Consider the following 72,089-nt stretch of genomic DNA (forward strand, 5'->3'; position numbering starts at 1 on the left):
ACTGAAACACATGACTACTTTGTAAAGGAAGAAAACAGAGGAAAGTGTATCTTACCAGACCTCAGACCTTAATATAAACTGGCCATTAAAATCATGTTGAGGATGCATGGAAAATAAACATTGATTCCTATAGTATGTGAGAAAGGGAAGGAATTGAGGATGTGAGAAAGAAGGAATGCAGGTAGCCTCTAGCGTTATGGCCTTTGGCAGGTCCCTTAACCCCTCTGTACTTCCCTCATACCCTCAACTACGAGGTGATGATAAAAGTAGCCTTCTTTCCTAGCCTCCTTCAAAGCACACAGCCAGAACCTTAGGAAGTGTGTCTATTGTTAATATGCTCTTGGATGGGGGTGGGGAGGCTGAGCACTGTAACTTAGCTTTTTGGCTCAAAGGTGGTTTTCTGCCACTAAAGCAACAGCTCCATTTCTGGCTTTTGGGTGGTTAACTGGAGATGATGAGAGTCCCATGGACTTTTCTGCCTGGGCTGGCTTCGAACTCTGATCCTCAGATCTCAGCTTCCAGACACATTTTGTACACACAGTGCTGCATGGAGCTAGAGTCTACCATATTTAATAGTGCAGCTGATGAAACAATTGCACCTCACAGTAAGATTTATTAAGCAACCTTGATCTAAAAGCCATATTAAAGCTTGGATATGGCTCGGTGACATAGCACATGTTTTACACACATCGGGTTCAGCCCCTAGCACTAAAGTAAAACAAACATATGGAAAACATACTTTCCAACTTTCATATTTTTAAACATTAGGCATTTAGCTGCATGCCAGTGACTCATGCCTGTAATCCTAGCAACTCAAGAGGCTGAGATCTAAGGCTTCCAGTTTGAAGCCAGACCTGGAAGACAAATCTGAGACTCTTATCTCCAATTAACCACCAAAAAGCCAGATGTGGAAGCTGTGGCCATCCTTGAGCAAAAAAGTTAAACAAGAGTGTGAGGCTCTGAGTTCAAGCTCTGCTATGGTCACACACATTGACGCACACACTCACACACATACACTTCTGCTTTCTTTAGGAGGGATGTGGGTTGACGCAGTAGGTCGGCAGTAAGTCATCTTTCTTAGGATACCAATTCACACAGTTAATCTATATTCCTGTGTAATCCATATTGGCATTTTCTTCATTTAAAAATACTTTATTTTCATATTCAGAACTCCTATGAAGAGAAAAAGAAATCCAGTTCAACATTTTGATCCCTGGGCATTATCAATTAAGATGCCATGGTAGGTGGCAACCTGACCCATTAGAAGGAGCCATGGTGATTGGCTATTTGCACATGAATGTATTGTCTGAAGTCATTACCTATCCAGTATGTTTGTAGCTCAGTAAGATGTCCTTCCTTCATTTTTCTATTACAGCTATCACAATGAATCAAAACAGACAGACGCAGTTACTGGTTTCCCTCTACTGATAATAAAAAGAAACAGTTTATAAAATCAGATTATATGAAAAATTGCCTAATGATAATAATTTATAAGCTCATTGTGGAATAATGATGTATTCAAGAGTTGTCGTTGTATGATGAAAGAAAGGTAATATGAAAGATTCTCTCTGTGAAGAATGACTACAGATGAATTGCAATGAGATACAATTCTCTGATAAGGGACAATAAGAACCTCTAGAACTCTTAATAATAGACTACTCAGGGTGAATTGAGGATTGCAATAAAAGCCCATAAATTAAAAAGTTTCCATATGATTTCTGATAAAAAAAAAGACACACCAAGGTAAAATGAAGAATCATTGGAATCAACTGATATCCTGCCTATAACCTAGGAGATCTAATTCTAAAGAACTATACAAAAATATAATTCCTTAAGCTTGGAAGTTTTCAGACCTTGGATTCAACAACTACATCTACCTTTGAAGTCTGTGGCTGCTAGGGAAAAAAATTAGGAAAGAATTTCCTAAATGGATGAAACACTACTTTCTCACATGGAACTCTGGGGAAATGTGGAAAATGGTGCCTACATTAAAAGCACATCTTGTTAGTTTGTCAGGAAAGAATGAACTCAACAATCACACATTTTTTACATTTGAAAGAACCAAGACACAAATGAGAAAAATCAGAGCACAGGGATGCTAAGCAACGTGTCCAAGGTCAAGTATGTACCAAATGGTAAAGCCACAATTTAAATTTAAGGGCAGGCAAGCTACAAGTTGCTGGTGGGTAATTGTCTAGATGCAATACCTTTTTACCATGGCACACTATGCAGCAGCCGTAGGATGAGGTGATGCCAGCCAGTCCCACTTAAAGACTTCAAGTCAGTTCAAGTTAAATTTTAAAAAGGAAAGAAACTGCATACATGCGATCAAACATAAGAATTAAATCCTGAAAATAAAGACTATGTGTTTCCATGTGCATACTTATGCTTGTAAAGGTACAGAAAACACAGGCTCTAAATACCTAGAATATACACCAAAGGCTAACAGCAAATACCTCTAGGAAAGGCAAGGGGATTTTGAGTGGGATGGTAGAGGGGTTCAGGTAGGATTCTTGTCTTTTTCTCTAATTATTGATTGATATCATCTATGGTAATAATAGGTTCTTGAATGGTTTATGGATTAAACAGCTTATGCTTGTTTCCATAAACACACAGTTATTTATACATCTGAACAAGGTGACTACCTTAAGCCACAAAATCTTTACTGCAATACCAATTTGGATAAAAGAAATGAATTTCATTCAGAACTTACAAGTCGTTCAGTGAACTTACTGGCTATTTTTTCCCATCCAGTAGGCTGTCTAACAACATCCCTAACTTCTGCCCACTACATGCCAAGATCTACCAGTTACAATGACCAAAAAATATTTTTTAAAAAATTCTCCAAGCATTCCTAAATATCTCTTGGTGGAGAAGAACTTCTTTCTTATTACACTAGGAAGAGCTGACATAGGCCCACTGAATGGAACTTTCTGAGCAGAAGATATTTATTCTATGTAAACTCACATAAAAATAGAAAACTGCTTCCAAGTAGAGATTTTCTACTCAAAGTTCAATTCCAAAACTGGGACAGAGAGAGGGAAGGAGTGACATGGTCCAAAAAGAAATGTCTTCTTTACTTGACTTAGGTAACTGTAACCGCTCTGTACATCACCTTTATAATAACAATAAAAATGTAATAAATAAATAGATTATGGATTCCATAAACAAAAGCTCAATTCCAGAAAACATAAAGTTTTACATCTTTTTTTTGCAAGGAAGCATGTAGAATTCAACCATGAGTGGTTCTAATGGCCAAGGTTCTGATACTGTCCAAAGAGCTGCCAGAATAATACACCCACAGAGCTGACCAGAAAGCCCTCGTCTTTCTTTGGGGGTCTGGCTTCCTGAAACTCCAGGAAAAAAAAATGGCTCCTGACTTCCTCAGGCCTACTGCTGAACAAAAAATACTTGCTCCTTTACTAGGGGCCAGTCAGTGGATTTCAAAAGCCTTCAGGATTCATTGCCCATCCTTACTCCTACACACACTCAGTCCTCCTGCTCCATCTTGGACACGTACAAGAACAGGAAGCGTAGGCATCCCTCTTCAAGCAAACAAACAGATTGCTCAGAAGTATCATTGGAAACTAAGGATGGCTCCGTTTAGAGCATGCAAACAATAACTGAGGCACATCACAATCATTGTATAAGGTTGTTCACAATGAAAATTCCATTCCTTTTATACTGAAAATAGAGACCGTGTCCTGAGTCCAAAAGACAATGTCCACCTGTCAAAAACACACAATATTTACAATCCAAACAGCATTCTAGGAAGAATGCCTCTAGCAAAAAAGTTAAATTGTGTGTGTGTGTGTGTGTGTGTGTGTGTGTGTGTGTGTGTACACTACTCTTTTGGACAGCCTTTCCCTTTGTCTTGCTTTATTTCTTTCCTCAACAAGGCCCAACAAAGCTCTTCTGTGCTCAGCTCTGACACAATGACCAATTTAGTCTACTTTGAGACCAACCTGAGTCCTTTGGAAATATGGCAAGTACTGTACTGCATCTATTTCTAGAAGCAGAAGCAACAAGTGAGCAAGAGGCAAGGGACCAATCCTTTCAACAGGAAATAACAGAATGCTTCTTTCTCTCTCTCTCTCTCTCTCTCTCTCTCTCTCTCTCTCTCTCTCTCTCTCTCTCTCTCTCTCTCTCTCTCTCTCTCTTTCTCAGTCAGTCATGGAGTTTAAACTCAGGGCCTAGTTGCTATCCCTGAGCTCTTTGTGCTCAAGGCTAGTGCTCTACCACTTTGAGCTACAATGCCACTTCTGATTTTTGTTTGGTTAATTGGAGATAAGAGTCTCACAGGGACTTTTCTCCTTGGAATGGCTTCAAACTGCAGCCCTCAGATATCAGCCTCCCGAGTAGCTAGGATTCCAAGTATGAGCCACTATACCCAGTGCCCAGCTACACTTTCTGTATCAAAGATTAATAGTATAGCTTAAAATCAAACCATGTTAGGATAATCAGACCATGTTGGGGTAATCCTAACTCCTTTCCATTTTGTGGTGCTCCCTAGGAAAAGTAGAAAGACAGAAAACATGAATACAAGAGGCAAAATATTAAATATGAGGATCTCACATCTTTCCCATGCTAGCAATATCCATGTTTGCTCACGGCTAACCAGTCAGAGAAGGAAGATGATTTATTATAAGCTGTTGCAGAATATATTATGCATGGTAGAGGCATGGAAAGGTCTTTGATATGTATCTGAAAGAGCTTCAAACCCATAAAAGAGATAAATTTTGTATGAAGAGTGTCACTGAGAGGCCGAGAAGAATCTCCAACACATCTTCATATCACAGGAATAATGAAGGGCTGCTCTACGCACACAATTCAGGCATTAATTTCACTTAAAGAGGCCATCATTTGCATATTGATGTACCTGATGTTCCATTATAAACTGCCTCTGTTATTGGACAATGTAGCTAAAGACTCCATGGTCAAGGCCTTCATGTATGGTTAAGGCCCAGAATTTGTGTTTTCTTGAACATTTCCCTTGAAAATTCAGATCCGATCTCTGATCCCTTCCTTCCAATCCTTCAAAACCAAATTTTGAATGCATCAAAGTGCTTTTGACTTCTCTGTTAACTTCCAGCTTCAGTACAATTCCTAGATTCTAACCAAACCTCCTGGGTCTCTCCTGGTCCCTGGATGAGTAGCTGCAGCCTCAACTCCTGGCCTGTTGAAGACTGGCTTTCACAAAGCCCCAGCCTGCCTTTGGCTTCCCAAAGCCTGTCTCCTTCAATCCAGTCTTTCTTCTCTGGCCAGGATTTAGGCAGAGCAGGTAAGGGCTTTCCTCGAGAAGCACACAGCTCTCTGGCATACAACCAGTTACTAGGCCAACAACATAATATTTTTCAAGAATGCCTCTTGTTCTTAAATTATGGTTTCCGGCTCTCCAGGCGGCTGCTACTGTTTGAATTAAGCTGCACCTAATTATAGTTTTCCTTGGTTTAATAAAGAGATATCCAAGTGTACAGAGAGTTGCATACAAAACAATAATGACGATAGTAGTAAAGTGTCTCTCTAAACATCTACAATTAAGGCATCAGTTGTTAATTGCATTAATTAACCTCCCCCACAAAGCAGCTGGTGAGGTTTCCACAACAAGGACAAAGGAAAGACAATTCCCAGAAGTGCCTGGGTTAGCAGCTTTCTAGAAAGCCGGTCCGCTGGGTTACCAGCACCCTGCACTTCCTAACATAGGCACATTTCTGCTCAGCTGCCTACCACTCAGAGATGGGGTCCAACCTTCACTGCTGCAGGAGGAGTCCAGCACTAGGGCCGAAGCTCGCAGGGGCACAAAAGCCTGATGGAAGGACTGAATGCTATACAGAGCTAAAAGGAGGTTCTACTGGGAGGCCAGTCACAGAAACACCACCAACAATAACAGTGACTCCGATGGATTCAGGACTCAATTTCCAAAGCTGGAGGACCCAACTCAGAGCACGAGACTTCAGTGGAATCCCAGTCCTAAACAAGGCTGCTCTTCCCCAGTGGGACATGATTTTGTAGAGATGCACATCCTCACAAGTCCTGGGAACTCTAGGGGCATGGATTCTTCTCTCTGAACAAAACAAAAACAGGACAAGATGCTATTCAACCCTTCTCAAGATCCCTGTATAAGCAGAGCTGGGGCTAGGTTGTAGCTTCCTGCCTGTGCTCTGTAAGCAACTAAGAACATGAGGTGACATGAATTCCTGTCCAAGGAATTAAATTTCCTCTCCCCAATTATAAAGTTTATAAATTATACTCAGGATAAATTATACTTTTTCTCCAAGTTTAGTACTTTGGCTAATTCTGTTTTTTAAAAGATAATCAACACAAAGAATGAAGTTTCCTGTTAATAAATCTCTGTGGTGCACCTGATACATGGCAGGCATTGGAATAGGTATTAAGGATGAAACAAAAGAAAAAAAAATTTTAAAGAGCTGGGTGTCAATGGTTCATGACTATAATCCTAGAGGCTCTGGAGGCTGAGACCTGAGAACTGAGGTTCAAAGGAAGCTAGGGTAGATAAATTTAAGAGACACTTATTCTAATTAACCAGAAAAAGGCCAAGTTTTGGTGGCTCATACTGGTAAATCTACCTACTTAGAAGGCTGAGAATCGTGATTGAAACAAAGCTAGTCTGGGCAGAAAGCTCCAATAAACCAACAAAAAGCTAGAGTGGAGGTAGGACCCAAATACCTAGAGCATCCATCTTAAGGAAAAACATAACCTAGAGTGTGACACTCTGTGTTCAAGCACACGTGCGTGCACGCGCGCACACACACAGAACAGATTGGTGAGATGAGCTGTGTGTCACCTCACTTACTGCTATAGTCTCTATTGCCTCTTGAACCTTGAGGAGCAGAAGGTTTCCATCCACAAACCTAAACCCAAATCCCAGCTGTGCCCTCCAGTAGCCTGTTGACCTCAAGCTCTTCCCCTATAAAATGGGGGCTGGAACTATCCCTGCCCCTCCAGATCACTGAAAGGGATAAATAAATGAGATCTTACACAAATAAAACACCCCAGTCCACACATGGCCCATGGTACATGCAAAGCACAGACTGTGATTTTCCAAAATGCGAAGTTGAAGTGTGACGCATGAGCAAGTTCGCACCTTTGTCTTTGAGAAGATTCTGTATATATTTGAAAGATCCATGATACTGATCTTTTGAAATTGCCTTTGCTCTCTGCTCACAGCTCTGGCTGCATTAAAAAAAAAAAAGTGTCCTTTCTCATGTCCCTAATGGCTTAGGTCATGTTGCTCGTCCACATAAAAAAGCCCTTTCAAGAATCATAACCCAAAGCAGCTTTTGGGCCAGCAGCTCATCCCTTCTGAAGGGTCCCAAGGCAGCCACATACATGTGCCCTGATGTCTCATTTTCCTCCTTGGGTCAAAGTTCTACCTGTGGTAATTAGCAAGATTGGTCCCAGACCCAACAGAGATGATGCCATCAGAAGACCAAAGAGTCCCCTCCAGCGCGCCACAGGGAAAAAGTGTCTGTGATTTTCTGCTGAGCCTGCTCTGCAAAGCCGTCTTCTATAAGCTCTGTGGAAAACTCCAATTTATTAACTGATTTCAACAGAAAAAGACCCTCTCAAAAGGCTCCTTGACAGCTACCGTGGCCACAGCACAGCCTTATCCTGATCGTTCATTACCCGGCTTTTACTGGGAGAGAAAGAAAAAGAAGAGAGAGAGCGCACTTTGTTTTCATGGATATAAGCTCACAGAAAGCTTTCATACTCAAGAAACAAAGATTTAAAAGAAAAATAAAACCTTAATACACTACAGACTGGAAGATAGGTAGATACACTTGAAAGCACTAAGGTAATCTTCATTCTCTCTGTAGCAGCCATATTTCCCTCATTATTGCCAGATACCAGTCTTTGCCAGCTGTGGGAAAGATGTATGTGGCATCTGTTATAAAAATAGTGTTAATACAATGCATCTAGCCTCCTACCATAACACTGATGGTAGAGGGTTAAATCTGCTGCAGCCCAACTCCGACTCACTATACCCAAGATTCATCCCAATACCAGTTCTTCCCTGAAGCAGAAACGTTTGGTTGACAATGTTAATGGATGGATGCAAATGAAAACAAACTAGCTGGGAGGGTACAGAGAAGGCAGATCACCTGAGCCTGCCAGCAGCCTGTCTCCTCTACCCCAGGTGACAACAATGCCTAGGGACATGCTAGTCTGGTGTCCAGATCTGCCTGGTTGACACAATATTTGCTTCATAGTTTAAAATTTCTTGTGTTTCAGATTAAAATATAGACTTCCAGCTCTCCGATCAAAACTCAGTAATTTGGACAAAATCAAGTCTCACCAGTAGCATCGGCAGATGAGTAGCAAGTAGAAGTTACAAGTTCCATCCTAGCAAGCTTCCCACCCCAGAGCAAGATCAGCAGAAAGAAAGGAACTGTGACCCAAGTCACCTACCGCCAGACCTGGGCTGTCAGAGACCTGAATGGATAAACAGGAAAAGGGAGGTGTTTTAAGAAACAATTGAATTCTAGGCACAGCTGCTCAAGCCTGTAGAGATTGAAGGATTATGGTTTGAGGCCAGCCTGGGTATATAAATTTGAGAGATTCCATCCCACTCAGAAGCTAAGCATGGTGCTTCCCTCCTGTTATCCCAGCTATGGGGCAGTCCTTTCCATCTGTCATCCTCAGTGATAAGGGAAGAACAATGACTCCACTGGCCTAGGCATAAAGTGAGACCCCACTCTTGAAAATAAGGCAAAAAGGGATTGGAGGCATGACTCCAGGGGTAGAGCATCTGCCTAGCAAGCACAAGGGCCTGAGTTCAATTTCTAGTAGCACAAGAAAGAAGGAAGGAAGGAAGGAAAGAAAGGAGGGAGGGAGGGAGGGAGCGAGGGAGGGAGGGAGAGAGAGAGAGAAAGAAAGAAAGAAAGAGAGAGAGAGAAAGGGAGAGAGGGAGAGAGGGAGGGAGGGAGGAGGGAGGGAGGGAGGGAGGTGAGAAGAAGGAAGGAAGGAAGGAAGGAAGGAAGGAAGGAAGGAAGGAAGGAAGGAAGGAAGGAGGAAGGAGAGGGAGGGAGCGAGCGAGGGAGGGAGAGAGAAAGAAAGAAAGAAAGAAAGAAAGAAAGAAAGAAAGAAAGAAAGAAAGAAAGAAAGAAAGAGAGAGAGAGAGGGAGAGAGGGAGGGAGGGAGGGAGGGGGGAGGGGGGGAGGGAGGGAGGTGAGAAAAAGGAAGGAAGGAAGGAAGGAAGGAAGGAAGGAAGGAAGGAAGGAAGGAAGGAAGGAAGGAAGGAAGGAAGGAAGGAAAGAAGGAAGGAAGGAAGGAAAGGGAAGGAGGAAAGCAATTAACCTAAAATACTCTCAATCCTCCTTATTTGTGGATTCTATAATTGTGCAGATATTCACTAAAGTTTATTTATAACTCCAGTTGAACATGCTTCATTTTCCCAGTCATTCAAGACACATGCAGAACCGTAATAAGTTTGAGTTGACAACACACCAGCTCCCAGCTGAGGAGGAGCAAGATGCCTCTTCTTGGCCCAGATCCCACACTGCACATGAGTAATGATCTGTGAGGGAGAGGAAGTAGATGATTAAAATGGCCCCAAGAATAGGCCCACAAGAAGACGCTAACATGTCTCACAGAGAAAAGTCAGTGTGCTGGGTCCACTTTTATCATGTGTGAGTTAGAGCTTTGTTCAGGTGTGATAGTAAAGAGTTCAATGTTAATACACTAGAATGTCTACTAGATGAGAAATGTTTTACCAGACATACCCATCAGGTGGAGTTCTGCCTGATAGGTTGACAACATGAGTAATAGCAGAGGCTGTTAGGAATAGAACTCAGCATTTCCCCTTGGAGCCTGGGGTCAACTTGTGCTAATTAAGTGCTCACAAAGCCTTTATAGAACACCATTACAGGGCTGGGAATATGGCTTAGTGGCAAGAGTGCTTGCCTTGTATCCATGAAGCCCAGTACCACATCTACAGAAAACGGCCAGAAGCGGTGCTGTGGCTCAAGTGGCAGAGTGCTAGCCTTGAACACAAAGAAGCCAGGGACAGTGTTCCGGCCGAATCCAAGGCCCAGGACTGGCCAAAAAAAAGAACACCATTACAATCTTCAGTGATGAGATTTCAAGTCAGTCTGCCTAGAGAGGCTGGCTATCAAGGAGAAAGGAGAAGATTAGAACTGGCACGGTTTCTCTTGTTACTTCAGGGGTTCCATGTAGCTGGGTTTGTTCAAAAAAAGTTTGAGTCTCTTCCTGGAAGCAGAAGGGAGCAAGTGCCCAGCTGCTTCTAGCCTTGGGTCAACGCTGGGCTGCCTTCCCCTTCCAACGGGAGCCTCTTTTTCTGTCCTGTAAGTGCCTGCCCCATTTTGCTATGTCTGGAGCCTCATGCTGAGCCTCTATCCCTTGATCCTGGTGTCCCCTGCTTTTGGAGATGGTGTTTGCAGTACCAGGTCAGAAGGCAGACCACAACTGCTTGACAAGTATTTGGCATCTGAGAGGAGAAGTACAAGGGTTAATGCATTGTTTCAGCAGCTGCAGCATCACCATGGTCATTTCTTTTTTTCCAGTCCTGAGGCTTGAACTCAGGGCCTGGGCACTGTCCCTGAGCTTCTTTTGTTCAAGGCTAGCACTCTACAAATTGAGCCACAGCACCACTTCCAGTTTTTTCTATTCATGTGGTACTGAGGAATCAAACCCAGGGCTTCATGCACGCTAGGCAAGCACTCTACCACTAAGTCACATTCCCAACCCCACCGTCATCATTTCTTTAAGCATTTCCAGCTTGCTTTTTTTTGGAGGGGTGGGGGGGGTGGGAGGACATTAACTGTAAAAAGAATGCATTATCTCCAGACTTTTGGTGGTAAGCCCTCTTTCTTGAACAAATCAGCCTATCCAAAACTAAAGCCTAGTTACCCAGGCTGGACACTGAACATTCCTGAGGAAGGAGGATGCTACTCACGTTCTTTGGAAGCAGGGACACACTGCAAACACACAGCTTCCCATGGTATCACGTAAGCCTCCAGCTGTGTTCGCCTCCAGCACGCCACTTGAACTTCACAGATAGCAGGAAGGAAGTGTTTCCTCTTTCCTCTAGAGAGGTTTATCACCTAGCCGCCATTGTCCCAGTGCTTCCCAAGCATGCTACCGTTTTTGTTGTTTTCCGGAAGCAGCTGAAACATCCTGAGCCTCTGAGCAGTGGTGAAAATCTCACCCCAGCAGTCCACGTATAGCAGAGTGCCTGCCTCTGACCAGTGCCAGGAGATGGGACGTCACTGCCTCTTATGATACCCCACTCTCATCCTGACCTCAGGGTGCTGAGGAAGGGGGTGGAAGAACAGGATAGGAAGATAAGAGGGAAGACAGAAAGGAGGAATGGAGAAAGAAAGGGTGGAAAGGAAGGAGGATGAGGATGAGGAAGAGAAACAAACAAAAAGAGGAAGAGAGAAAGAAAAGGAGGGGGTGGAGAAGAGAGGAAGAAGCAAGGAAAGGGAGAAAACAATGGGAGAAGGAGGGAGAAGGGTAGAAGGAGGAAGGGAGGAAGGTAAGAGAGGGAGGAAGTGATAAGAAGGGGAGGGAATAGGAAGGAGAGGGAGGGAGGATATGATATGGAAGGAAAGGTGAAGAGAGAGAAGGGAAGCAGTGAGCTAGGCAATGCACCACAATCATTATTTAGTAGGTGGATGCTCTCTGAAGTCTTATTATTTAAACCTTGAAAAACTCAAGGTGAAGGGCTGTGTTTCTGATTTTAGCCAAAACATAAGCATGACCACAAGCCTAACCATGACAGCATCAACTCTATAGTTTACACAAGTTACATTTCTGGCCCCCTCCACATCTGACTTGAGGCTTGATCCAATTACGTATTGCTAAAATATAAACCACCCCAAACTCAGGGAGACTTAACCCAAACATTTTATGGAGTCTTACAGTGGACTCTAGGGGTCCAGACTTCTAGCTGAGGGGAATTTATGGTCATGTTTAATAGACAGTCATGGGAAAGGATGGAGACAGGAGGGCTGGACACTGGGTCACAGGAGGCTCCTCCTCCAAAGATACCCCATGTCTGGTATCTTTGTAGAACAACTCAGTGCAGGACTGGGCAGGACAGTGTCCACCAGAGTACTGACGATGGTCTCTTTCCAAGGACTCAGCCTCCTTGAAGCCTGAAGAAATAAGTGAAGAGAGCCAAGAAATCTATAGACACCAGAGACTGCTATAGCCCTTCAAAGGCAGGGCAGAGCAAAGGCCACATGTAGCTGTGTAAGAGTACAAAGAGTACAAGAAATGTATCCAATGCCTAACGTATGAAACTGTAACCTCTATGTACATCAGTTTTATAATAAAAACCTTAAAAAAATAAAAAGAAAGAAGAAAAAAAAAAGAAGATGCTGAGTGAGTCTTGCACTCTTTCTTGGCTCTTTTCACTCAAGGCTGGTGCTCTGTTACTTGAGCTTCATCTCCACTTCTGGAGTTTTCTTCCATGGGAGGCTTTAAACCTAAATCCTCAGATTTCAGTCTCCTGAATAGCTCTCAGCCTTACCTGGTTTTATTAACCATGAACCAAGGACTAAATATAAATAGGCTCTCAATTTTACTTTCCTTATTTCCCTTCAACACATAATTTTTTTTTAAATTGGAGCCAATGAAAGAAGCTGGATTGAGAGGCAGATTGAATCTGAAGTACTTAAGGCTAGAAGTGTTTCTAATATTTTTTCCAGATGTGTGGGGGGTGGGGTGTATATTATGATATATGGCCTTAGGGACAGGGCCCAAGTCTAAACAGGAAATTTATCTATGTTTCATATCTATCTATAAGTTAATGGGTGGTAATACTTAGAATCTTTTTAGTGTCCCTTTATTTGACCACAAGTTATTGCTAAAGTCAGATGTGAAATTTTCTTTTTCTGGCCTCATCAGTATTCAGAGAGGTTTGGATTTTGGAACAATTTGGATTTTAGGGATGAGATATGCACCTTGAGCCAGACTCATGCCTATAACTCTAGCTACTCAGGAAGCTAGGATCTGAGGGTTCAGGTTTGGAGTCAACCTGGATAGGAAAGTTCATGAAAGCTTTATCCCCAATTAATCTTCAAAAAGCTGAAAGTGGAGTTACAGCACAAGTGGTAGATTGCCAGCCTTGACTAAAAAAGCTAAGAGAGAGCACTGAAGCCCTGGGTTCAAGCCTCAGAACTGGTATACACACACAAAGACACACACAAAATGATTAATATGCTTATCCACTAGGATAAAATGAAATAAGTCACACCATACCACATCCACAACACACAACATTGACTTATATTTTGAAATCTTATATATTTAAATTTTTATATAATATTTAGAAATATATTACAGATTTTATACAAATAAATTATAGAAATTGTGTTATGAAACTATATTATATTTGTATTATTGTTTACATTATATTGTTAAATTACATTGCATAAATTAGATATATAATCTATATCTATATGGTTTTTTAATTATATTTAGAAATAATTTATATATACATATAAAATATCCACTTTTATGGGTACGTAGAAGACATATATTTCTTAGTACATATATATGTCTCTCTACATATCTACATTTCTATGTGCATATATAGAAACAAATACAACACACATCTGTATCTTTTGTAAATGTATAGAAAGTATAGAGACAGCCAGTGAGGATCTAGTAACATGGGTAAAAGAGAAACGCATGATAGTTTGACATTTTTACTCTATAAACCTTCCAATAGGCAAAATTTACTTGTAGAGCTTTTTTTTGTCAACTGATGTACAGAGGGGTTACAGTTTCATATGTTAGGCATTGGATACATTTCTTGTACTGTTTGTTACCTCCTCCCTCATTCCCCCCTCCCCCCTCCCCTTTCCCTTTCCCCCCATGAGTTATTCAGATAGCTTACACCAAACAGTTTCGCAAGTATTGCTTTTGTAGTTGTTTGTCTTTTATCCATGTTATGGAAACGACTGTTATATCACTGTTGTAATTACTTTCAACATGTGATTTGAAACCGTGGCTTCTATTGTTGATGATCCTCTTGTATCCCCTTCCTGTGGTTGTACCTACACTATCACTGTATCTTATCTGAGTACATTGGAAACTATGTATAATGGTATTAGAACTAGGAAAGGGAAAGGGAATACTTGTACAGCTTTTAAACAATAAAAGTTAAACTGAAATGTGTTTTGCTGTGTATGACAAGTATCTGCCACTAGAGGGCACTGGAGATTGCTGAATAGTTCCCAAGTTTCTGTGCAAGAGGCGTCCTTATCTCCTCTTCAAGAGAACCTACGGTTGCCACTAGACTAGACCAGTAACTTGAACCCTACCCTGGGGCTCGTTGGGAAGTACTTATCCATCTGTCCATCAGAAAATGCCACAGGTGCAGAATGCTGTTCAAGAACACAAAGCTTTAGCAGCCCAGTAAACACTCAAGCTCTCACTTCCATTCCTTGACTCAATGTCTGCATTCAAAAGGGATCCCCGAGAAATTTGTGAGGGGATATTTGTGGTTACTCTATAATAGTTGAGTGAAATTCTGGCTTTTGTGGGAGGAAGAAAGAGGCTGGAGTTTCCCAAAGACCCCAGACTGCACCTGAAATGCATGCTGGTGAACCATCTATGAATAAGTACCTAACCTTGTTTAGTGAAAATGAACTGAACAACTGAACAACTCATGGGGGGAGGGGGAAGGGAAAAGGGGAGGGGGGAATGAGGGACGAGGTAACAAACAGTACAATAAATGTATCCAATGCCTAATGTATGAAACTGTAACCTCTCTGTAATTCAGTTTGATAATAAAAATATATATATTTTTTAAAAGTACCTAACCTGATATGCATTGTACTCATAGTGGTTATGTTGTTTTGCAATCACTTTGAACAGCTAAAGATGATTTTAGAAGTTTTAATTACCTAGCATAACTCTATCAATGCATAGATACAGCTGAATTGTACAGGTATGCAGGGTGGGTTCAGGTGTTTCGCTGTGTCTAGAAGTTCACTACAACTTGGAAAATCCAAAGCACCCTAAGCATGAAGCTGGGTGTCAGTACTCCAGGCTTGGTCCCCACTGGGGCTCTACTGGTCACATGGTCACAAGACAAGTATCAGGGCCCAATCATCCTCATGTCTTCTAGAGAATCTGTGCCCAAGCGGTTTCCTATGTGCATGTATAAATGTTTACATTTACCAAAACAATACTTCTAAGACTTCCCTTTGTTACCCCTTCATATGCCACAAAGACCTTTTAAATGATGTGAACCATAGTTTATTAATTCCTTTGCAAAATGGGAAAGGAAAGAGTACAAAATACTTACGGCCCCTGAAGTAACTATAAGCCAGTCTAGGGGTATCTCCCTAGAGCCACACCTGCCCTGTAAACTGAGGCAGCAGTGTGGCTTGAGTCAAGGAGTTCAAGACCAAGACCAGCCTGAGATGCTGTTTCATAAAAGAAAAAGGAAAGATTCTGATGGCTGAAAACTTTGGCTGCTATGCACCAAACAAGTTCTGTCTAGAGCAGTGGCTCCTCACATGGGCCTTGCGCTGAACAACCTGTAGAGCATTTAAAATTTATTGAGGGGGGCTGGGAATATGGCCTAGTGGCAAGAGTGCTTGCCTCCTACACATGAAGCTCTCGGTTCGATTCCCCAGCACCACATATATGGAAAACGGCCAGAAGGGGCGCTGTGGCTCAGGTGGCAGAGTGCTAGCCTTGAGCGGGAAGAAGCCAGGGATGGTGCTCAGGCCCTGAGTCCAAGGCCCAGGACTGGCCAAAAAAAAAAAAAAAAAAAAATTATTGAGGGACTGGGAATGTAGCCTAATGGTAGACCTAGCATGCATGAAGCCTTGGGTTCAATTCCTCAAACCACATAAACAGCAATATCCAGAAGTGGTGCTGTGGCTCAAGTGGTAGAGTACTAGCCTTGAGCAAGAGAAGTTCAGGACAGTGCCTAAGCCCTGAGTTCAAGCCCCATGACTGGCAAAAATAAAACAAAAACCATTGAGGCCCACAGATACTGATGCTCTCACAACCAGAGAGTCAGCTGGAATTGGTATGGGAGGCAGTCAGGGAACTGGGGTTTATTAAAAGCTCTCCAGAGGGCTGGGAATATGGCCTAGTGGCAAGAGTGCATGCCTTGTATACTTGAAGCCCTGGGTTCGATTCCCCAGCACCACATATATAGAAAACAGCCAGATGTGGTGCTGTGGCTCAAGAGGTAGAGTGCTAGCCTTGAGCAAAAAGAAGCCAGGGACAGTGCTCAGGCCCTGAGTCCAAGGCCCAGGACTGGCTAAATAGATAATTTTTTTATAAAGCTCCCCAGATGATTCTAATGCAGCCAAAGTTGAGAAACATCTCCTAGGAAAACTGAAAATTCTCCAGGCATAGAATTCACAACAGTAATCCCAGCCACTTGAAAAACTATGTTAGGAAGATCAGGGTCCCAAGGAAAAGCATGAGGCCCTGGCCGAAAAAAGGTAGTCTAAAAAGCAAACGGATTATCCATGTGGCTCAAATGACAGAGTGCTTACCTAGCAAGTGAAAGGCTAAAACATAAATAAAACCACCCCCAAGCCCAGGGCTTCTCAAAATATGTTGCCCAGATCAGCCGCATCTCCATCACATGAGTGTTTGTTAGCAACCAGAATCTGAATTTATTTTTCTTTCTTTCTATTTTTTTTTTCTTTTTGCTGTTCCTGGGCTTGTACTCTAGGCCTGGGCACTGTCCCTGAGCTTCTTTTGCTCAAGGTTAGTGCTCTACCACTTGAGCCACAGCAAACACTTCCAGCTTTTTCTGAGTAGTTTATTAGAGATAAGAGCCTCACAGACTATCCTGCCCAGGTTGGCTTTAAATCATGATCCTGAGATCTCACCTTCCAGAGTAGCTAGGATTACAGGCATGAGCCACTGGCTCCCGGTATAGAACATGAATTTCATAGTCCACTGGAATCTGATTTTCTCTAGGGTCTAAGTGTCCGTATTGTTGTCCCCAATGACTTCCTTTTAACTTAATTTAAATTAATCCAGTAGTTGAGGGTGTAAATGAAACCATTTTTTTCCAACACTTCCCATGGCAACTCAAAATATAGATTATTTTCCAAAGTAAAACAGGCTCTGCACTGTTTAAAGGGTAATTTCTGAGTGGCAAACCTCATGCCTAGTTCTGGTCTCCTCTCCTGAGTCAGAGGGATGATGAGAGCACCCCTGCCTTGTGTTGCATTGGAAATCTGAGCAGTACACACAACTGCTCCACATCTACTAGAGATATGCAGATATGTGTATTTTAGTGGCATTACAAAAATATACATATTGTCACATTTGTAAGTTACAGTGTGATGCCTTGATTCAGGTACGTATTAAGATCACTACAATTAGTATAGCCATCACCTCAAGCTTTGATCATGTCTTTGCAGTAAATACATGCCAGTTCTGTTCTTCTGGCTATTTTGAGATATGCTATGCATCAGTGTTAACTACATTCACCCTCCTGTACTTCAGAACACTAGAACTGACTCCACCCATCAAGCTATCACACTGAACTCTGGAACATGTATTTTTAAAGAGCACCCAGGTACTCTTTTAGCATGCTAATATATTTTTGCCTGGCTATATTCTTACATGAGTATAACTTTATCCCACTCACAGTCTGCATTTTTTTAACTTACCAGAGAAGTCGTGCCAGTTGAAAATTTATTCTCCAGCCACTGGTTTTAAAATCTTATACCAAAAAATAATGTTGTTTTTTTAAGTCAGACCTAAAACCTTTCAGGAATCTCACCTCTCTCCAGTGGAGAAGCCTTTCTCCAAATAAATCTGCAGTCAGGAGCACATCATGCTGTGTTTATCTATCATTAAACTGCAAAAGAAACCTCCCGGGCCTCTGACCACCAGCTAACTCTTTCTGAACAGGAGGAGCACCAGCTCTGAATTTGGCCAAGACCCTCACAAGATGCTGCCATTCCCCTCCTCCAGCCAGCTCTCCTTGTCTGCAGACCCCGGGAAGCCCAGTCCTTTGGCACAGAAGTAGTAGTGGCCATTCATTCTTTAGTGGAGCCAGCTTCCTCCACATTGATTCCACCCATTGGCATCTGATGTCCCCACAATGGCAAACACCATGGGGGAGAAAAGATGACAGCAAAGGGAGGCAGGATGCCAGTCTTCTCCAGAGATACCCAGAGATGGTCATCTTTCCCTAATCTTGGTGGATTAGAGCAATACTAGCTATGAGCAAGTAACTTGTGAATGCTACCTCTCCCAAAAGTCTCAGTACTGGTGGCTCACACCTGTAATTCTAGCTACTCAGGAGGCTGAGATCTGAGGCTTGAGATTCAAAGCCAGCTCAGGCAGACAAATCCAAGAAACTCTTATTTCCAACTAACGACCAAAAAAGCCACAATTGGAGCTGTGGCTCAACTGGTAAAAACTAAAGGACAGTGCCCTTTTGGTCCTTTGTTCAAGCCCCAGTACTGGTATACACACACACACACACACACACACACACACACACACACACACTATATCCATGACTGGACACCACTGGTTCACACCTGTAATCCCTGGGATTACTCCCTTGGGAATCCTAGTTTGAGGTCAGCTCAGGCAAACATTTCACAAGACCATGTCTCAATCAATGGCCAGATGCAATAGCACATGTCTGTCATTCTTGGTTCTTGGAAGCATAAATAAGCAAACTGCATACAATTCGGGAGTGTTCCTAGGACAGGAAAAGAGACTCTTTCTCCAAAATAAGCAATATCGCTAGGTAGAGTCACCCACCTAGAAACCTTGTTACCATGCCATGTATTGATGTCTCTTGCATACCCAGCCCAAAGCTAATTACATATGTTCACAGCACTTATTTCTGACATCACCAAGAGGCAAAGGGACCACTAAACAAACTCCCATGACAGATAAGGACACTGAGAGCTCACAGAAGTCAAGAGATTGGCAAAGAATGTACAGCAGAGCAATGATTCATGCAGGAGATGGTACGACTTACAAACTAAGAGGAAATTCAGGTAATGTAACTTTATCATCTATTATGTAATTTCATACATTTTAATCTATGTGATTTTTTTACCTATTAGTAACTGTAAATTAACTATGTAATTTTAATTGTTATATTATGACAGTTGTGTAAACTTGGGAATTTATGTAACTAAGCAAATTTTAATGTCATTCTCAGGATGATCTTTTTATGTAATGATGTTGAACATGTGCAAATTTCACAAAACAACTAAGGGAGAAACAAATCAGATCTTTTTGAATTCCTTCTAAATATGGAGATTTTACATATGTGCAGCACCTGGGATTGAACTCGGGTCCTTGAGCTTGCTAGGCCAGCACTTTACCACTTGAGTCATATCTCCAGTCGTTTTTGCTCTTACTTTATTCTTTTAGAAAGAACACTTGCCCAAACTGACGTCAGACCATAATCCTACTACCTCTGTATCCAAGTAGCTGATTTATAGGCAGCCACCCGGCCTCAAACCACAACAGAAAGATACATCCCTCAATTCATCTTATGAAACTAACAAAGCTTCACACCAAAGTTCACTGCAGAAGGGACAAAAATTATGCATAAATATTAGGCATGAATATACATGCATAAGTCTCAAACACAAAAATAGCTATTTGAATGTAGTGATGGACTGGGAATATGTCCTACTAGAAGCTCTGGGTTCGATTCCTCAGCACCACATATAGAGAAAAAGCTGGAAGTGGCACTGTGGTTCAAATGGTAGAGTGCTAGTCTTGTGCATAAAAGAAGCCAGGGACAGTGCTCAGGCCTTGAGTTCAAGCCCCAGGACTGACAAAAAGAAGAAGAATGTAGTGATACAAAACAAGTAGCTACCTCATTACTAAATGTAGCTCATCACAAGAATGATTGATTTAACATTATAAAAGCAATGTGATTCATCACACTGAGTATAAAGTAAGATTAAACGTGAAGGTTAGTGGAAGAACAGTTGCCCAGGATATGGGGGTAGGTTCAATATTCAGTATCTTTAAAAAAAATCGTTTTATACATGCAAACTAAAGCAATTCATGAAATGTGGCATTCATTCATGATTTAAAAATAAACACTATGAAAAAGTTAGAGATGAAGGGGAGCTTATGATGAAGGGTACCAATAAACCTCCAGCAAACATTCAACGTAATAGTAAAGAATTAAACACTTTATTCTGGAGGTTGGGATGAGGATAAGAATATCCAGAATGACCACAGCCCTTCAATATTTGTAGGAGAGTTTTTATCTGACAGCAGGGTAAGAAAAAATATACACTCAGATATCACTCAATGAAGAGAATATGTTTTGAGAAGTGCATTCTTATACATAACCATACACACCTATAATCCCAGCTATTCAGCAGACAGAAAGGTCTCAGTCCCAAGACAGTAACCAGGCATTGTGGTGTGAATACATTGAGTTAAGGAACACAAACTAAGAAGATTACAGCGTCAGTACTGGAGGTCAGTCCTTGACCTTACAGCTATTCGCTGGGATTGTTAGGTGACAAATTACTATGTTAAAAAGCATAAGAATTTTTTAAAAATCTTTAAGTAGTTGTACAAAGGAATTGCCAAAGAAACAAAACTATCACTATTTTGCAGATAATATAATTACATTCAAAAGAAACAAAGAGAATCTGTATTTCAGGTTACAAGACTGCTTTACAAGATTATGTACTGTAAAACCAATATAAGCAATAATTGCTTCTATGTTTATAGCAAGCAGCTGGGTTATGCAATTAAAAGAAAATATCACTTACATTTGCCAAAAGAATATCACATAATGAAAGATTTCAATATTGCTGTGCAAAAATAAAACCCTACATTTTTTTAATTAGTTATGAGGAGCAACACCGTATTTGCAGGCTGAAAAATCCAGTGTCGTAAAAACACTAATACCATACCATACAAGGGTCCCCACTCACTGAAATCCTAATTAAAATATCAACATACAGATTCTAAAGTATAAATGGAAATGAAAAGAACCTCCATACATATTCCCAAACTCTCAAATAAGAAAGCAGACAATGGATTGGCTCTGCCCACTGTCAAGACAAATAATATTACGTGGATGTGAAGGTGATGGGACTGTGACATCTATCACACAAACCTGCAGGGTGTGTTTTGTTGTTCCAGCTGGCTAAATGAACACCCCCTTCTTCCCTCACCATCCCAAGTGTGCCTCCAGAAGTCACACGTTAGGACAAAGAGTATGACATTACCCAACAGAGGACTGCTATCCTATCTCGAGTGTACAAGTAGCCACTCTCCCCTGCTGGAACCTCCAGACAAGCTCTCTAATCTTACTTGTAATGCAACATAAAGTAGTCAAACTTTTGTGGTGGTGGTTGTTGTTATTGTTGTTGTTCGTGGGGCTTGAACTCAGGGCAGGGGCACTGTCCCTGAGCTTTTTCTTGCAAGGATAGCACTCTACCACTCTGAGCCATAGCAGCACTTTTGGTTTTCTGGTGGTTAATTGGAGATAAGAGTCTTAGGGACTTTCCTGCCTGGGTTGGCTTTGAACCAAGTTCTTAGATTTCAGCCACCTGAGTAGCTAGGATTACAAGTGTGAGCCGCCAGCACCCGGCTTAAGCTTTTCTTTTAGAGAGAGAAAAACTACTATACTAATCAAAGCAGTGTAGTACTTGTTAAAAGCTGCAAAACTAGTCAGAACCAATGCCTCGTACCCGTAATCCTAGCTACTAAGGAAGCTCAGATCTGAGGACCTTGGTTCAAAGCCAGCCTGGGCAGGAAAGTCCATGAGACTTTTATCTTCAATTAAGTCCCGAAAAAAGCTGGTAGTGGAGCTGTGGCTCAAGTGGTACAGCATTAGTCTTGAGCTCAAAAGCTCAGGGACAGAGCCCAGGCCCTGAGTTCAAGCCCTAGGATCAACACATACACACACACACACATACACACACACACACACACACACACACACACACTATTTAAACTAGATTAATGAAATAAAATAGAGAAATTTTGTTTTATTATTAATATATATCAATTGTAAAAAAATGGGTCACCTTATGATATTTTCACACATACATACAATGTATTTTGACCATATTTATCTCCCATCATACTCTTTTTCCTCTTTTCCTTCTCACTGGTTGCCGCCACAAATAGTTCCTCACCTACTTTCATTTTCTTTTTTGTTATCTTTTTAAATCTAGGTTCTTTATTTGAGAGAAAATATACTACACTTGTTGCTCTGAGACTCACTTATTTTATCTAACATGATGATCCCCAGTTCCATCCATTTAATTGGCTGAATAATGCTCCCTGTGTAGATACACCACATTATCTTTATCCAGTCATCTACTGATGGACAGTGCTTCCATCATTTGGCTATCGTGAATAGTGTTCTGATAAACATGGATATGCATCTATCTCTTTTATATGTCACTGATTTCTTTGGGCACATACCCAGAAATAGTATACCTGGATCCCACAATAGAGCTATTGTTAGATTTCTGAAGACCATCCATACGAATTTCCATAGTGACTGCACTAATATATATTCCCACCAACAATGTATAAGGGTTTGTTGTTGTTTTTTTCTCTCCCCAACCTACCCTACATCCTTGCCAGTATCTGTTGTTCTTTTCTGGATGATAGCATTCTGTCCAGAGTGAAGTGAAATCTCAGCACCTTGCATTCCTCTGAGGTGTGAGGGTGTTGAACTTTTCTTTGGGTATGTATTGGTCATGTGCACTTCTTTGGAGAATTGTCTTCTTAATCCATTTCTGATTTTCTGATACTGTTTTTTGTTCTTGTGGTGTTTAATTTTCTGAGCTGTTTTCATGTTCTGGATATTATTCCTTTGTCAGATGAATAGCTGGCAAAGACTTTGTCCCATTGCTTAGGTTGTTACTTCACTTTAGTGATTGTTTCCTTTGCTATATGGACTCTTTTAAATTTGACATAATCCTGTTTGCTATGTCTTGCTATTATTCCCTGAGTTGTTAAAGTCCTAATCAATTGTTACTATGCTGAATCCTTTAAGTATTTTGTTTTGTTTTTCTGTTTTCCTGTAGTGGTTTCAGTTTCAAGTCTTACATTAAAATCTTTAGTCCATTTGGAATTTATTTTTGTAGGTGAGAGATAAGAATGGAGTTTGAGTCTTCTACATGTGGCTATCCAGTAGTCCCAGTGCCATTTGTTAAAAACTGCCTTTTCTTCTGTCAAGAATCAGATGTCTTGTTAGCTATGTCCTTTACCATGCAGAAATTCTTCTAAAAGAAATTCTTTCTTTTATTTGTTGTGTTTCTGGATCCTTACTTAGAAAGTTTCAACCTGTGCCTAGGAGCCCTAGTGTTTCCTCTCTATCCCTTCTTTTTTTTTTTTTTTTTTTTTTTGCCAGTCATGGGGCTTGGACTCAGGGCCTGAGCACTGTCCCTGGCTTCTTTTTGCTCAAGGCTAGCAATCTACCACTTGAACCACATCAACACTTCTGGCTTTTACTGTTTATGTGGTGCTGCTGAGGAATCAAACCCAGGGCTCCGTGCATGCAAGGAAAGCAATCTACCGCTAATCCATATTCCCAGCCCCCCCCCCAATCCCTTCTGATAATATTTTCATGGTATCTGGCTTTTGAATATGGGGAGGAGGCATAGAAATGGTGGGGCAAAGGGTAAACAAAAGCAGCAGTGATACTCACTACACCCTATGTTGAAAATGAACTATATAACTTATGGGTGGAGACAGGAGGGAAAAACTGGAAGAAAGGGAGGAAAGGGGTGACATTATTCAAGAAGAAATGTACTCCTTATATGACTAATGTAACCATAATCCCTCTGTAGATCACTTTTATAACAATAATTTTTTTAAGATTTATTGAAAAAAGAACCAGATGTTTGTAATTTATTTCTCAGTTCTCTATTCTACTCCTTTGCTTTGTGTGTCTGTTTTTGTGCCAGAACCATGCTATGTTGGTTACTATCACTCTGTATTTTAATTTGAATTCAGGTATTGTGATGCTTGCAGTGTAGCTCTTTTTGCTCAGGATTGCACTGACTATTGTAGGCTTATTGTGCTCTTGAATTTTAGGACTGACTTTTCTATGTCTGTGAGTAATTACACTGGGATTTGACAAGGATTGCCTTGAATCTGTAAATCACTTTTATCAGTTTAGCCATTTCACAATATTCTATTAATCCATGGGCTTGGAAAGTCTTTCCTCTTCTAGCATCTCCTTCAACTTCTTTCTTCAGTATTTTAAGGTCTTCATTGTAGGAGCTTTCCACCTAGGACAGAGTATTCTTAAAAAGACCCAGGTACTGGGAAAGAGGAAGGGAAGAGGTGACATTGTCCAAAAAGATATGTACTCTTTACCTGATGCATGTAATTGTAGCCCCTCTTTATATCACCTTTATAATAACAATTTTTAAAGACCCAGATAAATAAGGACTCTTGAATTACAACACATATAAAGCTGAAATGCAAAGGAAAAAGAACTGTGTTTATGATATTTGAGGTAAGAAAAATTGGGCATCCACTTAGAAAATATGAAATGAGATTTCTTTCTCACACCAGATACAAAATCATCTCCATGTAAAATGCTATCAAAAGACCAAAAAGAAAGCTTTTAAGATGTAGCATAGAAGACTCTGTTCTTACCCTTGGGAAGGATAAAGGTTTTTTTGTTTGTTTTCATTTTTGTTTTTTATTTTATTGTTAGTTGATTGGTTTTGTGACATACCCTGGCTTGAATTCAAGGAGGGCCTCGTGCTCTCACTTGGCTTTTTTTTCTAAGCTGGTTCTCTAGCACTTGAGCCACATCTCCACTTCTGTCTCTTTGTTTAGTTAGTTATTTTTATTGCTAATTAGAGATCAGTCTCACAGATTTGCCTGCCCAGGCCGACTTCAACAAATCATGATCCTCAGATCTCAGTCTCCTGAGTGTAAGATTCACCCCTGAGAGGGCTCCATACAGATGCCCCCCACCTGTTTAAGTCTGCGCCCAGTACCTGAGTTACCTAGGTAACTGGCACACCTGGAGACAATTACCTCCTCCTTTTCTGCGGTCACATCCAATCCACTTGGCCCTACCTCCCACCTTTCTCTATATAATCTGGCTCAACACAAGTCCCCACTCTTTACTTTTCTCTTACTCTCTCTTGCTCTCTTGCTCTCTTTTTCTCATCTTCCTTCTCTTCTGCCTCCCCATGCCTCCATCTTGTGTGGGCTGGCAGTTTTCTCTCCCCCCAATAAACTTTTCTCTGCCTGAACCATGTGGCGGGTTTCCTTTCCTGCGAACCTTACACTGAGTAGCTAGGATTACAGGTGTGAGCTTCCAGTGCCAAGCTTTATATTTGTCTTCTCTATCCGCTCAGCCGTTGATGGGTTGATCCCACAGCTTGGTTATTGTCAACAATGGCATCTGAAGGTTAATATAATAGGAGCTGAAAGCAGAATGGTGATCATCAGACCTGGGACAGGGAAAGAACATGAAGAAGATGAGGTTAGTCCAAGATCACAAAGTTACAGTTTGGTTGGAGGAACTAGTTCCAATGTTTTACTACACAACCCAGATGGTGAACAATCTGAGAATTATTTTAAAGAAGTTAAAGAGAAAGTTTTAAATTTTTTTATCACAACGAAAGAGTAAACATTTGAGATGATGGATATGCTAATTACCCAGTTCAAGCATTATACAATGTGTGCATAACTCAAAACATCACTTTGTGCCCCCATAAGTAAGTATAATGATGAGGTATCTGTCAAAAAGAAAACAAAGAAAAGTGAGTTCTTATCCCTGTGTTGTTTCAACTCATTTTAAACAAAATCATAGTCTCCAGCCCTAGGGGGCCACACAGACACATGGTATCAGTAGATTCCAGATAAATAATGATAGCCCCGTGCATAGTGGAGGAAAGAAACAAGTTCAGTGATTTCAGTTCTGTCAGTCGATGTGACCGCTGCTTTTTATTCATGTTTAACACTCAGGACAATGAAACAGAAAGCAAACTGTGCGATGACTTATTTTCATTTAGAAAGCGCAAAATTGAGTCCGAGTCCAAAAATACTGCATCAAATTTGAATGCTATTCTTTACAATTGAAAGTTATTCCATAGTTTTCAATGTTTGTTTCACAACTAAAGAAAAACAACTCAAGAGAATCTGATGAGTTGTGACGATTACCTGAAGATTCCCTGTGCCCATGCCCTGCAGAGGAGTGGGTGTGACCCCACGCAGCAGCCCCTGGCTTGTTAAGTCTATACCCCTATGCAGCAGATACCTGGGAAAGCCAGTCACTTGCCTCTAAAGTGGATCTTTTCCCCATTTTACAGGAGAACACTCTACAGCAAGGAGAGGTTATGGCTCTGTTGCCCTCAGTCCAAGCCAGACCCACACATTTACCCAGGGGCCCCATTGTCCCCCATTCTGGTTCTGTAGGGCCTCTGAATGGAATTGAGAGCCTCTACCTCGCACTCCTGGATGCCTATGTCCCCACCCTGTGGGCATTGTCCCAGATCCCAGGGGCCAAGCAAAATGTTTATCTTCAGGGTAGTGTTTTGCTCCAATGAACTCAAGGGGAAATAACTTATACAAACACTGACCACAGCTAAAATGCCTGGCTTGGAGAACAGCAGGTCAGAGTCCAATAGGACGCACTGTGACGTGCAGTTGGCTGGAAACCTGGGGCAGAGACAGGGGCTCTGTTTCCACCTTAGTCTCTGGGAAGCACTGGAGCCCTTGTAGGACACAGACTCCATCCTTCCTACACATCCTTCCCCCTACTCTACCAGGCATGGATCTGTCCTGCCATACATCCTATGCCCTGAGAAACATCTGCTGTGGGCGGAGAGCCACAGGATGGACTAGAAGGACCAGAGAGATAAATATGCCAGAATATGTCTTCTGTCTATAATGATAGGGATTTTCCTTTAAATAACCTAGTTTCCTGCCCCTCCTCAGGAAAGGCAATAACCCCCACATTCCACTGTCCCACAAAGCCTCTAGAATCCATGGGCTCTGGTTACTCACAGCAGACCCTCCCACTAAGGTAGTATGGTTGCCCCTCCCCTGTCTTTCTGCTCCTGCCCCACTCATGCTGCCTAGCATCATGCTCTGTTAAGTAAACATGCTGTGGGATCTTGGTTCAAGACCACTTTCATGCATCCTCAAACTAAGCCAATGTCTAGAAATCTCTGTATCTTCCGGGATTACTGCCTAGTGCATACTCATGGCTCAGAAAACTCTCCCATGAAGCCAATATTCAACTCTTTTGAGATTTATCAGCTAATTTTGTCCCTTGGCTCTGAGTAAGGTCTTGGACCACCAGGCACCCAACCAAATCAACTGACATCCCAACCTTCCAAGGAGCTGAGTGTGTACAATCATTCCACGTTCTGAGCTCGCCATGCTGCCCCAGTGCTAACCGTGTCATCTTCTCAATGGTACCACCCCAGGGACCTGCGTTCTGCTCTTCGTGATCAGGATGCCACTGTTGCTCCTTGCTCCATGTCTTAGTTTTTCCAATTGCAACTCATCAAACATACATTTTAGGGGCAGTGCTGTTCTCAATTGTAGAACACTTGTAAACACTGCAAAATAGACACGGGCTGAAAAATAGTAAGAGCATATTAAATCCACTACTTCTAGAATACTAACACTTAGAAGAGTAGTGGTAAAATGTGATCCCCCTCCTAATAACAGCAAAGATGTTACCTGTGAAACTAATAGAGGTGCAAATTCTCAGCCCCTCCAGGGTGGGGGCTCAACAATCTATCTCCAAGTGATTTGACTCAGTTAGTTAGAAACCTCAGCAGCTGCCGCTTCTTCTTCTTCCTCTTCTTCTTCTTCTTCTTCTTCTTCTTCTTCTTCTTCTTCTTCTTCTTCTTCTTCTTCTTCTTCTTCTTCTCCTTCCTCCTCCTCCTCCTCCTCCTCCTCCTCCTCCTCCTCCTCCTCCTCCTCCTCCTCCTCCTCCTCCTCCTCCTCCTCCTCCTCCTCCTCTTCCTTTCCCTTCTCCTCCTCCTCCTTCTTCTTCTACCTTGAGAACTACACCCTACTGAGCAATTTTAATGGGTTTTAAATATATTAAATGAAAAATGCAGCATACATGTAGATGACAGGAAAAGAGAAAATAATCAGGAAGCCAGGTAAGAGTGAGTAATTTTCAGAAAATGTCAAGCAGCGTCATCCTGCAGCACCAAAACCTAGGGTTCAAGGGCAGGAAGGTTTATCTCACCTTAGGGAAGTTCATCCTACCTCAACCAGCTGGAGAGCCCCTTGCACTAGCAGCAGGCAGTGATGTCATTATTTGCTTTACACATTGACTCTAATCCCTTCACCCTCACAATGTGGAACACTAAATTTCAGTGTGATCCAAGCAAAAAACTTAGGGACTTTCCCTGCTAGAGATAAAGAAACCGCTTGTTCCTTCCTGACCTGAACATTTTCCTAATCAAGGTCAGTTGCTCTGTTATACAGACCTCATTCAAGGTAAGTAGAAGGCCTAGAGGCTTCCTTGGCTGCCACATGGCAAGGTTGGGCCTGAAAGGGCCTTTACAATCACCAAGTATCCACAGTGACCATGAACACGGATTCTTAAGGAGGACAGGGACACACACGGCCTCCTCAACCAATGAGGAATGTCTAGCACTTGGAATACTTGAACCCAGCCCTGCCCTGAGCTATGGTCTTTCCAAGTCCCTCACAGCCTTGGCCCACATTGTTGCCACCACTGAACCCACCCTTACCAGCCAATAGGGAAACTAAGCCCATTGGTTCCAAGTGCAAAATGTTTCAGGAACATCAAAGCTGTAAAGGAACTGCAGCCCCAAGGAGGGAGGGCAGTGTGACATTCCAAGATGACTTGGAATTCTCTAGATGGCTCATCTGCAGTCATGGTGATGGTCTTACATGGGAGGACAGTTCTGGTTGATGTTTAAAAATAAAATAAAATAATAACTAAAACATGCAGCATTTCTTCATAGTCTGTCTCCTTTATTGTTGATACTACTCTAACATTTTACATGTCTCCCCAGCCCTATAACAAACACCACTCTATGGTTCATGTCTGCAAATCTGCTCATACTCTATTTCTGAATCCAGCACTTACATGATTCATTGGTGTGATCTGCTCCTAGTGGAGGCGCAAGTGTCTCACCCACTCAGCAAAGGAGTTGTAGGTTTCGAAAACGGGGCAATGGGTGTGGCTTTGCTGTCCAGAATTGTGCTCTGCGCTGGTTTGTTTGAGTGTCCCCAGTGGAGTAGAAAGTACATCAGATTTGTGTTCAGAAAACTTAGGATAGAAAATCAAATAATATATAACTGTACGGAGACCACACACGCTCTCTAAATCTCAAACTGGTTTCTATCAAGCATCAGAAAGTTTCATGTAAAAGTTTCCTCTTCTGGGGGCTGGGGATATAGCCTAGCGGCAAGAGTGCTTGCCTCGTATACATGAGGCCCTGGGTTCAATTCCCCAGCACCACATATACAGAAAAAAAAATGGCCAGAAGTGGCGCTGTGGCTCAAGTGGCAGAGTGCTAGCCTTGAGCAAGAAGAAGCCAGGGACAGTGCTCAGGCCCTGAGTCCAAGACCCAGGACTGGCCAAAAAAAAAAAAAAAAAAAAAGTTTCCTCTTCTGAATTCTCTTGGAAAATTCAAAACAAACACTCATTTAAAAAAATAGAAAACTTTTAAGTAGGCATTTTATCAAAGAAGAATATTATGGTTTGGATAAAAGTTTGGTCACCGTGATACTAACAGGAAGTGTGGAACCTTTAAAGGGGTAGGGCCTAGTGGAAGGAGGTTAGGTCCCAAGAGGTACGCCCTTCAAGTTAGTCTGGGACCTCAATTGCCTCCTCCTTCTCCTCTTCTTTCTGCTGATGCTTCTGCTTCTTTTCTGTCTCTGTCTCTCTCTTTGTAACTCAGTCTCTTCCTGTCTCTGTCTCTCTCTTTGTATCTCAGTCTCTTCCTTTCTCTCTGTCTCTATCTCTGTCTCTCTCTGTCTCTGTCTATCTCTCTGTCTCTCTCTCTCTCTCTCTCTCTCTCTCTCTCTGTCTCTACATTGTGGCCATTGTGAGATGAGATGGCTTCCTCCACCATGATGCACTACCTCACTACAAGCCCAAAAGCAAAGAGGCAACTGACTGTGGACTGGAAAAATGAAAAGAAGAAACAGAAGAAGCTAATAGACTCATAAGAGCAAATCAAGATGCTCAGTGGTTATTGAGGAAATAGAAATTAAGGTCATGATGAGATGCACATGGAAACCTACTGAAATGACTAAACAAAATTGACAATACAAGTCAGGTGCTGGTGGCTCACACCTGTAATTGTAGCCATTCAGGAGGCTGAGATCTTGGCTTCTTGTTGTTTCTGTTTTCTCAAGGATAGCACTCTACTACTTGAGACATACTTCCACTTCCATCTTTTTGCTGGTTAACTAGAGGTAAGAGTCTCTCAGATGTGTCTGCCTGGGCTAGCTCAGTCTCCTGATTGTCTAGGATTACAGGTGTAATCCATCAGAACTCAGCTGATGTTTTTACACACTAAAGTTTGAGGACTGATTTCACACCCATTGTAAGTTTGTTACAACTCCTATACTCTTTTTTTTTTTTTTTTGGCTGGTCCTGGTGCTTGAACTCAGGTCCTGAACTCTGTCCCTGAGCCTCTCTGTGCTCAAGGCTAGCACTCTGCCACTGGAGCCAAGCACCAGTTCTAGCTTTTTCTAGTTGTCTCTTGAAGATAAGAGTCTCACAGACTTTCCTTCCTGGGCTTGCTTTGAACCATGATCCTCAGATCTCTGCCTCCTGATTAGCTAGGATCATAAATGTGAGCCACCAGTGCCAGGCAATTCCTGGACTCTTGAAATAGGATGTGCCAAGGTCAGTTCCATGTCCTGGTGACTTATCTCCGCACCTTCAAATGTGGCACTGAGAGCCGATGCCAAGAGGAGTATATAATGCTTGTGTCATCCTATGTAGAAGAAAGAATTTTTATATGTGGTTGGTGGGGATGCAATTAGGAAAACAGCATAGACATTCCAGGGAAAAGATATCTGAAAATAGATGTAGCATGGGATCCAGCAGTACTTCCACTGACTACCCAAAGAAAAGGAAATCACCTTGTCAGAGACATGTTCAGAGAAGTGTGTTTCCTGATTCAGAAGCGAGCATGGCTGTGCTGGATCAAGACCAGAGCAAGGGACAAGTCTTCCTTTGAAGGCAAGAGACGCCTCACCGCTGGGAGGAAGGATCCCCACTTCCACTTCCTGTGCGTCAAAATCACAACGGCATTTGGCAGAAGAGATAAGACCAGGAGAACCAATTCCCCGTTCTGACTGATTTCACTCTGTGTGTCTTGTGTTTTAAAAGCAGAAAAGGTGGTAAGGGAGAAAAGATGCACGTGTGCACACAGCTTAAGCTTTAAAGCTTATATTATGCAAGAAACAGCCTTAGTGTGGGGAGAAAAAAATAATAATCATAAGGGCAAAAACACACCAGATGAACTTAATGCGAATGAGACGCTTTTATAGAATCACGGATGCTTTTATTGTTGGGCCTGAATTGCCCATATTTTCCCATTCGTCGCAGACAATGAGTTCTTGTGACATCCTGGCATACATTATAGTGGGAGGGAAAAAAAAAAAAGAATCCTACCTACTTTATTTGTTCCATTTTCTGCTTTTAGATGTAATGGAAATGTTAACATGCTTAACACCCATGGCCTCTCGCACAGCCTCGCTTCACTTTTCTTAGTTATCAGAGTCCTGGTGAGGGGGAGACGGAGCTTTCCAGACAAGAGGCAGTGCGTGCTATGCAAGCACTAGAGCTGGCCCATCACCTGCCTCCCCATGCTGCCTCTCTCCTCCATTCTTTTCAGGACTTCCCCAGCATACACTCTCCATTATGATACAATGATCTCAACTGTCCTTCAGAAAAGAATGCAAGGCTTTTGACTACGTGAACCAGTTCAAGGAAAATCTCCCAGGAGTCCAGGACATGAGAATCACCTTGTTGAACTCCTTTTATATGCATTCAATTACACCTGGTTTTAGAGCCTACTCCCTCCTCTCCTTGGATGGGTTTCTCGTGCATTAACTGATGACATAGTAAGTGTTTCATTTAGAGTTCACACCTAAGGTGAGAGCCACATAAATAATCCATTTCAGTCTCCTGGAAAGAAGGGGAGGAGGAGAAGAAAGACGAGGAGGTAAGAAAAAAAAATACTATTATTTTTCTAAACCCTTTGTAGGCCTAGAATTTGCAACAGAATGACCATTCCAGATCAGGTGCCTGCTTTTCCAAAGAAGGGCATGGGAATATTTTTTTTACAAAGTGCTTAGATTCTGTTTACAAAAACTACATATTTTTATTATCTTTAAGAAGTGGTACGAAAAGAGTTGTCATTCAACAAAGCAACTTATGAATACAATTAATGTCACTGCCTTGAACATTTTCACCCATCCCTTATTATTCATTCCCTTATTTTTCTCAATCTTGTTGGATATGCATAGCAATTTTTAGAGAGAATTTTTGTCCTCTGGTGTGTTAGGTTTGTTGAGCTGTGACAAAATACCTGAGTTAAACAACTGGAAAAGAGGAAAGAGTTCACTTGGGCTCACTGTTTCAGAAATCTCAGTCCATGTGCAAGTGGCTTAGGGACCTGTGTTGTGACAGAAACATAATGGCGGGATCATGAGGTAGAACAAAGCTGCTCATCAGACAATGGCCTAGAAGAGGGGGACAGGGTCCATGAATTCAAAGCTCCAGCATCAGTATATGGGTGGGGGGAGAGAAGGGAGGAAGGAAGGAAGGAAGGAAGGAAGGAAGGAAGGAAGGAAGGAAGGAAGGAAGGAAGGAAGGAAGGAAGGAAGGAAGGAAGGAAGGAAGGAAGGAAGGAAGAAGGAAGGAAGGAAGGAAGGAAGGGAGGAAGGAGGAAGGAGGAAGGAAGGAAGGAAGGAAGGAAGGAAGGAAGGAAGGAAGGAAGGAAGGAAGGAAGGAAGGAAGGAAGGAAGGAAGGAAAGAAGGGAGATGAGAATAGGGTGAAATTTCTCAAAGTATGACATATACATCTGTGAAATTGTTACAAAACAACTCTCTTGTATTATTAATGTATGCTAAATGAAAAAAATAAGTTTTGTGCCAAGATTGAAGTTTGAACTCAGAACCTGGGTACTATCCCTTCCCTTTTTTGCTCAAATCTGGAGTTCTACCACTTGAGGCACAACTTCACTCCTGGCTTTTTGGTGGTAATTTGGAGATGAAAGTCTCATGGACTTGCCTGCCCAAAATGGCTTCACACCATGATCCTCAAATCTCAGCCTCCTGAGGAGCTATGGTTACAGGTGTGAGCTACTTGTGCCCACTTTTATTAAATGTCTTAATAAAAAAAAAGAAAGAAAGAAAGCTGTATAACACCATGTTAGGAACCAGGCCATTACCATGTGGATCTTGGGGAACATTCAAAATCCAGACTGTAGCAACCCTCTGACTGCCTGAGCGTGGCCTTTCTGACCCCACTGCAGCTCTAGAGAGACAGCAGCAAGTGCTGAGCCCCTGCCCCCTTCCCAGTGCCACACATGGCGTTCATTTCCTCTCTAAGTTGTTCCTGGTGGGAGTTCGGCCTTCCTTGTGGCGATTGATGTGCCCCTGTTCCTCTCTGTTCCCCTCCTCATTGCAGCGCATTCCCTTCGCATTCCCCACACTTAATTTGAGAATATTTGTTCAATTTGAGTATGTTTTTGACCTGCCAGGTATCTGTGAAACAAAATAACTCCTACTGATAGCTTCTTATCAAGCGTAATTTAAAAACATCCATCATCTACTGCTGAATGTCAAAATAAAGGTTGAGAGAAATTCCCGTGTCCCTAAATATGTTTTCTTTTTCACTCTTGTTGGCATCCTTGTCAATCCTGAAATTATAGTGTGCTATGGAAGACCTCAGAAATTGAGGCTTCACAAATTGCTGTGTTGAGAACATACAAATCAGCCTGCGGTTCCCAGATGCCCTGCACAATATCAGTCTGCGCTTCTTCCCACGCAGGATGGACCTGCAGGCATCCACAAACTCCTTGGGATCCCAGGAACAAACAGAGCACCCTGGAGAGGGAACTACCATATCTTGCAACCCTCGTTAGAAGTTTGGCACTAAACTAGTTATGCCAGAGCTTTATTGACATTGATTAAGGAGGGGGGGCACAAATATGCATTAATAACACCTGCTATTTAAACAACCCAGTGGTTCTCATCAAGGGGAAGTTGGAGGTTTGGGTTGTTTTTGTTCTTCCTGTCACCAAGTTAGCTACTAGGTGTCTGCAGGTGTACCAATTAACAGAGAGTGGACAAGAGGTGGGGCTGGAAGAAGAGAGAAGAGTACACACACTAAGAGGGGCCTGTATGAGGGGACCAGTGCTCTCTCTACCATCAGAAAGAAAGTCTAGATTTCCTCTGCTCCAGTAGAAATTCTCCCGTTTTCCCTTCCCAGTGTCCACCTCTAGCATACTCTCGCATTCTCTTAAGACAGAATCTCTGAGGCTGATAACCAAGAAAAGAGGTTTTTTTAGCTCACCATGCTGTGCCAGTTTGGGTGAAGGGTCCCTTGGCTTCATCACATCATAAAGGATGGCATCATGATATGAGGGGAAGGCATGTAGAGAGAGAGAAAGAGAGAGGGAGAGAACACATAGCAAGCAGAAAGCCAGAAGTCAGGAGCAGGGCATTCTTGCTCTTTTATAACTGTCATCTCTTTAAGACTAATGAATGTCCCACACAAACTACATTAACCCCTCCAAGGACCTAATCACCTGTATTAGGCCACACATCTTGAAGGTTCTTTCACCCCAATGCTGCCATTGAGGACCAACCAACCTTCCAATACATGAACCTTTGGGTGGCATATTCAAATTGCACTCAAAGCATAGTAGAAGCCAACGATCTCAGAAAAGCCAGGAAATGTGTATATAAAATGTGTGGTGTGTATATAAAATGTGTGGTGTATATATATTTGGGGCAGTACTTGAGCTTGAGCTCAGGATCTTGCACTTGTTGGGCAAGCATTCTACTATACACACACACACACACACACACACACACACGCACACACACCTAACCCTTTTGTACTTTGTACTTTTTAGTCATTTTGGGGGATAGGGACTTACTTAGGTATTTTCCCAGGCCTACAATCCTACCACCTATAGCTCCTGAATACCTAGAGTTACAGATATTAACCATCATCGCTACCAAATTTGTTCAGATGTAGTCTTGCTAACTTACTGCCCAAGTTGGCCTCCAACTACAATCCTTCCAAGTAGCTTGGGTTACAGGCATGAGCCATCATACCCTGCAAGGCCTTTTTGTTGAAAATGATATGGCTGTGACTGTGTGGGTTAGTTCTGGGTTCTCTAGCCTACTGCATTGGTCTCCCTGTTGGTTCTATGTCCTCATTGTGCTGTTTTTGTTACCATGGCCCCGTAGTACAGTTTGAAGTCTGGCACTCTAATATCACCTGCATAGCTCATTTTGTTTGGGATTACTTTGTCTACTGGAGGAGGTTCTTTATGATTTTTTTATTCTGTATGAATTTTCTAATTGATTTTTTATTTCTGTGAAGCTTGTCACTGCGATTTTGATGAAGATTGTATTGAATCTGTTGATTGCTTTTGATAGCACAGCTTTGTCATAATACTAATCCTGCTGATCCATGAGCCTAAGTCTACCCATCTTCTGGAGTCTTTTTTCAATTTCCTTTTTCAGTGATGTGTAGTTTTCAATGTAGAAGTCTTTTACTTTCTTAATTAAGTTTACTCCTAGGTATTTTTGAGGCTCTTATGAATGGGATTGTATCCCTGGTTTCTTTCTTAGCCTACTAGTTATTGGTATACAGAAAATCGAGTTGATTTTGTGTTCTGTTATTTTGCTGGAACTGCTTATCAGATTTAAAAGTTTGATAGAGGAGTCCTTAGGATCTTTTTTAAAAAAATAATGTCACATCATATTCAAACATGAATAATTTGGCTTTTCTTCTGGACCTATATCCCTTTATCTCTGTCTCTTGCCTTATTTCTCTAGCTAAGTCAACTATTCTGACTAAGAATAGAAAAAGTAGACACCCTTGTCTCATACCTAGTAACAGAAGAAATGTTTTCTGATTTTTCATTTTTATTTATTGTATGTAGTCTTTATTATGTCACAGTATGTTCCTTCTGTTCCTAGTTCTTTCAGAGCTTAGAGCTTTTATCATAAAGAGATATTGAATTTTGTTGTAGGTTTTTTTTCTGCATATATTGAGATGATCACGTCATCTTTGCCTGACTCAATTTATGTGCTGTGCCATGTTTATTGAGTTCTGTGTATTGAACCATCTTTACATCTCTGGAATGAAACCAACCTGATTTCTTTTATACAATATTGTTGAATTTGGTTTGCAAGAATTTTATTGAGAACTTTTGCATTTGTGTGTATCAAAGAAATTGGTCAATAATTTTCTTTTTTGGAAAACCTTATCTGTGATTTGTATCTGGGTAATACTGGCTTCAGAAAATCTCTTAGCTCAAAGTTTTCTTCATGAGGAACATTCTAACTATAGTGTCAATTTCTCTAGTAGGTATGGGGCTGTTGCAGTTCTCTATGTCTTGAATGAGCTTTTGGAGTTTGTGTTGCTCAAGGAATTTATGTATTTCCCCAAACTTTGAGCAACAATGGAGTTCAGAGGACCCAAAGGTAGTTGGAAGGATGCTGTGGCTAATACCTATAATCCCAACTCCTTGGGAGGTGGAGATAAGAGGATTCAAAGCCAGCAGAGTCAAAAACTTACAAAGACTGTGTCAAAAATAAGTGAGGCATGGTGGCACATGCCAGTGGTCACAGCTACTCACAAGATTAAAAACTAGGATTGTGGTCTGAGGCCAGCCACAGCAGATTCTGTATGAAAAGTTAACTAATAACCAAAAGGACTGGTAGCTCAAGTGGTAGAATGCTTACCAAGTAAGTATGATATCCTGTTTAAAAAAAAAGGAAATAAAAGAAAGGAAGGGAAGGAAGGAAGGAAGGAAGGAAGGAAGGAAGGAAGGAAGGAAAGAAAGAAGGAAGGAAGGAAGGAAGGGAAAAGAAAGGAGAAGAAAAGAAAGGAGCAAACAAAAAAGCTGGGTACCAGAGGCTCATACCTATAATCCTAGCGACCTAGAAGAATGGCATCTGAGGATCACAGTTCAAAGCTAGCCTTGGCAGGAAAAGTTCACGAGTCTCTTTTTTGAAAGATATAATTTAGCTGTTATTATTAAGGCATTACCATTTCACAATTCAAATAAGGCATATGTTTCTGTTCTATACAATGGCAACCCTTCCTTTGCTTTCCACCAGTTTCCTCCTTTAGAACCTGTACTTTTTAACTTCAAAGAATGAAGTCTTGAGAATTTCATCTACCTGAGTAGACAAGCGTAAATAAAAGTATACCTGTGCTAGGTGCCAGAGGCTCACACCTGTTGTCCTAGATACTAAAAAGACTGAAATCTGAAAAGCATTTCAAAGCCATCCTGAACAGAAAAGTCTGTGAGACTCTTATCTCCAATTAACTACCAAAAGCCGTAAATGGAGCTGTGGCTCAAGTGATATTGCTCTAACTTTGAGTGAAAAAGCTCAAGGACAGCACCCAGGTCCTGGGTTCAAGCCCCAAGACCAGAATGACACACACACACACACACACACACACACACACACACACACACACACACAAACACTCACTCACACCTTCAATCAACCACCAAAAAGCTGAATGTGGGGCTGTGTCTCAAGTGGTAGAATATCACCAGTTCAGTGAAAAAACTAAGGAACTGCATCCAGACCCTGAGTTCAAGCCCCAGAGTCAGCAAAAAGGAAAAGGAAGGAAGGAAGGAAGGAAGGAAGGAAGGAAGGAAGGAAGGAAGGAAGGAAGGAAGGAAGGAAGGAAGGAAGGAAGGAAGGAAGGGACTCAAAGGTGGAAATCTTCCCATATTGTGACTTAAGTGTCCACTGCACCTTTATCTTCCCTGTACTCTAGGTTTGGTACTTGTTGACCTCATTCTTGATGCACTGGAAAAAGGACCAGCAGGGGGCTGGGGATATAGCCTAGTGGCAAGAGTGCCTGCCTCGGATACAAGAGGCCCTAGGTTCGATTCCCCAGCACCACATATACAGAAAACGGCCAGAAGCGGCGCTGTGGCTCAAGTGGCAGAGTGCTAGCCTTGAGCGGGAAGAAGCCAGGGACAGTGCTCAGGCCCAGGACTGGCCAAAAAAAAAAAAAAGAAAAAAAAGGACCAGCAGTTCTTTGGTAAACCCATCTCTCAACTGGAGATGATGGGGAAATTTTGAAGACTGCAACAAACACTATTGAGCATGCAATTAGAACTGATGGGAGAATTGTACTGCCCTGTCACAGAATATAAATTGACTTGTAATGTCACATAATGAGAATGTAAAAGAAATTAACTAGGGTCAATTTAAACATCTCTGATCTCAAAAGCTCTCAGCTTGTTAAGGGACTTTATTACTGCTTTACTCTTGCTATAGATCTGCTTAACTGGCTTATATACTCTTAATTCACTTTGTTAAGGTTACATATATCTACAAATTTATCCATTTTTTCCAATTTTCCAGTTTTTATAATATTAATTTTTGGATTATTACCTATGATCCTCTGAATCGCATTGATATTTGTTGTAATAATTCTTTTCATCTCTAATTTCATTAATTTGAATCTTTTTCCTCCTTTTTTCCTTTGGTTAATTTGTTTAAGGGGCTATAAATCTTGCTAGTATTTTGAAAGAATCAACTTGTTGTTTCATTGGCTCTTTGTTTTATTCCTTTACTCTCTATTTTTTATTAATTTTTGCCCTGATCTTCATTTTTTCCATCTTCTGATTTGGGGGTTTGATTTGTTCTTCTTTTCTAAAAGCTTGAAATATATTATGAGATTATTTATTTCAGGTAATTTATTGTGAGGCTATTTATTTGATTTCTTGATGAAGGCACTCATAGCTATAAACCTTCTTCTTAGGACTGTCCTTGCCTTATCCCGAAGGTTCTGGTAAGTTTTGTTTTCATTTTCAGTTCACACTTGAAATTATTTGAAAATTGCTAGTTTCCCATCTAATTTCTTTAATGACCCACTGACCATCAAAAATGTATTTTGTGTTGTCTCCATGTATTTGTATATTATTGAAGTTTTTCTTGCTGTTTCTAGTAGTATTCCAATGTAATTTAATAAAATACAGAAAGTTTATTTCAATTTTCTTGCATTTGCTAAAATATGCTTTATTTCCTAACATATTGTCTATTTTGGAGACCTTTCTACGGACTGCTGAAAATAATGTATACTATGTGACTCATGAATTAATATTCTATAGGTTTTTGTTAAGTCCATTTGATTTATAAAATTGTTTCATGAGCTGGGAATGTGGCTTAGTGGTAGAGTGTTTGCCTAGTATGTATGAAGCTCTGGGTTTGATTCCTCACTAGCACATACACAGAAAAAGACAGAAGTGGTGCAGTGGCTCGAGTGGTAGAGTGTTAACCTTGAGCAAAAGAAGCTCAGGGACACTGTCCAGGCCCTGAGTTCAAGCCCCAGGACTGGAAAAAAAAATAAAATAAAAATTTCATGCTAAAGTTTCCCTGTTGACTTTTTTAAAATTTAATTTTACTGTCAAGGCGATGTACAGAGGAGTTGCAGTTACATATGTATGGTAATGAATACATTTCTTATTATACTTGTTACCCCCTCCCTCACTGTTCTCCCACCTTCCCTCCCCCCAACCCTCTGTCTACATCCTAAGTTGTACAGTTAATTTCTAACATATTGTCTTATGAGTATTGTTGTTGCATTGGTTTACCCTTTATCTGATGTCTTGCCATTTTGATGTTCCCTTTCCTTTTCCTAATTCAGATAAATATATATACAATACCCAGGGTACCAAAATCAAATATGGTGAAACTAGGGGATAAACCATAGGAAAGAAAAAATAAATAATGTCACATAGTACATTAAAAATAACAACACCTTGTTGATGTTTTTGCCTGGATGACCTATTGATGAGAATGGGGATATTGAAGTCACCCACTATTATTTGTGAAAGAGGGGGTCTACCTATATTTTTATGTCCAACAATATTTGTTTTATGAAACTGGCTATGATAATGTTGTGTGTGTGTGTGTGTGTGTGTGTGTGTGTGTGTGTGTGTGTGTAATTGCTATATCCTCTTAAATTTCCCTCTATCAATATAAAGTGAACTTTATATCTTTGGGCAGATTTTGGTTTGAGGTCTGCTTCCTCAGATACGAATATAGCCTAAGTGTTTTAAGGCTCCATATGCTTAGAATATCTTTTGTCATCCCTTCACCCTAAGTCTGTATTTGTCTTTGCCAGTAGGGTGTGGTAGTTTTAGAAAATGAACAGTTGGGTCTTTTTTTTTTTATCTAATTTTTCCAGTCTGTTTTGCTTTGGTTTGATGTTTTTTGTTGTTATTGTTGTTTGGTTTGGGTTTTTTCCCCTTTGTTTTGGATTGGAGACTCAACTCCTTCAATACTTATTATTGAGAGGTATAAAATAATGCCTGTTGTTTGTCATTTTTTTATTGTTTGATTCTTTCCTAATCCTTATGTGCTTATCTACTCTTTTTGTGAGATTTGTTCTTTGTTATAACCTTGTGATTGTGTTTACCTTTCTCCTCTGCATGTAGATTACTTTAAGTATCTTCTGTAATACCAGCTCAGTTGTCATGAATTTCTTCCTTGGTTGTTCATAAAGCTTGAACTCAGAATTTGGGTGCTGCCCCTGAGCTTTGTGGCTCAAGGTTAGGGCTCTACCATTATGAACCGCAGCTTCGCTCTCCATGAATTCTTTTAATTTTTCTTTGTCATGGAAAGTTTTCATTTCTCTTTCAATTATTAATAGCTTTTCTGGATAAAGTAATCTAGGTTAATAATTATTTTCTCTTAGGGCTTGCAATACATCTTTCCATGGCTTCTTTACTTATAGGGTTTCTGTTGGGAAATCTGTTGTTACTATGATGTGTTTACCTTTCCATGTGATGCTGTGAAGCTTCTCTCTTACAGATTTAATACCCTGTCCTTGTTCTATATACTTAAAGTTTTTACTATAACATGACATACAAAGATCCATTTCTGGTCCTGTGTCTATTTTCTGAAAGCCTCCTATACCTGAAGAACTTTTTCTCAAAATATGGATACTTTTGACTACTTACTTTGTGCTGGTGCTGGGGCTTGAACTCAGGGCCTGCGCATTCTCCCTGAGAAAGCTCAAGGATAGTGCTCTACCATTTCCTCTTTAATGTTGTGCCAGAAGCCTGGTATGTTCCATTAGTGGGGGTTTTTTTCTTATCATTTTCTGAATGTTCTAATTCGCCTACTTTGTTTTTAAGTCCCTGATTTTCTCTTTAGTTTGATCTAGTTTATTGAGGAGGCTGACAACTGACTTTAATATTTGACTTATTTAGCTTTTCATTTCCAGAATTCTTATTTGATTTTCTTTCAGAATTTGTATATCTTTATTGAACTTGTGTTTTTTTTTGGCCAGTCCTGGGGCTTGAACTCAGAGACTGGGCACTGTCCCTGAGCCTTTGTGCTCAAGGCTAGCACTCTACCACTTGAGCTACTGTGCCACTCCCAGATTTTCTGAGTAGTTTATTGGAGATAAAAGTCTCACAGGCTTTCCTGCTTTGGGTGGTTTTGAATCATGTTCCTCAGATCTCAGCCTCCTGAGAGCTAGGATTTCAGGCATGAGCTACTGACACTCAGCCTTTATCAAATTCTTTATTCACATCTTTCATTGTCTTCCTTATGTCTTTCATTTATTTATACTCCCCTTAAATTCATTCCAATATTTTTAATTCATTGGATATTTATTTTTATTATCGTTATAATTGTTTTGAATTTTTTAAGATTTATTCTGACTATATAATTAGAGTTCATTATTGTAAAATTTTTGACATTACAGGAGTTGTGTTCCCTTATTCTTTTCATATTTGTGTTTCTACATTGCCACTTGACATCTTAGGCCAAGCCATTGGTGGCAAGTTTTCATCACTGACAGTCTTTCAGTTTAAGTGTTCTCAGTGTTCAGGCAGTACTGAGTAGTGACAGTTACAGTTTCTCACCACTGAACTGAGTATATATCTCAATAATCAAATACTTGCCCATATGCTCAAAGGGTGAACTCAACCTCCAGTACCACTCATGGAGAAGAAAAATGTCTGTCCTAGTGTACACATTGGTGATGTATGTGGTCTACTAAAGGGATGGTTGTCCATGTCAGGGCTGCTCTCACTTTAGATGCTTTCTTTCTTTATATACAAAGAAGCACTATCTTACTTTGCAGCTCGTAGTCTGGAAAGATCTTCACTTGCTCCATAGATCCCCTACTTTTGTTGTGCCAAGCCGCGAGACCACCACCAAGAAGACCACCGAGACTCAGACATTCCAAAATGCAATAGCAAGGCAGGACTTTATTCAAGCGGGGCCATGGCCCGGGCCTTGTCCTACCCACCAACACAGCGGAGGTTAGGAGGCAGCCCCCAGCTGTGATTACACAGAGCTTATAAAGGCAAAAGACAAAGTTACAGCAATCAGGTGTTTAAGCAAGCAAGATTACGAGTACAAATCTGATTGGCTCAGGGCTCGAGGCATTCTAGGGTGGTTAGAGTTAAGCATTCCCAGTCGTTAGAGTTCTCGACCAGCTGGGCCCTAATAAGCTTGTCCTGGGTTTGCTCACAGGGCCTGCTTATCTCAGGTTTACGTGGTAAAGTGGGGTTCGCGTGGTAAAGTGGGGCCTGACTTCAAAGTCTGGCTCTTCATTTCCCCCCTTCACTTGGAGCTTCGAGGGACAACTAGCATCCAAGCCTAGGGATGTCCCCCAAATGCACCACAGAGTTTGGATTGGAAGGGAAGAACTGAGAGCATCAGGCAGTCTTCCTAAAGGTCTCAGTGAGTTTTAAATCCCACCCTCAGCAATTAACTACCCTGTGGGAAGGAGAAGGCAAGAAAAGCATATGAATCACAGAACTTGGGCTCAACTTCTCTCAGTCCTGCCTAGCAGCAATGTTCATATAGCTGAGAGACAGAGCCGAGCATCTGCCAGTCATGGGCTTGGAGTTCTATTTCTGTGGTGACTCTTAGGTGATGGGACTCACTCCTAGCCAGAGAGGGTAGAGACACAACAATTGGACCTATCACTGCCCAAACTCCCTGCTTACACTTCATAACAGGCTCACATCAGTAGGGGCTCTCATGGCTGTCTCGCATCCAGACACTATGGAAGTGTCCCCAAGTCCTTGAACCAATATTTTTCCTTGGTTTCAGATCCCAAAAATTTTTCTCCACTACATCTTTCAAGATATCACCTTCTTGTACACTATAATTCCCAAGATATCACCTTGCTATAGCACTCTAAGATATGAGAGATATAAAATATCTTTCTTGTCAGTTAGGTGCTGGTAGCTTACATCTGTAATCCTAGCTATGCAGGAGGCTGAGATGTGAGGATCACAGCTCAAAGCCAGCCCAGGCAGAAAAGTCTGTAAGACTTATCTCCACTAAACTCCCCCCACCTCCGTTAAAAAGGCCAGAAATGGAGCTATGACTCAAGTGGCAGACCACTAGCCTTAAGCAAAAAGAAGGTCAGGGAGAGCAAGACCTAGGTCCTGAGTTCAAGCCCCAGGTCTGACACAAACATACACACACACATGCGCGCACACACACACACACACAGACATACACACACATCTTTCTTCCCAAAGCTGGCTTGTTATGCAGATGTAGTCACTGCCATACCAAATTACCCACTGAGTTTAAGATTTACAGAAAATAGGGGCTTATCCTGTAGCTAAGTCTGTCAGTCTGTCACCAGGCCAACAGGCTGATCATGACTTCCTCTTCCCACAAAGAGCTGGGGTTTTTTTATTGTTTCATACTTTTCTCCACCACCTTTCTGTTTCTCTGCCTTTTAGCTGTCCTACTGTTGTGCCAGGTCGCGAGACTACCACCAAGAAGGCCACCAAGACTCAGATGTTCCAAAATGCAAAAGCAAGGCAAGGCTTTATTTAAGCAAGCTGCAACTCGGGCCTCGTACTACCCACCGACACAGCGGAGGTTAGGAGGGAGCCTCGAGCTGCGATTACACAGGGCTTATAAAAGCAAAAAACAAACTTACAGCCATCAGGTGTTCAAGCAAGCAAGATTAGGACACAGGTACAAATCTGATAGGGCTCAAGGCATTCTAGGGGTGGTTAGAGTTAAGCATTCCCAGCGGTTAGAGTTCTTGACCGGTTGGGCCCCAATAAGCTTGCACTGGGTCTGCTCACAGGGCCTGCTTATCTCAGGTTCACGTGGTAAAGTGGGGTTCACGTGGTAAAGTGGGGCCTGACTTCAAAGTCTAGCACTTCATTTCCCCTTTTTTTCTTTGGTACCTTGGGAGCCAATCATGGCTCCATTCTGTCCATTTCAATGGCTTGCATGTCTAGGGGATGATATAGAATAAGGCATGGGCCAGTAGGACCCAAAGTAATAACCAAAAACAACTCTGGTCCCTTGGTTTTAAGGGGGGGGCTGATGGGTAAAGATCATCCATCTTCTGTAGCTTCTTCAGGCTGAATGAGGGGTGTTGACCTTACCTAGCCAGGAACCTATAGCTTTAGTCTACTTTACCAAGGGACTGCAGGATTACTTCAAACTGAAAATTAACTTTCAGCTATACAGACTTACCATTAGCTGTATAGTGTTTAGTATCCAAATGTAAGCAACAAAATAATACATAAACTTCTCAGCTGTGCTCTAAGGGATGGGTGGCTATACCCGTATTCCTGAGCAAGCCCAAAACTACCTAAAATAAGGGGGTCACCTCACTTTGGAGTGAGTAGCCAAAATAACATCAACACTAGCCAGGGTAGTAAGGAAAGAAGGCAAAAAGAAAATTATAACAATGTTCAGTTTAACTTTCTTTTCTTGAGGCGAAGGCAAAGCTGCTGAGTCGGGTGCTTGGAGACCTCCCATGTTCCACCACGGTAGTCGTTGTCCAGGGTAAAGGGGTCAGCTAGCCTGGCGTGGGAACAATGGACCCAAGTGGCAATGCCATCTACCTTGAGGGCGGTGGGGGTAGTCAGTAGCACTACATATGGTTCCTTCCACCATGGTTCTAAGGATTTGGGGTTATGCCTCTGGACGAACACCCAGTCCCCTGGTCTGAATAAATGGGGGGTAGGGACAAAAGCAGAATCATATAATGCTTTAAGTTGGGGCCACATATTCTTGTGCACAAGCTGCAAATAATCAAGTTTACACAAAAATTCAGCATCATCCAAATCAGCAAGCAATTCAGTCTGAAGGCTAGGGATAATGGGCGGGGGGTACCCGTACATTATATCAAAAGGAGTAAAGCCAAGCTGATAGGGAGAATTTCTTACTCTAAGCAGAGCAAAAGGAAGGAGTGACACCCAGTCTGCACCAGTCTCTAAGGCCAATTTAGTCAAGGAGTCTTTTAGAGTCCGATTCATTCTCTCTACCTGTCCTGAACTCTGGGGTCTATAGGCACAATGCAATTTCCAATCTGTCCCCAGTGCAGCGGCTATTCCCTGAGTTACTTTTGAGACGAAGGCCAGTCTGTTGTCCGACCCAGTGGTGGATGGGAAGCCATACCTGGGTAGGATTTCTTCCAGGATCTTCTTAGCCACTACATTCGCAGTCTCATGCTTTGTTGGATAGGCTTCAACCCATCCTGAAAAGGTGTCTACAAAAACTAGCAAATATTTGTATCCAAATTTTCCAGGTTTAATTTCTATGAAATCTACTTCCCAACACACACCTGGCCTATCCCCACGGAGGCGAGCTCCTTTAGTAACTTGTTGATTGAGGGCATTGGTGAGCTCACAGGCCTTGCAATTTTTAACAATATCTTCAATAAGTTGGTCTCCTTGTCTAATTTTTACTTTGGAGTGTCGGAGCAAGTCCTGCATTCTTCGGGTTCCCATGTGAGAGGCTTGGTGGATTCTCTTAAGGATCCCTTTACCCAGCCTTTGTGGCAAGATAAGTTTCCCTTCACAAGTTTTCCACCAGTCATTGTTTCCTTCTCTGTCTGGGGTTTTATGGGCCATGGGAATCCTCCCCATCCACTCCAAGTCTTCCTGGGAATACTGGGGCACAGGAGGCAAAGCTCGTGGCCCTGGGTCTACTAAAGTCAATATTTCTGCTCTGGGCTGAAGGGCTGCTTCCTTAGCTGCATGGTCGGCCAGATTATTCCTTCTAGTCACTGAATCAACTCCCTTTTGATGACCCGGACAGTGCATAATGACAATCTTTGTTGGTTCCCATAAGGCCCGGATGAGGCTTAAAATCTCCTGCTTGTTTCTAATGGTCTTTCCTTCAGCTGTCAGTAGCCCTCTCTCTTGGTAGATGGCTCCATGGACGTGTATGGTGGCAAAAGCATACCGGCTGTCTGTATAGATGTTTAGTTTCTTTCCTTTTCCCATCTGTAAGGCTTTTGTTAGTGCCACTAGTTCTGCTCTTTGTGCAGAAGTTCCCTGGGGGAGTGCCTCCGCACACACTATCTCAGTGTCCATAGTAACCTCCGCACCCGCATACCTTTTTCCATCCCGAATGAAGCTGCTGCCATCGGTGAACCAGGTGTGCTCGGCATGTGATAGCAGCAAATCCAGCAAATCTGGCCGGAGGCTATGTGCTTGGGCCAGGATCTGCTCACAATCATGCAGAGGCGCTTCCAGATCTGGATCCAGCAGCAGAGTTGCTGGGTTTAATGCTGTAGGTACACAGGAGCTGATATGTGCCGGGTTAAGTAACAAGGTCTGGTAATGGACCATGCGGGCATTGCTCATCCACCAGTCGGGCGGTTGTTTTAGCACCCCCTCTAGAGCGTGTGGAGTGGCCACAGTCAGGTTCTGTCCCAGAGTCAACTTATCTGCATCTTTTACCAAGAGGGCTACTGCAGCTATTATTCTTAAGCACAGAGGCCACCCAGCAGTGACAGGATCCAATTTCTTTGACAAGTAGGCAACTGGTCATTTCCAGGGCCCAATTGGCTGGGTGAGTACTCCTTTTGCTATTCCTTTCTTTTCAGCCATGAACAATGTGAATGGTTTATTCACGTCAGGTAGGCCTAAGGCTGGGGCTTCCAGAAGGCTTTTCTTGATTGTCTCAAAGACTTTTTGCATCTGCTCAGTCCAATGAAATTCTGGGAGGTTTTTGGTGGCTTCATATAGAGGTTTGGCCATCTCAGCAAACCCAGGTATCCACAGCTGGCAAAAGCCCGCTGTTCCCAGGAACTCTCTGACTTGTCTGGCTGACTTAGGCACAGGGATTTTCAGCACACTCTCTTTACGTGCATCTGACAGCCAACGCTTGCCCTCTTTCAATATGAAGCCCAGATAGGTGACTTCAGGTTTACAAATTTGTGCCTTTTTAATGGAGGCCCTATAGCCCAAATTGCCAAGAGTCTTTAAGAGCCTAGTTGTTCCCTTTAGATAGCTATTTTTGTCTGGAACGGCTATTAATAAATCATCTACATATTGCAATAGACTTATTCCAGTATTTTTAGAGCAGTACTCACTCAGGTTTTCATGTAACGCCTCATCAAAGATGATAGGCGCATTTTTGAATCCTTGAGGCAGCCTGGTCCAGGTCAATTGACCGCTTATCCCGATTTCAGGGTCATGCCAAATAAATGCAAAGTAGCTTTGGCTCTGTGGGGCTAAGGGCAGGCTAAAGAAAGCATCCTTTAGATCCAATACAGTATACCACACATGACTCGGTGACAAAGAGCTCAGCGGGGTATACGAGTTTGGGACTGTTGGATGAATGTCCATTACTCTCTTGTTAACTTCTCTCAAGTCTTGCACTGGTCTGTAATCATTAGAATTAGGCTTTTTTACAGGCAACAGTGGAGTATTCCAGGCTGACTGGATGGGCTTTAGAACTCCTAAATCTAGCAATTTTCTGATGTGAGGAGTGATCCCCTTCTTTGCTTCTAGTGACATAGGGTACTGGCAAACTCTTACTGGGTTGGCCCCGGCTTTGAGTTCCACAAAGATTGGAGGACGATGTTTTGCCAGTCCCATTCCCCCAGTTTCTGCCCATGCTTGGGGAAATGCCCGTAGCCACTCATTTTCCAGAGATTCAGGCTTGGGATGCTGGTATAGCCTATACTCCTCTTCTAACTTGCTAGTTATTAGTATACTAACAGGCTTTTCTCTTGAGTTCGTCACAGAAACCCCACTGCCTGTGAACTGTATCTGAGCTTTCATTTTTGTTAAGAGGTCATGTCCAAGCAATGGATAGGGGCAGTCAGGGATGACTAAAAACGAGTGGGTTACCTGGCCTGCTCCCAAGTCCACTGTTCTTTGAGTAGTCCATTGATAGGGTTTAGTGTCCATCGCACCTTGGACCCATGTTGTTTTAGTGGACATCGGCCCTCTCAGGACTAGTAATACTGAATTTTCTGCTCCCGTATCTACCATGAACATGACTGGATTCCCCTCCACTTTCAATGTTATCCTGGGCTCAGGGAGGGGGTCTGAGCCCTGACTCCCTCAGTCACTGTCCTCAGCCAACTTTAAGGCTGCCAACACTCTTTTCTGTTTTTCCTTTTTCTTGTCTAGCTCTAGGCAGTTTTTGATCCAATGCCCCTCCTTCTTGCAATAGGCTCATTGATTCTTCCCCATTCTTGATTGGGGTTTGGGTTCCTGCTCCTTACTTAGAGAGGAGGACTGTCTAAAGTTTCCTGCCTGCACAGAGGTCAGGATTTCCTTGAGGTCCTTCTTGTATTGTGCCTGTTGTCTAGCCAGACTCCTTTCCTGTCTTTGTTCTCCTGTTTCTCTCTTATTATAAACCTTTTCCGCCACTGCTACTAGATCCCTAACAGATTTTTCACCAAGCCTGGGTAGAGCCTGCAATTTCCACTTTATGTCTGGTGCGGCTTGATTTACGTAGGCAAGTATAATCATCTGAGCAGATTCCTGGGCCTCAAGATCATACGGGGTGTGTTGTCTAAATGCTTCCACAAGCTGCTCAAGGTATGCTGCTGGACTTTCACTTTCTCCCTGTCTGATATCATAAACTTTGGCCATATTGGTAGGTCGGCGAGCCTTGAAACCTGCCAGCAGAGCCTGGCGATAGACCATGAGTCGCTCCCTACCTTCAGCCATATTGGAGTCCCATGCTGGTCAGGTCTCAATCAAGGCAGGATTCATGATGGGCGCTCCAGTGGGGCCGGGGATAATTCTCTGGGCCGCTTCTTGGATACAATCACCCTCCTTAGTGGTGAAAAGGACCTGTAAAAGCTGTCTACAATCATCCCAAGTGGGCTGGTGAGTGAAAAGTATGGTTTCAAGCAAGAGAATTAAACCCTGGGGTTTTTCAGAAAAGGGGGCATTTTGGGCACACCAATTGTAAAGATTACTAGTAGCAAATGGCCAGTATTGGAATTGTTGTCGACCATCTGCATCCACAGGACCTATAGGGCGTAGGGGAAAAGCAACAGAATTAAGAGATGTAATTCTTCGGCGCCGGCGAGTTGACTGGGCAGGGCCCTCCAGAGCAGAGGGCACAGCTGAAACATCTTCCTCAGAGTCCTCCTCTGGAGTTAACTGGTGTGGGGAGCATCGAGGGGGAAGCATTTCCTCCTCCGTGCTTCCTCCCTGGAGGACAGGTGGGTACAATTTCTTCTCTTCCTTCTTGGTTTCTCTCTTGTCACCCCATGTCTTTTGGGTGAATATTGGGGTAGGGGAAGGAGTGGAGGAGGGAGTCGGTAAGAAAGGCCGAACCCATGCTGGAGTGTCCCTATCAACTAGTTCCCTCCAGGTGTCTATATAAGGAATCTGGTCTAGATAGCCTGAACGAGGGGCTTCGATTAGGCTTTGTAAAGTACTGATCTTAACTATATTAAAGCTCCCCTCAGGTGGCCAATTAGCTTTCTCAAAGGTGGGCCATTCTGACTTACACAGGGTGATCCATTTTTCCTCCTTAAGGGTCACACCTTGGTTCTGAGCTATTTCCTTGACCTCCCTCCAGTGAGCTAGGGTCAAATCTAGGGGGCTAGATGGAGATCCCCAAGATAGAACATTACCCATAGCTCTGATCAGATGTTTAGTTCAGAAGGCTGAAAACACACACACACACACACACACACACACACACACACACACAACACACAGGCCTGAGAATAAGAAAAGTTATGAGTTGGAGATCTCCTAAGTTGGCCCACAAGCCTCCTCCTGCAAGCTAAGCAGCAGGAGCAGACCTAAGTTGGCCCACAACCTTCCACAATGGTGCAGGAGGAGTGGACCCAAGTGGACTCAGGTAAGGGTAGAGAGTCTCCTAGGTTGGCCCACAAGCCTCCTCCTGCAAGCTAAGCAGCAGGAGCAGACCTAAATTGTGGTTGTGGAGGTTGTGGAGGTTGTGGAACCTCCCGCAAGGGTGCAGGAGGAGTGGACCCAAGTGGACTCAGGTAAGGGTGGAGAGTCTCCTAGTTTGGCCCACAAGCCTCCTCCTGCTAAGCAGCAGGAGCAGACCTAAGTTGGCCCACAACCTCCTGCAAGGGTGCAGGAGGAGTGGACCTAAGTGGACTCAGAGTCTGGGGCGTTCCCCAGTCTCCCCAGGATTGCCAAGTAAGCGCGTCCGCTTCGACAACCCCTTAAAGAACCCCTTTAAGAAATAAGCAAAAGCAAAACAGACAAACAGACAAATTACAGGACAAGACAAATAAACAAATGAACAGCGCTGTTTGCTTACCTTCGGAGTCTGGGGTCTCGAGGGTCTCTGGGGCGATCCCGGACAAGCCCCCAAATGTTGTGCCAGGTCACGAGACGACCACCAAGAAGGCCACTGAGACTCAGACGTTCTGAAATGCAAAAGCAAGTCAAGGCTTTATTTAAGCGAGGTGCAACTCGGGCCTCGTACTACCCACCGACACAGCAGAGGTTAGGAGGGAGCCTCGAGCTGCGATTACACAGGGCTTATAAAGGCAAAAACAAAGTTACAGCAATCAGGTGTTCAAGCAAGCAAGATTAGTAGGACACAGGTACAAATCTGACAGGGCTCAAGGCATTCTAGGGGTGGTTAGAGTTAAGCATTCCCAGTGGTTAGAGTTCTTGACCGGCTGAGCCCTAATAAGCTTGCCCTGGGTATGCTCACAGGGCCTTCTTATCTCAGGTTCACGTGGTAAAGTGGGGTTTGCATGGTGGGGCCTGACTTCAAAGTCTGGCACTTCACTACCACCTTTATTGTGATTCTTGATGCTTTCCCTCTCTTTCTGTCATCAGAATATAGTCTTTCTTTTGTTATTCATTCTTCTCATCTATAAAGTCAAATGAAGGAAGTTTCTAATCTCACATTTTTCCCTACCTCCAATCTACCCCTAGATTCTTTGCTGTGTGTCCTAAGAATGAAAACCCTCTCTGTTAACCAGAGAGCAAATATTTCATTCAGGAAATAGAAAAATGATGCAACCATTGTGTAATATTAAATATATCTAATGTTATCTGTACATTTCATCACTTTTCCCAATGTTTTCCTTCAAAGCAGTATGATTTTTCAATGCAGAATCCAATCCAGGATTTTTAATTTTTATTTTCCTTTGCATCTAGGATTAGTAGAGAGTTGGGAGAGCCATTCCCTACCTTTGGGATTTGTGCATTTTCCTTTATGGTTGTTTATATGCCTCACCATCTATACATGCTTCAATATATATGCATTGCAGCACTGATTTGTAATGAAAAGCAATCCATTGGAGGGCAAGTATCTCCTGCATGAGGTCATACCTACAGCTGGATTTTCCTAGGGTTGCCCCAATGGGTGTAGACAGCATGCCCTGGAGCAACTGGGGCATCACCATACTGCCCTCAAGATTGCATGTGACATCAGGAGATGCCTGCATCTGGAATTCAGTGTTGAGAGGGAATAGGATTTCTGGGGATAAACTCTTATTAAGACATTTGCTGTCAGCAAGGATAAAAAGGATCATTTTTAAAGGATTAAAAAGCAAATTAAAGCAGGATAAACCAAACAGAAATAAATGAGCTTAATTGTATTTCAAATTAGTAACATAATCACACTGGAAAGAAGAACACATTTAAATCATTTTTTTTATAAAAGCTGAGCATTGTGGTGAATGCATGTAATAATGCCAACCCTCAACAGCCTGAAGTAGGAATGTCATGAGTTCAAGGCCAGCTGGGCTACAGAGTGAGAACTGTCCTTAAAATTAATGAATTAATATGAAATATAAACAAGAAAGTAACCCAAGTAATTAAATGTACTACTCTGTTTATTCTCAGCCTAAAATCAAACAGGGCCTCGGAAGCAGCTCAGTCAGTAGCAGAGGGTGTGCTCTGCCTGCACATGGCCCTAAGTTCAGCCCTAATGCCAACTTAAAATAAGTAGATAAATAAATGAAAGAACCAAATCTCAAACTCTAATGAGAATGGGTTTGCAATACTTAAGTTTTTCTGCCTTAGATAGGATTGAACAATGAGTAAATAATGTAGCCACTGTTGTAGGAGTTTTAAACTCCATGGTATCAGGAAGGAAGTCCATGAGACTCTTATCTCCAATAAACTATTCAGAAAAATCCAGAAGTGGCACTGTGGCTCAAGTGGTAGAGTACTAGCCTTAAGCCAAAGAAGCTCAGGGACAATGCCCAGGCCCAGAGTTAAAGCCCCAGGACAGGCAAAAATTTTTTAAAGAATGAATTAGAGAAAAACAACAAGATAGAGGGAAGGAGATCAGGTATTTTACATAAAAAGGGAGGGGCTGGGAATATGGCCTAGTGGTATAGCACTTGTTGTATATATGAAGCCCCAGGTTCGACTCCTCAGGACCACATATATAGAAAAAGCCAGAAGTGGCACTGTGGTTCAAGACATAGAGTGCTAGCCTTGAGCAAAAAGAAGCCGGGGCAGTGCTCAGACCCTGAGTTAAAGCCCCAGGGCTGGAAAAAAAAAAAAAAGGGGGCCTAGAAGCTAAAGCACTCATCCTGCCTACACCTTGATTCAGAGATCTTTGTGATCTTTGTGAAAATTATTCTTTTCAGGGATATTTCAGGATAAGTCTGAAATCTCTTGTACCACAACACAGGTTTAGAAGTAAAAAAGTTCTCTAGAGCCAGCTAGAAGAGGCACCCCTGGAAAAAAACAGAAAAACCTAAGCATCAAAGTGGTAACAATGGTAATTAGGTATAACCTTTCAAATAAAGTGAGAATCTATAAGCTTATATGGATATCAATTATGCCTTGGTAAAAGATGAAGTTGATTACATTTAAAGCAGCTAAGGAAAAGAAATCTCTAAGAAAAGGCAACTAGGTGGTAGATTTAAGTCCTAAAAAGTGAGAAACATTGCTGTTTTCATCTCAAAAGAGAATAAGGGCTGGGAATGTGGCTTAGTGGTAGAGTGCTTGCCCAGCATGCATGAAACCCTGGTTTCAATTCCTCAGTACCACATAAACAGAAACAGCTGGAAGTGGAGCTGTGGTTGAAGTGGTAGAGTGCTAGCCTTGAACAAAAGAAGCTCAGGCTCTGAGTTCAAGCCCCTGGACTGGCAAAAAAGAAAGAAAAAAGGATGAGATTATAACCTACGGCACCCAGTTTAAGGTCCCCAGAAAAGAATTCCACAACCATACTTCAAACTGGCCTGGTGGGGTCTTCAGAAGTATTCCTTTCTTCAAGAATGAGAGTGGAAAAGGAAAGTCTAGAGAATGTGTCCTCTCTCTACAATGATACTAGGTTTCCATTGGTACATGACAATTTATCACTAAGTGACTTAAATAAGACAGACTTAACCTGGATGTAGGTGAGAAGGATTCTCAGTTTGGGAATCTACTCAGCATAAAATCAAGAAGTTAGGCTGGGAATATGGCCTAGTGGCAAGAGTGCTTGCCTCTTATACATGAAGCCCTGGGTTCAATTCCCCAGCACCACATATACAGAAAATGGCCAGAAGTGGCGCTGTGGCTCAAGTGGCAGAGTGCTAGCCTTGAGCAAAAAGAAGCCAGGGACAGTGCTCAGGCCCTAACTGAGTCCAAGGCCCAGGACTGGCAAAAAAAAAAAAAAAAAATCAAGAAGTTAGTCAGAGCAGAGTGCTTGTGTCTCACAAGTATAATCCTAGCTACTCAGGAAACTGAGATCTGAGCGTCCTGGTTCAAAGCCAGCCCAGGCAGGAAAGTCCATGAGACTCTTATCTCCAATTAGCCGCCAGAAAACAGAAAGTGGAGCAGTAGCTCAAAGTCGTAGAGCACTAGCCTTGAGCAAAAGAGCTCAGAGACAGCACCCAGGCCCTGAGTTCAGGCCCTGTGACAAAAAAAAAAAAAAAAAAGAGTCGTGGCTGTTAATGCCTCCTGTGACTTGGGGTCTTCTTCCAAGATCAGTAGTTGTTGGCAGATTTTACTTCCTTGTGGCTAGAGGACTGAGATCTTATACCAGGGACCTTTCTCCAGTCCTGCAAGGGCTCTTGTTTCCTGACCATGTGGATCCTTAGGCAGTTCTCCACATGGCTGTATGCTTCCTTCCTGGCCAGACCCAGGGCACATACATATCTGATGCTTATCTGTGAAAGGAAAGGACTAGATCAGAGCCATCAGACAAGTTCCAGTGAACCCAGGTTAGTATATTAATAATCTGATCACAAAAGTGGCATCCCATCATATTTACAGTTCTTCCCCTAGGCAGGATGGGTCAGATGGTATGTGCACTGTGGGGGGTCTGAAACCTTAGGCACCCGCTGGGAATGCTATTCACCATCACCACTAATGACTGGAGAAATCCAGTCACACTGTGGGTAAGCCACCATGCAGATAATCAAAGGTGGCTAGTGCCCTAAAAAGTAGGTTATCTTGCTTGAAATATATATTTTTTAAAAAGCAACAGCATTTGTGGTCATTTATCCTAAAACTACTATTGAAAAATAAACATGTACATATGAGCCAAGTAATGCGTATAAAATGCCTATATACTTATAAAAGTGAAAACATTTTTTAAAAAAACTAAATGTCTGTCAGTAAGGAACTAGTAAAACTATAGATCATTCTGTTTTTGATTTTGTATTACAGTTACATAAGTCAGGTAAGGAGTACATTTCTTTTTGGACAATGTCACCTTTCCCTCACTCTCTCCCAGTTTTTCCCTCCTATCCCCACCTAAAGTTGTAGAGTTCATTTTCAGTATAGTGTCTAGTAAGTATGACTGCTGCATTTGTTCAACCTTTGTCCCTCCATTTCTGTGCACATTATATTTCATAAATAAATGAAAAATCACATTGCGGGGACTGGTGGCTCATGCCTGTGATCTCAGGAGACTGAGATCTGAGGATCATGGTTCAAAGCCAGTTTGGTACTCTGCTCAAATAGTAGAGTGCTAGCTTTGAACAGAAGAGCTCAGGGATAGCACCCAGGCCATGAGTTCAAGCCCCACAACCAGCCAAGAAAAACAAAAACCTAATAAATATACAAATAAAAATTGGTATTAGTTGAAATCCCAATGGGATGAGATTACCATACATCTTTTTTGTCACCATATATCTTCAAACTATACCTTATGCAGCAATATTTAAATTACTTTCAACAGTGATATTCCTTGCATTACAAGATTAAGGAATCTGGGAGCATGGCTCAGTGGTAGAGCACTTACCTAGTACATACAAAGCCCTGGTTTCTATCTAAGCACAACCAAAAATAAGCTAAATAAAATATATAGAGGGCTGGGGATATAGCCTAGTGGCAAGAGTGCCTGCCTCATATACACGAGGCCCTAGGTTCAATTCCCCAGCACCACATATACAGAAAACGGCCAGAAGCGGCGCTGTGGCTCAAGTGGCAGAGTGCTAGCCTTGAGCGGGAAGAAGCCAGGGACAGTGCTCAGGCCCTGAGTCCAAGGCCCAGGACTGGCCAAAAAAAAATAAAATAAATAAATAAAAATAAAATAAAATATATAGATAAAACAAAAAGCAAGAGGTCTTAAAGTATGCTGTTATTTTTCTCTTTAACTCAGTAAAATTACAACTCCATCTTTTTTTGTTGTTCATCTTCTCCTTTCAAAGCACAAAATAAAATGAAAGAAAACAATTAAAAAGAAAGGAACCTTTCACATCCCTTTATCATGCAATAGCAATTGGGGTTTTCTTTAAGAAATGAAACATATTTGAGAATGCAGAGAGGAAAGAGTGTGCTAATGCCATCCTAATATTCAATTTACATAAAAATAGAACGATGTAAATCGAGGCTGGGTAGGGTTGGTAGAGGTGGGGGAGAAAGTTGATCAAGATGCATTGTACTCACAACTGATATGTTGAATTAAAACCCCTTTGTACAATTACTTAAAAAGAATAAAAGTAAAACAAAATGGTTAAAGAAAGAATATTTCAGTTTCTTACTTTTGAGTGACAAGTCCTAAAATACATAAAATAAAACTACAGGACACACAGAATCATTTGAACACAAAGTCAAAGACCATAATACAGATTTCCAGAACAATATGGTGATGATGGCAAGCTAAACCAACATCATTTATGTACTACAAACATATTACTCGCTTATCAGTTTCTGATTCATTTACTTTCAAAATTTGCTTATTCCTTCTGTTAAAACATTGCTACACGCCATCAGCCAGTTCATCTTTAAGAAAATGCACACTGGCTCTTTGTCATATTGATTTCTCAATGTGTCATTACGGTTAAGTTATTCTATACCAAACAATGCTAATACTCGGAAATAATAATAGATTTCAGCCTTGGTAGAGTATTAGCTTCCAACGTGTGGCTGTCTTTGCATGTTAAGAATTAATACAACCTGCCAGGAGCCTCTCGTCAGCTTACCTCCCACGTTCTTACACACGGGCTTACGTGCTTGTCAGTCAGGCATATTCCATCCAAAGAATCTTAGAGCATAATCATATTTTGAAGACGTCAAGTTTCAAGGAAGTGGAGTCTTCATATGTGCAGATGGCAACTCTCGCTGCTGTAAGCAACAGAATGTCTAAACCCAGACAAACATGTTTCATCCTTCTAAGGCTCTTTTTTTAAGCGCATGCTAATTGTTAAAAGGTGGCTTCCACAGGGATCTCAGAAAGTATATACACAGTACATTAATAGATCCCCTCAGCAACTCCTGTTTTTCTAATCCCCTACCCCTTCCTTTCACAGGTAAAGTGTATTTCGGTATTTGTCACCCTTTTGCTAACATTTTCTTTCCCTCCTTCCACCTTTTCTAATCCTCTGAAGCAGTCTCACAATTGCAAACATGGTGTGTGGGTGTGTGTACACGCGCACAGGCGTGAATGTGTGCACATGTGTGCGTGTGCACCCTAGCAAGATAGTGAGCACAGAAGATGAAAGAAGCTGAATATGGCCAAAATACTTTATGTACATGTGTGATAATAGAAGTTCGTTGCAGTTGGTTTGAGAAGGGAGGAAGGAGATGAGGGAGAGTCATGGAGGAGTGAGTTGGATGAAAGTTACATTGTAAGCATATATGCACATGTCAAAATGAAACTCCTTGTACAACAAAGTGATGGTAATTTAATTAATTAGTTAATTTTACAAACCCAAACAAGCAGGAACTATTCCCCCCAGGAACTCCTAACAGAAAGCTGGAACTACATAGCTGCAGCCAGTGCCGGTGCCGGAAATCATTGATGAAGGGTCATTGCACAGATCACCTCTGGAAATTCACCTCCATGAAGATGAGCCACCCTTTCCTCCACCAAGAGGGTGAAGTCCTCTCATAGGGATACAGTGCCTGCTTTTCTGCAGTAGTCCACACTCTGTCCTTGCCAATCACATCTGTCATTCAACCAGATTGTAAAGTAACAATGCCACCTGGGTGCCATCTGTGCCACCAGGTGTGCGTGTTCTGGGGCTCTGCTCAGCTCTCCGGGTCAGGTGGGGTGGTATCCAGCATCCAGCTTTGTTTACTTCCATCTACAGTGACTTCTGGGTAGCTGAAGAGTGTAGTTTCCCACCTGGTACGCAGGTGTCACCAAGCACTATTTTAGAACATGACAAGTATTTGTACCTAGAACATTTACAGCTTAACCTAAAATGCCTTAGTTCAGACCTGAAAAATGGCTGTGTCTGCTCCTTCTGAAGAGCCTTCCATGACCAAGAAGTTGGAGTTCATGCTTCATATTTTGGCACATGGTTCTTTTTGTAGTACTGGGGTTTGAACTCATAGCCTCATCTTTGCTGTGTAGGTCATCTATCACTTAAGGCATGCCCCAGCCCTTTCTGCTCTGGATATTTTTCAAATAGAATCTCATACTTTTTTCTGGTGGGCTGGCCTGAACCAGAGTTCTTCCTACATGTGTGTATGTGTATGTGTGTGTGTGTGTGTGTGTGTGTTTCACATGTAACTGGGTTCACAGGCTCACCACCACACCTAGCTTATCCCTTGAGATGGAGCTCCTGCCCACTTTTTGCCCTCAGACAGCCTAAAATTTTGATGTTTCCAATTTGCACCTCCTGAGCTGAGTTGACAGCCATGCCTGGCCCAGGTCTGGACACTCTACAGAGAGCCACCCCTTGATAACAAAGCAGGAAGAAGAATGTCTGATCAAACTTGGACACTATTAGAAAATCAGATCCGCAAGGTTCTCAGGCTGACTGGTCTGCTGGTTTTCTATAATGAAGTCTATGTGGGTCAGTGATAAGCTTCAGGGAAAGAATATGAACTTCACAGAACATGAGTGGGTGGAATGGTGGGCATCTCAAGGATTATGTTATTAATAAAGAAAAAGAGTCTTGGGGCTCCACCTATCATTCTAAGTGGAGGAGGTGATTCAAATCAGCTTTAAAAGCTGGGAGCTGATGGATCACATCTATACTCCAAGCTACTCTGGAAGCTGAGATCTGAGAATTGTGGTTTGAAGCCAGCCTGGGCAGCAAAATCCAAGAGACTCGGGCTGGGAATATGGCCTAGTGGCAAGAGTGCTTGCCTCGTAAACATGAGGCCCTGGGTTCAATTCCCCAGCACACATATATGGAAAACGGCCAGAAGGGGCGCTGTGGCTCAGGTGGCAGAGTGCTAGCCTTGAGCGGGAAGAAGCCAGGGAAGGTGCTCAGGCCCTGAGTCAAAGGCCCAGGACTGGCCAAAAAAAAAAAAAAAATCCAAGAGACTCTTATTTCCAATTAAGCATCAAAAAAGCCAGAAGTAAAGCTGTAGATCAAGTGGCAGAGAACTAACTTTGAGCACAGCACAAAAGCTCAGGGACAGTGCCCAAGCCAAGAGTTCAAGCCTGAGGACTAGTATATATACAATCAGTTTCAAGTACGGGAGTAAGCATCTTGGCTTGTTTGGCTAATATACCTGGGACAGCCAGCAAGCAGCAGATTGGAAATTTCCTTGACCACTTATGTTATATCATAGAGGTAATTGTGAATTTTACCCTCTCCTCTGAAACATGCCTAGGTATCAAACCTAACATACCTATCAAAAAAATTATTCTTTCAAAACTATCATTATTAACTTTAAAAAAATGTTGATGGTGGGGGCTGGGAATATGGCCTAGCATCAATAGGGCTTGTCTCACATACATGAAGCACTGGGCTCAATTCCCCAGCACCACATATGTAGAAAACGGCTAATAGTGGTGCTGTGGCTCAAGTGGCAGAGTGCTAGCCTTGAGCAAAACGAAGCCAGGGACAGTGCTCAGGCCCTGAGTTCAAGGCCCAGGACTGGCAAAAAAAAAAAAAGTGTTGATGGTACTGGAGTTTGAACTCAGAATGTTATGTTTGCTTGGCTGCTGTTCTACTACTTGAGCTATACCTCTAGCCCAGCTTTTTGCTAGCCATTGGAGAGATCGAGTCTAGCAAACTACCTTGATCCCTTGATCATCTTTCAAACCTCAGCCCCCTCAGTAACTAAAATTATAGGCATGGGCCACCAGCATCTAGCTTTGTTACCAGTGTTTTAGCCTAAGGGAAGAGGTGAACATTTTCCCCCTGTTCTGTGGTGTAACTGGTGACATACTATCAAAATGCACATCTCTGGGTGTGGAGAAACTGGCTCCTTGTGAGGAGTAGATACACAGCATAGCAATGCTGGCAATAGATGCCTTCTCTTTTCTTTTTAAGCACTGCCATATCTTGAGAATCTTCAGGAGATGCTGGGGTGTCACCAGCACTTGCCTACATGAGGCACATGAAAAACAAGAGGAACAACAGCCCTCCAGGAAAATGCACAGTGGGGACATGGACACTCGTATTCAGGCACACACATGCACATGTATACACGGACATGCACACTGTAGTGAATTACCAAGTGAGGTATTGGAAAGCCTGGCAGTAAATGACACCAGAGTTAAACATCAGTGAACTCAAAGCAAACAGAGCATATTGATCTCAAATCACACTTAATTATGGAATGACCATCATCATTTCCTGGCAGTACTGCTTCCTTTGCCTCTTGATATTTTTGTCTGCTGTTTCCTATCTAGCTTAATTATTTCTTCCACATCCTACTCCAAATCCTCTGCTGTCAATGACATGCCCTTACCTTCAGGGTTCTTCTATTTCCTGAGACATAAAGCCAGGTGCCACCTTTGCAATCCCTTCAGGACTGAAATCCCCTCAAAAGCCCTACTCATGCCTTGTTCCCAGTGCTGCTTTTATCCAATATTCCCAGCCAGAGCAGCACTGGGAAACTTTTTACTCCTATGAGCTTAACCTTGGTGGGATCTTTTCCCAACAACTATACATAGACAGGTAGATAGATAAGTAGAAATATAGATAAATAGAAAGATAGATAGGCAGATAGGTAATAGATATAGATAAATAGATAGATGATGATAATACTATTACATATTAGATTGATTGTATAATATATGGTATAATGATATATATTATATGTGATGTGATATGTATATAATATATATTATGTTAGGTATATAACATTTATGAACATATATGTATGTAGTAGGTACGCAAGCCCAGAGCTATTCATATAAGTTTTATGCTAATAAAAGTCATCCTCCTTCAAAATACCTTATTTCAATCTATTGGACATAGATCATAAATTTACAAATCCAAATTAATAAATCAAAAATGTATTTTCTTCTATTGAAGAAAAGATATCCTAAATAATAGTCTGGGCTCCAGCAGAACACCAGCCTTTTAGAGCTGAACTATCCAGAGCACAGGCACCGTCAACACATCACTTCTTAGAGAAAGGTAGAGGCTCTACTTGTTCCTGCCAGGAATAAAGCAGCTACTCCCCCTGCCCAGGAAGAAAAAAAAAACAAGTTTTTCCCAAAGAGAAGGTACTAATCACCAGGTTATTCTTGTCTTTAAAAACTGCAATCACTCCAGAAATTGTAAAGCCCTATACTATTTTTCTCTTTTCTTTTCTTCTCTTTCTTTCCTTTTTCTTTCTTCCTTCCATATTTTTTGAGACAGAATTTCTCTATGTAGCCCAGGAATGGCTAGCCTCAAACGTTCAATCCTCCTTCCTCTGCCTCACAAGTACGGGGATGACAGGTTATGCACCTTCACTTCTGGCTCCTAGACTACTTCTTTAAAAAAAAAAAAAAACTCAATTATCTTAATCTTTTTGTTGTGCCAGTACTAGGACTTCAATTCTTGGCTTGGGCACTGCCCCTTAGCTTTTTTACTCAAGGCTAGCTCTACCACATGAGCCACAGCTTTACTTCTGGCTGTTTAGTGGAAAGGTAAGAATCTCATGGACTTTCCTGCCTGGATTGGCTTGGAGCCATAATCTTTAAATCTCATCCTCCTGAATAGCTAGGATTACAAGTATGAGCCACTTGCTCCCAGTCTCAAGTATCATTAATCCCTAATCACTTTGGAAGAATATGGATAGAATCATTCTAGAACTACACCCAACAACAGATTGAAACAAACCATTGTATAATTAAATTAAATTTTAAATATTATCACCATGAAGAACTCACTCCTCTAACACTTAGTGTAATTTTTTTTACTCTTAAAAATGACATTAGCCAAAATGGAATATAATGAACATTTGATCCAAAATTCTACTATAGTAACTACTTGTCATTCTGATTGAGAAAAGAAAACATAGTCAAGTGTGGTGATCTATGCCTGTAATCCCAGCATGTAGGTGCAGAAGCAAGAGGACTAAGAGCTGGAGGCAGGGCAAGCTGAACTAAATGGCAATACCCAGTACCCTTAAAATAAAGAGTACTTACCTAGTATGTTCAAGCCCCTGGGTTTGACTTCTAACACAAAAAACACATTTGATGTTGAAGTTCACACCGGATTCCTTCAGAGAAAAAAAAAACAGTAAGTCTATTTTTAAAAATCGTATTCACTTTTGTGTAGTTTTTGCGGTGGCATCTCACTAAATTGACAGGCTGGCCTCAAACCCACAATCTCTCCTCAGTCCCTGGAGTAGCTGGGGTTACAGATGCACACTGCTGCATCTGGGAGTAAGTAGGGTCTAAAGACTGGTCATTCACAAACCATGATACAGGGTCGCATTTTTTTTTTATCCACTGCTGTCCTACCCATGAACCACCTAAGATTCTTCCCACATTGTTTTCCAAATCAGTATTAGCCACCCTGAAGGATCAAGTCATGGGAACACTGTAGAATATGCATCACCCTTCTCTATAGAAACACCTTGCTTCATCTTTGTCCGTTGAGTTGCTTCCAAACAAGTTTCCTTTGGTTTTATCCTCACCAGAAATAGTGATCAGGACTCCCATTCCCTTCCTGCAGATGTTCTTCTATCTAACATTTGAAAACGGTCAGTAGGTTTCATTACTTTCCATCAAGAAAGAGATCCGAAAAAAAAAAAAAGAAAGAAAGAAAGAGATCCGCCAGATCCAAGGGAACACAGATAAGTTTTCTGGGTGCCTTCAAAAGCTCACAATGGACAGGACACCCTTCATACAACTCAGAGCAATTGCATTGTGCAGCTGGCATGCTCAGTACTGGATGTTCTCCTGGACAAATGCTCCGTGCAAATCCCCAGGGAGACTCTACATATGCATCCTTGGAAGTCTATCAACATTGATGCTGTGTTTGCAAAGTGAATCCACATCAACCCGTACCTCTCTTACCCCTTGCCAGATCACCATATGTATGTCATTCTTAGTGTGAGATATTCAGAAAAGCAACACCGTTCATCTCATTCTCTTCTGGCACACAGCAATCATCTCTTCCCACCATGAGGGCCTGTGGGTAGCCAGCCAGTGATGGTCATGGTGGCTTTTCCATGTGAAACCTTTAGCCTGTCATCCAAATGACCTTCAGGTTCTGCAGACTTGGGCCAGGAGAAAAGGTGTGTTCAACATCTGGCACCAAACAAGTCCAGGGCTCTAACAATGAAGTGGTATTTCCCCCCCAGGATGGAAACACGTGCTCAGGAGGATAAACAAACCTCTGAATGCTATCTGTAACAGCTCCATCTGCTGGTTCCCAGATAATGTTACAGATCTGACAGGTGGCCATCGATCATATCGATCCAATGATAAACAGAGCATTATAATGGAACTTTTGTCGTTTTTCTTCTCAATTCATCCATAACTGCTCCTGCCTCAGACATCAGCCAGCATACACAAACAGCAATTGGGCCTGCTAAAATAGAGAATGGGGATGGCACTGGGAGACTATGTAGCCAAATAGAAAAGTCTGCAGAATAAAGGAGATGAGAAAAAGAGACTGGGGATCTCCTTCTGCCCTTGTCTGTGCTGTTAGACAACAGTCTTTGCCAACAATCTATATCCTAGACTTTCCTCACCAAAGATGGAAGCAGTGACCCTGGCACCCCAAGTCCAAGTGATGTTAACTAGGTTGCCGTAATGAGACCATGCCCGGTGTGCTGTGCATTCCTAAAAGTCATGGAAAGACAGGGCCATTGTAATTACATCTGAGTATTCACTGGTTGTTACTAGGACACCGAAAATCTTCTTTTCATGCAGTGAGAATTAGATGTATATCAAAGATAGACAGTTCAAAGTTGAAGTATCAAAAGTTGGGGGACTAGACAAAAAAAAAGATGTTGAAGAAGCAATACAGGCAGAGCTCAAACAGGCAAAGCTGTTTTGTCGGGGGAAAAAACAGTCTTGTATAGGTTTGAAGTATTTTCTAAGAGAACGAGATGACAGATAGACAGACAGACAGACTGGCTGATTTCTAAGACATATGGAATTGTTAGTCATCTTCTGTCACCGTGACAAGTGCCTGAGATAATCAACTTACAGAGAGCAAAGCAGTTCATTCTGGCTCACAGTTTTAGAAGTTTCAGCCCAAGATGAGACAAGCCCATTGCTTTAGGCCTCTGCTGAGGGTGACCTGCAATAATGTGGAGAAGCACATGCTGAGGCATTAACAACTCACTTCATGGCTGCAAAGTGAAAGAGCAAGAGAGCAATGGAGCGCTAGAGTTCCCTTTCTTCCCCTTTGAGCACACACCTCAGTGACCTGAAGAGCTCTCACAAGGTCCCACCTCTTAAAGGATCCACTTTTCAACAGAGCCACTCTGGACATCAAGCCTTCAACATGTCCATCTCTGAGGGTCAGTCAAAATCTAAACTATTATAGTATTACTATCCCAAATTTCCCAAGCCACTTAAAAGTCACATACCCCTAAATGGATATAAACACAGAACACAGCCAGTCCCAACAACCAAAGGCAAGAACTTGACTACATTTAGCATTACTATGTCATAGCCCCTATGATCATCATCATCTCCTAGGAAAAAAATATGTTGAAGCAAGGTACTGTTAATCACACCTATAATCCTAGCTACTCAGGAGGCTGAGATCTGAGGATCACATTCAATGCCAACTTGAGCTGAAAAATCCATGAGACTTTTATCTCCAATTAACCACCCAAAGGGCCAGAAGTGTGGCTCAAAGAACAGAACACTAATCTTGAATGAAAAAACTAAGGGACAGTGCCCAAACCTTAAATTCAAGCTCCATTGTCGGCCCCACCTCCAAAAAAAAGTGCTAATCCCTAGTACTATAACCTTATTTGGAGGTAAGATTTTAGATCATTAGGATGGCACCTAATCCAATATAACTGTCATTCTTATTTTAAAAGAGGGAGTGCTGGAAGGCAGGGGAGTGTGGAAGAGAGTAGCTCAGTGGTAGAGTCCTTGCTTGGCATTCACAGGGTACTGAGTTCAATTCCCAGCATCACTGAGTCGGAAACACAGTGAGCCTTACATAGTAAGGAGATTCTGTGAAGAGACAGAAGGAAAAAATGGATACCTACAAACTAAGGTAAGGGCTGGAACAGCTCCTTCTCCATCTCCTTTGGAAGGAACCAACATCTTGGTTGTAGACTTCTGGCTTCCAGAAGCATGAGACTAAATGTTTACATTGTTTAAGACACTCAGTTTATGGTACTTGTTACTGCACCCATCATCAACGCATACACTAAGTAGATATATGGCTTAAATAAAACCATCCTGTGAATTTAATGATTTAAATTATTTTAGGTGGGAAAAGATCAGAGTCATTTCAGCTCTGCTATGAAAGACAGAATGTGATTTCCTCTGGTGTAAAAATCTTTACAATATAAAGCATTTATACACAGGGCTGGGATGTAGTTCAGTGACAGAGTGGCTGATTAGCATGCACGAGGCCTTGGGTTCTATCCTCAGTACCAGAGGAATAAAAAAGTTCATATGCAAGCAATTTTAAATCTTAAACCCATAAAGATTTACAAATTCCCTGATCATCTCTAAATTGACAAGAGGGGAAAAAAAAAGAAGGAAACCTTTTCTTCATCTCCAAGTCTTTTATCAAATTCACTTCCATGATGCTTCCCATTGAAATTGAAAACTGTCAACGAGCCGCTGAGATTTATGACGAGGTTTCTGTCCCCAATGGCAACATCAGCACAGGTTCAAATTTGACAACCACATCTAGATGACAATTTTGTGATTGGGTCCCAATGTAATTTTTTTCTCCCTCTGCTGTGTAATTGCCCAGACCTTATCATTTACTTTATTGTGATATCAGCCTGATACCTCCCACCCCTCCAAAAAAAAAAAAAAAAAAAGATCATCCAGAGAGCTAAACACACCAGGGTCAGATAAGCATTAACTTCTTGAAGAAAACCCTAGAGGGCTCAAAAGCTAACTTATAATTCTGCCAATGAATTGCCCATCACCTATGGAAAGCTCTCAGAGTAGGGAAAACATAACCAAATCTAATTTCCTACCCTTATTCTCCTACCCCTAACACATGAAGAGTTGGCGACCATAAATTCATAATTATTAGTGGAAACTGTCAATCCACTTACTCTCCAGATGTTTTCATAAGTGTTCTGCTTCCCATACTGCCAGTGTGAACAGATGCCTTCTGAGAAATCCTAGGCTGATTGTTTCTTCTCTCTTTTGTAAATGCTCAAGCAATATGCCTTCCCTTGGCCTTGCCTTTCTTAGGGAGAAGCTCACAATCCCTAAGAGGGAACCTGTAAGAGAACACAGCATAAGGGGCACTTAGGTTGGGACCTCATGCAGTGAAGAAGATAAGCAGTTAACCTTATCTGAACCCACTGGGATAAGAGACAACAACCCATTTTCTCACTACCTTAAACCTGGGCCTGTTCTAACTTCAGGGCTGAATACAAGCCCGTCGTAACCCTGCCTGTGGCTTCTTGGCTATAAAAGAAATACAAGCCTCCAAAAAGAACAAAAAACATATATAAACTTAACAACAAAATGCAAGAATTCTGTGGTTAGAAAGCTAACTTAATAAACCTCTAAATCAACGATAATGGAAAATGACATGATGTTGCATTTCAAACTCCCAAAGTCTTTATTCGTTTTTTTAATGCCTACACTGGAGCTTGAACTCAGGGACCACATGCTTTCCCTTGCCTCTTTTGCTCCAGGCTGATACTCTACCATTTGAGTTACATCTATACCTCTGGCTTTTTGCTGGTTAACTGAAGATAAGAATCTCATGGACTTCTCTGCACAGGCTGGCTTTGAATCATGGTCCTCAGATCTCAGCCTCCTGAGTAACTAGGACTACAGATGTAAGTCACCAACATCCAGCCCTACTGCATCTTTTTACTGGAAAGCCACAAATTAACCCATGGAACCATCACTTATTTAGTCCTAAATGCCAGCCCAGGCACTGGTCCATCACCATCTTCAATACAACAACACATCAGAGAAAAAGAAAACACCACTGAGAGAGACAATATTAAAAGAAGCTGGAACAGAGAAGGCTAGCCAAGCACATGTACAGGGAACAAACAAATTCAGTGAATGCTGAGAGCTACGTGATGTAAAGTTCCTGGGGGAATAGGTGATCACTACACAGTGATGATACTGTAGAAGTGCTAAGGAGTTATTGCCTAGTCAGTCCCTAACCTACGTGGAATGATATGGTGGTCACTAACACAGGGACAGGACCTGTCTCCTAATGAGATGCAATAGGGTGTACCACACATGAGGTGTTCTTACCTCACATGTGTAGGCCATGTCTATTCATGGCGCTAGAACTGACATCCACCTTATAGCTGTAGGGGGGTTATAGGAGCAAGGCAAATAACACCAGGAAAAAGCAGTGTAACAAATCCAGATGATGGGGTGTTCTACCAGTATCCCAGGTTCTTCAAAGTCAACAACAGGACAGGAGGAAAGCAGAAAGGGAGGTAGGAGGCGGGGGCTGAAAAGCAGGGAAGCAAAGGGCAACTATCATAAATTCAAAAAGGTTAAGGACATAAAACTATTTTTAAAAATCAAATCAACCATCACCAGTGGCTCACACCTATAATCCTAGCTTCCTAGGAGGCTAAAATCTAAGAATCAAGATTTAAAGCCAGCCCAGACAGGAAAGTTCATGAGAGTCTTATCTCTAATTAGTCATCAAAAGGCTAGAAGTGCTGAAGTACTAGCCTTGAGCACAAAAGCTCAGAGACAGTATCCAGGCTGTGAGTTCAAGCCCCAGGACAGGCACACACACAAAATCAAATTAGTACATACATTTTGAGTAGTTTCTGGATCTGGAAAAATAAATTGCTATAAAAATGAATTTTGAATCTGTCCTTGTTGGCTCACACCTGCAATCCTAGCTATTCAGGAGGCTTAGATCTGAGGATCACATTTCCAAGCCAGCCAAGACAGACAAATCCTGGAGACTCTCCTCTCCAATTAACCAGCCAAAAAATGAAAGTGGAGCTTTGGCTCTATAGATACAGTGCCAGCCTTGAGAGGAAAAAAAGCAAAAGCCCCTAGTATAGGCACAATAAATAAATAAATTTCAGTTAGGATAAAATTTGAGAAATGTGAATAAAGAATTGATGTCAGGCAATATTGTTGAAGTATGATTAATTTTCTAGATGGAAGGATATGATTATATTGAATGGTATCTTTTCTTAGGAGATTTGCTGATATATTCCACAAGGAAATATCAAGATATCTTCAGTTTTAACTCCAAATCATTTCACAAACATACAATGAAATTAGGGTAATAAATTGTATGTGGCATATACAGAAAATGGCCAGAAGTGGTGCTGTGACTCAAGTGGTAGAGTGCTAGCCTTGAGCAAAAAGAAGCCAGGGACAGTGTGCTCAGGCCCTGAGTCCAAGCCCCAGTACTGGCAAAAATTAATAAATAAAATAAGTAGTCAAGTTTACCAATACAGGAAGTAAAATGATGTTTACTAGTAGGTGAGAATATGAAAAACTAGAGAACCACTACTCAATAAAGTTTCAATTGTGAAAGACTGAAAAGTTCTAGAGACCTCCTGTGCAAAATTCTACCTGTACTCTACATATACAATGTTATACTATGTACTGAAATACTTGTTATATAACTTCTCTTGTGTTAAGCTTCCTACCACAATGCAGCAAATAAATAAATAAAAATAAAAATAATAATAGTAAAAAATAAATAAATAAATAAATTGTATGTGGCAAAACGTTTTTAAGTGTATTTTTAAAAAACTTCTGAAGAGGGCTGGGGATATAGCCTAGTGGCAAGAGTGCCTGCCTCGGATACACGAGGCCCTAGGTTCGATTCCCCAGCACCACATATGCAGAAAACGGCCAGAAGCGGCGCTGTGGCTCAAGTGGCAGAGTGCTAGCCTTGAGCTGGAAGAAGCCAGGGACAGTGCTCAGGCCCTGAGTCCAAGGCCCAGGACTGGCCAAAAAAAAAAAAAAAAAACTTTTGAAGAATCAAATAAGCTGTGTTGGGAACATGAGAGGAAATGGAGATGAAGAGAGTGGATGAGAGTAAACATGTTTGAAGTTCTTTATATGCATGTATGAAAATAGAACAATAAAAGTAGTTGAAAGAGTTAGGGGATACAGGACAGTGACCAAGGGCTGAGACTGATGAGCTACATTGTATGAATGTATAGAAATATCAATCACAATTCAATCACTTGTACAACTAATGTTAATAATTAGTGCTAACAAAAAAATCTTAATGACAGGCACTGTTGGCTCACATATGTAATACTAGAATCAGGAGGCTGAGCTCTGAGGATCACGGTTCAAAGCTAGACCAAGCAGAAAGGTAAGACTCTTACCTCCAATTAACCACCAAAAGAAAAAAACGGAAGTGGAACTGTGGCTCAAAGTGATACAGCACTAGCCTTGAGTGAAAGAGTTTGATAACAGTGCCCAAGCCCTGAATTGAAACCCCATAACAAAAAAAAAAATATATATATATATATATATATATATATATATATATCCTTAAAGAAAGTGAAAAAAAGACTAGGAAAATGAAAAGCTAGTTTCAGGATCCCTTATCTTCCCCCAACTTTTACATTGTTCCTTCTACACCAGTACTATCTAGCCCAGTTAAAGACATTAGTCTTTCAAGCAGCCTCATCATTACAAGACTCATGCACTGTACAAGTCACCCATTTTCTTTTGTGCCCATCCTGGGGTTTGAACTAGGATCCTGGCATAGTCCTTGAGCTTTTTTGCTCAAAGCTGGTGCACTCCACTTGATCACCAGCTTTACTTCTAGCTTTTTGTGGTTGATTGCAGATAAGAATTTAATGGGCTTTCTTGCCTGTGCTGTCTTAGAAATTTAATCCTGATTTCAGCCTCTTGATTATAGGTAAAGGCTACTGCTGCCTGGATCAATTCACCCATTTAATGTATAAAGTTTAGTGACTTTTAATGTACACTGTGTAACAATCACCAAACCCACTGTTAGAGCATATTCATCACCTGCAAACAAAACTTAGTCTTCACTCTTCAGACCATTTTAGACTACCATTAATCTATTTTCTACTTCTGGATGCCTTTGGGGTTTTTTTGTTTTTCATTTTATTTAGTTTGTTTGGGGGGTTGGGGCCTGGGTGCTGGTCCTTGGGCTTGAACTCAGGGCTGGGTATTGTCCCTAGCTTCTTTTTGCTCAAGGCTAGAACTCTACAACTTGAAACACAGTGCCACTTTTGTTTTTTTCTAAGTAGTTTATCGGAGATAAGAGTATCTCAGACTTTCCTGCATGGAATGGCTTTGAACCTTGATCCTCATAACTTAGCCTCTTTAGTATCTAGGATTACAGGCATGAGCCACCAGTACCTAGCTGGCTTTTGCTTCTTAAAGATTTAACAAATGTTGCCAGGTTTTGCACTGTTGCCAACTCTTTAACAAGCCAGTCCATGCCCTGCTGTGTTTGCTCACTCTGGTTCTCTGCAGAAAAGAAGAGGGAACTGGTATCATTCTTGACCTCTGGAGCCCAGGAGCCTCCTAGAAGAAAGACTTTGGCCCTCTCTTTTCCAGCTCTGCTAAAGAATGTGCTGGAGGCAGATCCTCAAAGACAGAGGATCCAAATTCCAGATCACTGGTTCACTGGTTAGGTACTGGAAGGGCCACCTCCATTTCAGCACTGCATTGTGCCTCCTGACATTTGCTGGTGCACAATTTCCTGACAGCCTCCTGTCGTCCAAGGTGGGGCTATAGACTTTTCTCAGAGTCTGTCTCAGCAGTCGCCTGACTTAATGGAGCCTCTCTGGATATCAAACGTGATACTCCTATAAAGAAGGAACATGGCACCCAGTTCCTTGATTGAATCAACCATGCACCAACCCATACAGCTATGAGAAAACACTTCTGTATTGAGGGAGTCACTGTAGAACTCTGTTTGTTGGGGGGCAGGGGAGGTGAGAGATTCTGTTTATCCGTGACAAGTTCTCACTGTGTATGTAGCCTGGACTGTCCTTAAACTGGCAATTCTCCTACCTTAGCCTCCAGTGTAGTGGAATAAAAGATATAGAGCTCCACCACTGGCTATATAACTCTTTTCAAGATGGTCGATGATGTTATGATTCAAATATCCTAGAGCATTCATTTCAGCTGATTGTTTCCTTGTAAATTCTGAGAACCACTCAATCCCAGAAAGAAATAATGGAAGTATTTGCAACTGATGGTGCTTGGGGGGAAACTTTGTGGAAGAAGATTTTTCTGCATGGAAAGCCTATAATGTGTGTGTGTGTGTGTGTGTGTGTGTGTGTGTGTGTGTACACCTTGGGGCTTGAATTCAGGACCTATGCACTCTCTCTTAGCATTTTTGCTCAGAATTTACAAGGCTAGCACTCTACCTCTTGAATCTTTCAGACTTTACTTTCCTACCCAGGCTGGCTTTGAATCAAGATCATCAGATCTCAGCCTCCTGAGTAGCTAGGATTATAGGCAGGAGCCACCAGCACCCAGTCCTGTTTTCTGCTTTTCAAATGGAATTTCCCTGGCAGAGAATGAAAGCAAATCTCTTAATATATTCTATTTTGGGCTCTCACAGTCAGATTTCACTGGAACCACCACATACTGATTTTCTAAATTCCTGTGTGCATATCAGAATACTGCCTAGAAGGTATCAATGATACAAAAAAATGGGGGCGGTGTCTTTTCACAAGGCCTTGTTACACAAAGATATCCAAAGATATCCATTCCTACAAGTATGCCAAATGCTAAGTTCTTCCTTCAAAGCACCTGGTCTAATTTTAAGCATGGAGCAGTTTACCACAGACTCAATGTACATATGTGCTTAAACCATAAACAATGACTTACAATCCATGAAAGGGGCTACAGACATAGTTCAGTGCAAGAGCACTGGCCTAGCCTCTGCAAGGCCTCTGGGATCTACTCACAATACCAAAGAAAGGAAAAAATAAATAAATTGCAGTAG

The sequence above is a fragment of the Perognathus longimembris genome, chromosome 6 (assembly GCF_023159225.1).
Source record: "Perognathus longimembris pacificus isolate PPM17 chromosome 6, ASM2315922v1, whole genome shotgun sequence".
NCBI lineage: Eukaryota > Metazoa > Chordata > Mammalia > Rodentia > Heteromyidae > Perognathus > Perognathus longimembris.